This window comes from Pinus tabuliformis, chromosome 9 (assembly GCF_031772625.1).
Source record: "Pinus tabuliformis cultivar Carrire ecotype Pingquan chromosome 9, CPIR1, whole genome shotgun sequence".
NCBI lineage: Eukaryota > Viridiplantae > Streptophyta > Pinopsida > Pinales > Pinaceae > Pinus > Pinus tabuliformis.
The window spans coordinates 356,018,131-356,090,219 of NC_142307.1; the positions used below are offsets into that span (position 1 = coordinate 356,018,131).

General features: G+C 39.3%; 1 pseudogene; it reads left to right on the forward strand.

The window, feature by feature from the left end:
* Positions 1–15,034: 15,034 nt before the first annotated feature.
* On the forward strand, positions 15,035–29,954 carry LOC149148669 (uncharacterized; annotated as a pseudogene).
* Positions 29,955–72,089: the final 42,135 nt, after the last annotated feature.

The following is a 72,089-nucleotide window of genomic DNA, read 5'->3' on the forward strand; positions in this document are numbered from 1 at the left end:
TGGGACTAGTAACTCAACTCAAGTTGTTCCAAGGCTCTAGAGCTTTTGTCGAACCAAGGCTACGGGAAGAGTAACTCAATGCAAGCTAAGGAAACATGAGAACCAATAAAAAACACAAGAAGGAAATAAACCCACAATTGCCATGCCTATCTAGGAAATGGAAATGCTAGGCAATCCACTGTCAATCCCGACCATCTTCCATGCCAATGATAGATCACAACCAACAAACCACATGCATATGCCTTGCATGCCAAAACTAGTGAATAAATCATACATGCAACTCGGTACCTGCAAACAAATCTGATGTGCTGCTAATGTCGATGTCTTCTTGCGCTTTCATGCTCTTGCTTTGCATTCTTGCTCCAAAAATCCAATTATTCCACACCCTCCAAGAGTGCTCCAAGAAAAATCTAAGTGTCCAATAGTATGAGAGAGAGAGAGAGAGAATAATGAGAGAGCTCCAAAACTAAACTGACAAAAGGTTACCAACTGACCCTTAGAAGCCTTTTTATGAATGAGGCCTCTATTTTATTCATTTTCCATTATTTTCTTTCATTTTTCTCCTCACATGCAACCTGTGACCTTTCAGCTCCATTTTCTCCTAATTTCCATTATTTTCATGAATAAATGTGCCAAAAATTCCATTTTGCCTTTTAATGCCTTAGCCATTGCCTTTTCCAATTTCCTTAATTATAAACAACCAAATGAACACCCTCTAGGATCTCTTTTCCAACATTCAACTTGGAATAAGTGTCCCATCATCCGTGGTTATTGTTTTTTTTTTTTTAACTTTTATTTCATGGAATTTTCACTAGGGCTATTACAGACCCTCCCCCTTAGGTGACACCGTCCTTGGTGTTCAATCACACGTATACCTCAGCATCTTGCTAAAAGATGATATACTGCTCATGGAGCTTTATAACATAGCTAGATGCAGTATTTACAATGAAATATCATTTCAAGAGAAAAAACATCATGACAACATGACAACATACCGCATAGTGGAGCTTTATGACACAACTCATTATGGTATTTACAATGATCATCTTACTGAGTGCCAACTCATATAACCTCATAACATCATGATAACATAACCACATGATAACATAGTTACATGACACCCATATTGCATAGTGGAGCTTCATAACATAGCTCGTTACGGTATTTACATCCATACATGGGTGTACATTTAGAAACATCATCAAAATATAGACACCAAAACATATGCCAAATCATACACCAAAGAATATATCAAAACATATACTAAACACCATGTCTAAGCATATATGAAAACATCATATAACATATATCAAACCATCATAAAGCATATACCAACCACCATAAAGCAAATACTAAACCATCATAAAGAATATACTAACCACCATAAAGCAAATACTAAACCATCATAAAGCATATACCAAACCATCATAAAGTAAATACCAAACCACCATAAGAAAATACCAAACCACCAAATCAAGCTGCTTTGCCTCAACCGGAAAACAAGGAAGGATACATGGCCCGCATCTGATCCACCATCGCCCATGTAGCTTCATTGGCCCAAAGTGCTTCCATTGCACTTTAACTTGCTTGATTGCTTGGTTCTAGAGCATGATCACCATTTTCTGCAATATAAACTGAGGCTTTGGCTGTAATTTTCCATCTGGTTCCGCCTACAATACAGACCAGTCAATTACATGATTACATCCTTAACATACTTCTTAAATAATGAGACATTCAAAACATCATAGAATTTCACTGTCGGAGGCAGTGCAATTCGATAGGCTACTGACCCAATCCTCTCAATGATACTAAAGGGTCCACAAAATCGTGGTGCCAACTTGGCACATGATCCAATCCACAAGGAGCTATTCTTTGGTTTGATGTGCAAGTACACTTGTTCCCCAACCTGAAACTCCTTGAACAACCTGTTCCTATCATCATAGCTCTTATGCCTATCCTGTGCTGCCTTAAGATTTTATTGATCACCTGCATTTCTTGTTCCATGTCTTCCAACATATTTGGTCCAATCAATAGTTTGCGCTAACCATATCACTCCAACTAATAGGAGTGTTACAACTCCGCCCATACAATGCCTCAAAAGGACTCATCCTTAGTGACTCTTGATAACCTTTGTTGTATGTGAACTCTACAAGTGGAAGACACTCTTCCCACTTTCGCTCTTGATGCATCATATACATCCTCAACATATCCTCTAATGTCCAGTTGATCATATCTGTCTGTCCATATGTCTGCAGATGATAAGTTGTGTTGAAGGCCAACTCTATGCCCAAACTTGCAAATACCTCCTTCCAAAACTTGGAAGTGAAATTTGCATCCCTGTCTGATACAATATTCTTTGGAACACTGTGTAATCTAACCACATCTCTAATGAATACCTGTGCCACATCACTAGCTGAGAACGTAGAATTCACCAGAATGAAGTGTGAAACCTTTTTTAACCTGTCCACAATGACCATGATGGAATCATGTTGCTTCATTGTCTTTGGAAACTGTGTGATGAAATCGATGGAAACGACCTCCCATTTCCATTCCAGAATCGTGATTATATGTAGTATCCACCTGGATGTTTACATTCTTCTTTCACTCGCTGACAGTCGAAATATCTAGCCACAAAATCTGCTATATCCCTCTTCAAGTTTAGCCAATAGTAAGATCTCTTCAGTGTTGTAATCATCTTCTGGTAACCTGGTTGACCTGAATACAGTTTCAAGATCACCTTCTTGAGATCACTGTCATCTGGCACATATATCATGTATCAGAACCTTACCAATCCATCTACTGCAAGACAATAGTCCAAGCCTTGTGCACCCGGCACTTGTACCTGTACCTGTACCATCACTTGTACCTATACCATGACCTGTACCTATACCGGTACTATCACCCTACAACAACCTATTCATAATATCCATATATATGACATCTTGTTGTCCTTCCTGCAAGATCTTGTCCTATAAACCTGTCCCATAAGAGCTCATAGGTGCTAAGTGATTCACCTATACCCGTCTGCTAAGAGAATCTACCACTTTATTCTCCTTACCTTTGATGTATCTGATCTGAAAGTCGAATTCACTGATCGTGGCCAACCACCGAGCCCACCTACCATTCATATTCGGTTGTTCAAATAGATACTGAAACCCACTGTGATCACTCATCAATGTGAACCTCCTGCCCAGGAGATAGTGTCTCCACATCTTCAATGCATGTATAATTTCCGTCAGCTCAAGATCATGTGTAGGATAATTCTACTCACGCTCATTCAGTTTTTGTGACTCATAGCATACTACATGTCCATCCTGCATAAGGACTTCACCAAGTCCTCTATTGCACACATCTGTGCACACAGCAAACTCTGTCCGGGTGTGCAATCTTCAACACTAGTGCATGTGTTAACAACTGCTTGAGCTGCTCAAAACTAGCCTCACATTCCTCTGTCCATTCAAACTTCCTGACTTTTCTTTGCAAATATGTGATAGGATAAGTAATCTGCGAGAATTTCCTGATGAACCTCTTGTAGTAGCCTGCAAAACCCATGAAGGATCTCACCTCATCCACATTCGTAGGAGCTACCCACTCCATGATGGCCCTTATCTTCGCTAGATCTACTATAATGCCTTCCTTGGAGACGACATGCCCCAAGTAATGTGCCTCCGTCTGAAATAAACTGAATTTTCTAAGCCTAGCATACAACTGATACTCTCTCAACAATTTCAACACTGCTGCTAGATGCCCGACATTATCTCAATGAACACAATAATGAACTTATCCAAATATGGATGCAATACATTATTCATCAAGCACATGAATGTAGATGGAGCATTAGGTAAGCCAAATAGAACTACAACAAACTTATAATTCCCATACCTCGTCTTGAATGTAGTCTTGTAAATGTCTTCTTCCTTGATGTGTACCTAATGATATCCAAATCTCAAGTCAATCTTTGAGAACATTATTGCTCCCTTTAGCTAATCGAACAAGTCATCAGTCCTCGGCAACAGATACTTATTCTTCATGGCCACTTTGTTCAACTCCCTGTAGTCAATGCATAATCTGAGAGTACCATATTTCTTCCTTACAAACAAGACTGGTGCGTCCCAAGGTGATACACTTGGCCTAATGTATCCCTTGTCCAACATTTCCTTCAGCTGCAATTTTAACTCAACCAACTTAGGTGTGCTCATCCTGTAAGGTGCTTTCGATGTTGGAGCTGCCCCTGGCACTAACTCAATAGAAAAGTCTACCTCCCTGTGAGGTGGAAACTCTGTAATTTCATCAAGAAAGACATCCCTGAACTGCTGTAAAACCGGGTACTTGTTCACCACATCTACATTCTCAACCTCCTTACCCTTATCACTAGAAATGTGCACTCCGAATATCTTACACCCTTTCCTGCGGCTATGCTTTGCTTGAATAACTGTCACCATCCTAACTGATGTAGCCTTCTTCTTACCCTGTAATACTCTTGGTTCTCCATTGTTATCAACACACTCAATATCTTGTCATAGCAGTCAACCTTGCTTCTATGTAGATACAACCAATCCATGCCCAATAACATAATGTATGAACCCAACGGTAATACATTTAAATGTGTTGTTGTAGGCATACCATTCAAATCAAATGTACAAGCTCTTACCCAATGATGAACTCGTTTCTTTGTACCTGCTGCCAACTACACTAACCAAGATTCTGCATGCAATTCCTTACTCAAACCACACTTATCCACCAAGTCAGGACTAACATATCTATAATTAGATCGAGGGTCAATAAAAATATAAATAACTTGATCACAAAGCTTACCGTCCATCTCGATGATAGATGCATGATGCTCTGCTTGTTTGTTATCCAAGACTACATAGATATGTGGAATACTCTGACCAATGTCTCCAATAGTCTGTGCCTCCTGTACATTGTATATCTTAGACCTACCACTCTTGTACTGTGGACAATCCCTCTTGCGATGATCTCCTCCACAAGTCCAACATTACACAGGCTCCTTATTCTGCTCCTCAGATCTATGTCCATGTCCTCTATCTGATGCATTGAACCTCTTAAGTGGTGCAACATTCTCCTTGTTACCTGAATCCTATGGTCTTACTCGCTTCTTGTCCCATTTTCCTTTGTTCTTTGCTTTACCTCTCCAATCTGGCTTCATCTCAGTTCGACACTTCGATTGTTCATAACAATGCTTCATTTTTCGGACAACCTCCTCTAATGGTCTAGGCTTGTCGAACTCAATCCTATCTTTGAATGAAACTAATAACCTACTAACAAATATTTGAATCTTAGCCTTCTTCTCCTTGAGGTAAGGCACATACCTCAATAGTTCCAAGAACTTACTGGTGTACTCATCATTTGTCATGGATCCCATCTTTAGTTCATAGAATTATTTTGCCCTGTCATGAAAGTACCTCTCTGACAAATAGTTTTTCTTGAATATCCGCTCAAATTCACTCCAAGTTAGATCTTCCTCATTTATGTCCCTAACATTCTTCACATCTTCCCACCAGATGTCCACTTTACCTTTAACAATGAAAGTAGCCACTCTAGCTTTCATGTTCTCTAAGTAGTCGTGCAACCTGGAGAACTTATTCATACCGAGTAAACAAGCCTCTACATCCTGTGATCTCTTTACCTCTCCATCAAAAATAGGTGGCTTTGGTTTCTTAAACTCATCCAACAAATATCCTTTATCACTCCTCTTGTAAGGATGATATTGGTGATGATCATAGTGCCTATATGAATCAAAACTAGAATCATACCTGTGTCTATCCCTTCTCCTTTCGAGAGTGTCCAACAATATTCCATCTCATATTGTTTCATCTCTATCTGATCGGTGACCTCCATGCGATTTACTGCCATATGACCCATTAGTTTTGTCCTCTTGCTCATCACTGATTCAAAGTGGTCCTTGTCGCTGCAAATCTAAAATTCTCTGAAGTATGATTGCATTTACCTATGCTAATTTTTCTTGTTATTGTACAATTCTGTCATTATCTGCCTTACAACTCCTTATCTCTTCCTTTAAACTTATCACTGTTACTTCCAAATTGGAAGATTTCCCAACACCATACTGCTCTTCAGATTCGTAGGGAGAGTCTCTATAGTCAACCATCTCGATAGCCATTTTATATTTCTTCCTGAAATGTATATCATGTCAGATAAGCCGATTCACAATAAACCAACGTACGTTAGTGTAGCTCTAGGAGGATACCTTGTCTGCAATATCAACAGATCAACATGATACATGTATAACACAATCATAACAATATATAAAAATATTACATAAGCATATAACCATCCAACTGTTATTCTAGCTAGGGCCTAGTCATCAATGCATGACCTTAACACAACACACACTACAACCTCATGCATGAAAATGTCCACTACATCACAGTACACTTTGACCACATGCAAACATGAAAATGCATAAGCATTACATAAGAATACATACCATGACCTTATGCATGATGACATAAACCATACCATTGTACGTGGACCATGCACAACCACAATGTAGACAATACACTAGCCTACATGCAGATAGCACTCAAGCACGAGTACGAGTCACGCCCACACATAACACATATAGTCAAGCATAAATGAACAACACTCATAACAACATGTAGCATCATGTAACCCAATACACAAGAATGATACATATGACCAAACATACAAGAATGTAACCAAGCAACCACATGATACATGTAAGTGATATATAACAACACATAACCAATCATATAATCACAACGATGCATCCCACAAAAGCACGCTAATTTCCACACGACGACATCACCACAACAATGATCAACATCATGCAATTGTAACAACATATGAAATGTAAGTGTGCGAGACACACATGCAATTGTCATGCATGCATGACCAACACATAACCCATCCAGTTCAAGGGGTGAATCATGCTATAATACCAATATGTAACACCCTCCTCCCACATTTACCCAAGAAACCGACCAATTGGGGTAAACATGTGATGAGAGGCCACTATGATATGATTTTACCTCCTAAGTCACATTAAGGAAGTGGAACTGATGGAAACACACCTTATAGACATCCAACATCATCAACATAACCCTCAAAGGACAATTCAGCCACTCAGACAACCTATCCCTGGGTCCCATTGCTATTTTAGGTCTCTTGGTCCATAGTCACTCTCATGCTACGGGAAAGGGAGCGACCAAAAACCTAAAGGATCTCTCACAGGCCTGCTTGTTAGTGACTATGGACCAGAATTGTCAGCGCTATGCCAATGACCTTGAGATTTAAGCCACTTTTCAGGTTCAGAGCCCAGGTCACTACCATGAATTGACCCATCTCTTCAAATTAGTAAAGTACCATGGAAATGATAGTACTAAAGCAAATACTTGTTCAAGACCTTGACTGGACCCCTAATATCCATGACATGCATTTCGTCAAACATATTGCAAATGTGTAATCTACATGTGTAATTCATAGTTCTGAGCTTAGGGGTCTCACACTTAGTTGATAATCGCTAAGAACCATTGATGCCTCAATGCATCAAATTACATTCCATCCATTAGTTCATAGATACATTGATAATTCAATTATAAGTAAAAACATGATGAGAGCCACGCATGGTTGCTGTCATAAAACATATACATAACCAACATTATAGTAACAAAAATAATCATGAAAGTATAGTCATATAGACCACATATAATCCATCAACATACTTAGAGAAATACAAGGAGAAATCACCTTTCATTAATGATGCAAAATCCAAACCTAGGATGGGACTTCCATGTTCCATTTGACTATAGAATGGCTGAGCCAAATATCTCTTCAGTCATTCACCCCCATGCCATATTCCAAGCATGAATGTGGGATATCATATAACACATCAATCAAAACTCATCCAGGGCTTCTAGAGGCCATCAACCTCAACCCATCAAATAGTGATTCCACCTCACGGTTAGACATCACAAAAACCATCATCATATTAGTATCTATCCCAACCATCTAGGCTCTAAAGCATTTGTCCAACCCGACTACGGGACTAGTAACTCAACCCACAACTTTTAGCGGGCTCTAGATCGTTTGTCCAACCAAGGCTACGGGACTAGTAACTCAACCTAACAAGGGCTCCAGAGTGTTTTTCCAACCTAGGCTACGAGACTAGTAACTTAACTCAAGTTGTTCCAAGGCTCTAGAGCGTTTGTCCAACCAAGGCTACGGGACTAGTAACTCAACCCAAGCTATGGAAACATGAGAACCAATAAAAAAAACATGGAAATAAACCCACAAACACCACAACTATTCAGGAAATGGCAAGGCTAACCAATCCATTGTCAATCTTGGCCATCTTCCATGCTAATGACAGATCACAACCAACAAACCACATGCATATTCCATGCATGCCAAAACTAGTGAAGAAATCATACATGCAACTCGATACCTGCAAGAAAATATGATGTAACTGCTGATGCCAATGCCTTCTTGCACTTTCCTTCTCTTCCTTAGCCTTCTTGATCCAAGAATTCAAGCATGCCACATCCTTCAAGAGTGCTCTAAAAAAAATTTAAGTGTCCAAGAGTATGAGAGAGAGAGGGAGAATAATGAGAGAGCTCCAAAACCCAACTAACAAAAGGTTACCAACTGATCCTTAGAAGCAACCTTTTTATGAATGAGGCCTCTATTTTCTTCATTTTCCTCCTCACATGCAACCTGTTACCTTTCACCTCTCTTTTCTCCTAATTTCCATTATTTTCATAGATAAATGTGCCAAAAATGCCATTTTGCCTTTTAATGTCTTAGCCATTGCCTTTGCTAATTTCCTTAACCATAAACAACCAAATGAACACCCCCTAGGATGTCTTGTCAAACATTCAACTTGGAATAAGTGTCCCATCATCCGTGGTTATTGTTTCCTTTAACTTTTATTACATGGAATTTTCACCAGGGTTGTTACAACATTATACTTTATTTTGGCTTTACACGATCACACCTTTCAATTTCAAAGTCGGGAGTAGCTTCTATGGCTACACTGGAAGTTCCATTTCACATAACCTGACTTCTAACTGTTAGTTTAGGATATGATAGATTGAATTTAGTCTTATGCATTGCATTCATGTTTTTCTTTTCCTTCCTTGCTTTGTTTTTTAGATTTATCAGTCCTTGAATAAAGCTGGTTTTGAGCTTCAAGATGACGTGGTTAATCTTTTGTGAAAGGAAATTTGTAGTAACATACAACCCTTGGCTTATCTATTACCCTCTTCTTTGACTTGGTTTATATATTCAAGTCGATAATCTTCAGATGGAAAATACGATCCTTCATCCAGGAAGCTATAAGCAAACCATGATTCCCACATCTATATAGGATTCTCATTCTTGTTCTCAGTCTTGCTTATTAATAGTGTGTTATTTCATATCTATATGAGTAGAGTAAGATAAGAGGAAATTTTTAGTGAACAAATCATCAAAGGTCTTAAACCTGTATCTAAAGGAGAAACCTCTTCTTCTCTCAATAATTTGGGATCCCTCTTCCACCCGAGTTAAAAATAATAAGTGCCTAAGAACAGTTCTAATAAAGAAAGAAAAATAAAAGGTGAAAGAAGAGAAAGGATTCCTACGTAGGGAGCTAGGGTAATTTTCAAGTTCGTTGGGAGTGAAGCAATGATTGTGTTCTGGAAGTGGCTTTGTTAGGGTACTATCTAGGCTTGTTGGCAGTGGACCGACACCAAATATGTAAAAATCATACTTTGATTTTTTTTAAATCACCATGCTATATTACCCTTACTTACATTGATAGGATAATGATATGTATCAGTTGATGTTGTGTTACGCTGAGTAATGAATATAGGGAAGACTACATCTTTAACCAGGTAAATTGGGGAGTTAAGGTAACTCACTAATTGAATCAATACTTCCTGGAGAATTGAGACTTTGTGCATCAATGAAACCATATTAGAGAAGTTTAGGTTCTCCTAGTGTGTCACCAAGTGTTGTCATTGCGACAACGACCCTCCAAATTCTTTTTTTCCTAACTATATTTTGGAAACTACATGAACTGTCGTTTCAATCCCCCTCGTGTCGTCACATTGTTTGATTTGTTATTTTAATGTTTTGTCTAAGTTTTGCATCCTCCTAAGTCAATGTTTCCTAACTATCGTCACCTAACCCTTAGAAGTTCTTATGTTAACTTATCTATGGTTAGGAGAACGCATAACTTTTCTTGAATTAGAAACTAGGCTTTGCTGCAATGCACACACAGTAAAATCACATAAAATAAAACAAAAGGAAAGAAAAGTGCCCTTTAAGGACAAAGTGCACTTCAAGTTGATGAATAATTTCTGTTATGTTGAGTGCACACCTTTGGGTTGAATAAATGCGCCCTCCTTGAGCACACTCCTTCATGCTTAACAAGTGTGCCCTCCTTAAGCACATTTCTTTGGCATGGAAACATGCACCCTTCTAGAATGCATGCATGAGCTTCCTTGTTGCATGTGGGTACACTCCTAGAAAATAGGAGCCCACTTAACTTCCCTTAACTAACTCAGTCACCTGTCAACAAGTGGTGAGCATGCATGAGATTGACTTTCATGTAATATATTTTCAATTAACTCAGTCATTCTCACAATCCTTCTTGGGTGGACATCTTTGGATCAGGAAACTCTTCGGTGGTTTGCATTCCAAGTAAGATTTTCATGTCAAATATATTAATTGTCTTTCATGATTTTGTTGTCAATATTGCTTTTATTATTGAAGTTTATTTTCTTTTCAGTTTATTTACTAGATTTTATGTTCATTCTTTCCTCTACAAGTGTTAATTTGTTGTCACATGTTGTGACTTCGCATATTCCTTAACTCTTCACATTTTACTCATGATTGTGACAACATCCATAAAATCTTGAAGATCTTTCTTCCTCACATTTCTACCATGAAATATTGCTGTTAGACTTATCCTTGAGCCATTCTCTAGTAGAGCGCACTTCTGGAACCTGAAGTCGCGACTAACTTAGAAAACTGCGCCCAGAAAAAGACAAGTTTTCCTCTTGAACACACTCCTTCTTCATGAATAATTGTGCCCTCCTTGAGCACATGAGCACACATCAAAAGATTGAATATGTTTTCCTTCATCTTTTCGGCATGTGCCAGTGCACCCTCATTGTCCTTGAGTGCATGAGCACACCTTGAAGGCCTGAAGGCCTGAAGCTTCATTCCTTCATCTCTTCGAAGTGCACTCTTGTTCCGTCTCTGTCTCTTTAAGTGCATGAGCACACCTTGAAGGTATGAAGGACTAAAACTTCACTTATTCATCTCTTCGAAGTGTGCCCTTGCACCCTTGAGGTTTTCCTTCTCTTTCTTGAGGGCATGCGCGCACTACGAAGCCCATAATGACCCTTGATCTTCCTTTGTGATTTGAAAGTGTGCCCTCCTTGTTTGCATGTATATTTTCTGCCCATGCGAGTAGCTATGAATCGTCATTGATAGGCTCACATTTTCAGAAACATTTGATGGTTCTTGGAATATGATTTGTTGAATTATTGCTTTATTATTTAGGATATTTCATAAAGCTAATCATTGTCACCATGAGTTCTCTTCCACAAACAAGTGTTTGATCTACAAGTATTGTTAATCTCTCATCATCTATTGGAACCATGACTCCCACTACACGTAAAATGGCCTCCAAAGAAGCCTCAAACGAAGCATTGAGGAAGAAGTTGTAGTTACAAAACCTATCATTCCCATATATGAAGACACATAGTGCTTTATATATAAGTCTATCAAGGTCACATGGAGTCACATAAAAGACACATTATTGCAGAAACATTTCACTGATAACTTGGAGGATCTGGAAGCATACATCAATATCAAGCGGTCTAGGATACACAAGGTCGCATATAGATTCCTAGTCATCCTTATTTAGAAGTGATTAAGTGGATTATTACACACATGGATTACTCTCATCTTGTGCTTCATAGTGAAAGCGGTGGTCAGCTCACCACCTATTTTGGAGAAGACATGCAAACTTACTACAAGATTCATAGGCCCACAAAATATGCAAATAATGACTTTTATATCAAATGGGTTGATCTTGATGCAAGTGACATCATCAAATTGTGGTGTCGAGAGCCTACTAAGTTTCGCTACAGCCCATTCGTACTTCATCCGACTAGGATTCTTAGAGATGTATATCAGTATATTATTGCCATGTGTTGTTAGTTGCATGGGCACAAGAACATTGAGGCATTTGAGGAAAAATGCATATATATGCTGAATATGATGGCTACCCATGGTAAGATCTTTAATTGGGAAGATATATTGTCTTTTGAGTTATAGCGTCATGTGGGGTAGGAAAAATCATCTTTGAGGGCGAAACAGGCACGATAATTTTATATGTTTGTATTTATATTAGATGGAATCTATGCAAGATATGTGTTCCTAAGAATGTATTGGAATTGGACCTTGAAAAACAAGTTTCCAATCTACTTCCACTACAGAGTGTTGTCATAATAAAGCTTCAGAGGTGCATATGACAGGTTATTAGAGACTTCTTTACAATTATATTCCACATGATATTCGAGATCAATCCTCCTTGCATGACTGATCATGTGATGGAGTCAATACAAGATATCACAAATTGGTTTGCATCGCTTAAGGTGTTAGCACCTGGATTGAACCTCAGGCTGAAGGAAGGAAATTCTAGGGTAACCACAAACCACGCTTAGCCAAGTAGCTAGCCCTACTAGGCCAAGAGAGGGCTCTCTCCGTAAGGATCTTAGCCAAGATGACTGGATCAAGAAAATGATATTAGGCTAGGTATAGTAGCACAAGGTTTGATTTGATTTTGAAAGGTTTTGCTGGATCAGGAGGAGCCAAATAGTTAGGGCAAGGAAATTAGGTCAAAATTGCAGGGTGTTCGATGGGGCAAGGTAGGCACAAGGTTCAACACTCTAGGGTTTGATGGGTGAGGTGATTCAAGACAAGTGAGAAGCTAGAAAGAGCATGTAAGCAACATGGATCCTTCCTAAACTAAATAAAACATAGAATGTGAATATTTTCCCAAAACAGAGCATAAATATTATGGGTTCTTCCTGTCAACTTGAAAACATCTATCTGTATGCGCAGCACCTCTTGCTCTATGCGCAATGCCTCCTACTCTATGCACAGTGCCATTTTGTAGGTCACTTTTGGAGACTTTCATGGTGTCAAAATTGATCCCATGATAGCTAGTTGGAAAGGTCTCCATCTTTGCTACACAATGGACCTATCAAGAACTGAAAATGATAAATTATAGCCCCTGAAAAGTCAATTCTCCCAAGACTGGTTAAAAAGTGCAGAATGAGGGTGAAAAAATGAAGTGTTCTCTTGTAGGAAACTTTTGGAGGTATTTCGCAACTCCAAATTGAGATTAAGATAGTGCATTGGAAAGAGATTTCTCTCTATTTATCAGTTGACTTGTCAAGAAAGTCATTTGGACAATCCATCTAGAAGAAAAATTGATTTTCCCAAAGTCACTATAGAAGTGCAACAACTCTCTTGTAGCCACTACATTTTTGACATTTCTCTAACACCATGACACCTGTGTAAAAATTGAAGGATGTTTTTCATCCTTGGCCTATTATGGAAAAAAAATTCTCTCACTTTTGCCAAATTCATATTTTATTGGTTAGAAACACAGTTTGAAGAAAAATCGACCCTTATGTGTGGTGAATGACTTGTCCCTTGGAATGACTTCTTGAAAAATGATGGAGACCTGATGTTGATGATATGAAATGGCCTCATACCTACTGATATCCCTTATGCCTCCTCTACTCAGATATCTCTGATTCCATATCAAACTCTAGCTCAGTGGGAGAGGAAATTAGGGTTTAGTGAAGGGAAAATAGGGGATTTGTAGAAATGAAGGGGATGGGGGATTCTAAATTCTTAGGAAAATTTGGGAGGTAGGGAGGGATGTTAGGAAACATAGGAAAGTGGAATTTAAAATATTGAGTGAGGGTAAGGAGTCCAAAAGGGAAAAACACAGGCCTAGCCTAAAAAAAGTGTCAAATTGTAACAATAAGCTAGGGTTTGTGGGAAAATGGTGAATTTGAGGTATATAAGTGATGGGAAGTGTTTAAGAAGGTCTATGAAGGGTAGGGGAAAGTATATGAGCATTAGGATATAATTTTTGTTGATTTTTTGATCATGGGATTCATGGAACCAAGAAAAATGGCCTCAAAACCCTAGGAGAGTGAGCCTTAAAAGCACAACTGAGGCAACAAGGTATAAGATGACCCACTCACTTACATATGATAGTTTGGAACCTGTAATAATGATGAAAATTATTTTAATGATGGTACATGTTAGTTCCAGTCTTCGCAGCCTGTCACCAGGGATCAAAGTGGGCTCTTATTATGTCTGGTTTTTAGAGATGTTTTGCACATGATATTCAGCAAAAATCATATCATAAGCATGTTCATCAGGAACAGCTCAGAAAAATCTTTCCAATGGTATATCACACTCCTAAAACTGGCTCCCGGATCAGAAGATATGACCGAATGAATGATTGACTCAAAGATCTCCCTTGCAGCAGTTCATGTATTTAATGATCCAGAGGAAGCTAGGAGATGCCAGTGGCTGGTTTTGTGGTTGGATTGTGATAGAGAAGAAGAGAACATAGCATTTGAGGTCTATTTCTGTGCTGCTAATCCTCATCTCAACATATGGCTAAGAGGTTTACAGCTGCTGGTCTCATGGTTGTACAGAGGAATTACTTGGAGATTTATATGTATGAATCTTGGGCGAGGCAATTGGTATGGGATATGATGCCACACACTACAAATGATTCGGGACATTTTGATGTATATGGATAGAACATATGTTACAAACTCCAACAAAACACGTGTCCATGAACTTGGATTAAATCTGTGGAGAAACCATATAATTCGTGCTGCAAAAAATTAGGGATAGTTTATTGAATACTCTTCTTGAACTTGTACATTGTGAAATAACTGGAGAAGTCATCAATCGAGGTTTAATGCACAATGTCATTAAAATGCTAACAGAGCTGGGGCTTTCTGTTTACCATGACGATTTTGAGAAACATTTCGTGGAAGAAGCATCAACTTTTTATTCTATTGAATCTCAACAGTTTATTGAATGCTGTGATTGTGGTGACTATTTGAAGAAAGCTGAGAGAAGGCTAAATGAAGAGATAGAGAGGGTTTCAGTGAGGTAAAAATTACAGCTGTTGTTGAGAGATAAATGATAGCAAATCATATGCAGAGGTTGGTGCACATGAAGAATTCAGGGCTTGTAAGCATGCTTGTGAATGATAAGTATGATGATTTAGGATGCATGTGCAACCTGTTTTGTAGGGTTCCTGTAGGATTTACTACAATCTGAGATGTAATGACTACCTATTTACTTGAAACAGGGAAATAGTTAGTCACTGACCCAGAGAAATTGAAAGATCCAGTGGAATTTGTGCAATGCCTTCTTGATGAGAAGGACAAGTACGACAACATTATAAGTGAGGCTTTCAGCAATGATAAAACCTTCCAGAATGCCTTAAATTCATCTTTTGAATATTTCATCAATTTGAATGCAAGGTCACCCAAGTTTATTTCTTTATTTGTTGATGACAAGCTCTGAAAAGGCCTCAAAGGGGTCAATGAGGAAGATGTTGAAGTGGTTTTGGACAAAGTGATGATGTTGTTCCAGTATCTTCAAGAGAAGGATGTCTTTGAGAAGTACTACAAGCAACACTTGGCTAAGAGATTTCTATCAGGCAAGACTATTTTAAATGATGCAGAGAAGAGCCTAATTGTAAAATTAAAAACAGAATGTGGTTATTAGTTCACATCAAAATTAGAAGGTATGTTCACAGATATGAAGACTTCTCGTGACACAATGCAAGGTTTTACTGCAATGTTGGCTGCATCCAGTGAAAGAAATGAAGGCCCTACTTTGGCTGTCCATGTTCTGACGAGAGATTTGTGGCCAACACAAACTGGTGCTAGGTGCAACTTGCCTAAAGAAATCTTAGCAGTGTGTGACAAGTTAAGGCATACCATCTTAGCACTCATATAGGTCGTAGGTTGACATGGCAGACAAACATGGGAACAACAGACCTAAAAGAAACCTTTGGAAAGGGTCAGAAACATGAACTTAATGTCTCAACTTATCAGATGTGTATTCTTACACTTTTTAATCCAGCAAAGCGCTTGAGTTACAAAGACATTGAAGAAGCAACAAATATACCAGCTCCAAAATTCCATGCGTCCTGCATCAAAAATCACAAATTTTATTTAAAAAATTAAGAGCCAAATGCCCAGCTCAGCTCCAAATCCCATGTGCCCCTGCATCGACAACAAACACAAGTCAAACATTAAAGCCAAGTCAATCCAAGGTGGAGGCACTGCGCGTTTCCTCTTGGTGCTGCACACTCCCTTCAAGCCCCGCGCTTCTAGAGTATGGCCTTACGTGTAGCACTTACACCTGGGAAACAAGTCAAATGCTTCCTTTAGGGTTAGATTGATTGTTTAATAGCTGCATGTGAAGGATAACCAAAAGAAACATGGAGATCTTGATGAGAAAAGTCGTGTAGCAAAGTCGATTTGTTAAATCCCCTCAAAATTTTATTTTTGTATGCATTTGGATTTTTGGTTTAAAATTTGATATTCAAGCAAGAAATGATATTATTATCAATCGAGATGTGACCTATTCATCTCCAACATTGTAAATCAAGATCATGATTAGTTTTGAAATGATTCATCTCCGTATCTTTAAGCCTTTGATCATCCATCGGTCAAAGATTGTGGAAGCAGAGCTTTACTGACAGGTCGTTTACACCGAAAGAGGCAAGATGAAGAAGACTTTTGATCAGACTGTTAGAGAGGGAATTTGACAGATACAGGGATTATGAAGTTGAGCTACAATGCAAGAAGAAATGGCATTGCGTGTAGCCGTTTGGGGCTACGCGTAGAGCCTGTGTATCGAAATGGGATTCACGCTTTCCAGAAAACATCCTAGCTTTTGATTCAACATTTTGGATGCGGTTTGCAGCAAGGACTGAATTCTGTGAATCAAGGATGACAAGGAAGATTTTGAGGAATTTTCATCTTCACTTATGAGCATGGTGGACCGAATTGTCCAGAAAACAACGGTATGATTGCCTGATGTTTTATTATGGGATGAAATTGAGTCTGCAACAGATGTTTTGAAGGCAATTTTAAAGCCAATAACTGAGGTGGATGAAGAGATTGCTTGGCCTCCAAAGGACCTGTTGTGGCCAGCAACAACCCCCCTCATTCAATCTAGTATCAGCCACGATACTGAATGAATGGGGACCCTTAGTTAATTTTTAGGAAAAGCAAGGATTTCTTTTTGAAGTTACAACCATACGCTTAGAAAAGGTTTCTTGAATGTCTTAAAGCCTAAGCCTGTGTTCATGAAAGCAAATCTTTAAGGTCGCACCACATAAGGATAAGAAACACCTTCATTTCCCTTCTAAAGAACAATATGCGCGCCGCCCCAATATTAATAACAACATCGCATCGCAACATACTAGCATCCATAAAGAAAATCTTACAAATCCGCCGATATGCGATATCGCGATCGCGCGATCGCATATCGCAGAAATGAGGCAGGCGAAGTTTGGCAAACATTGAATTATTGCGATCTGCGATATTGCAATCGCTGCGATTTGCGATTGCGCGACATGCAAGGGTACGTTGGCAAATCATAAAGCACCTTAGTACGAATCCTTCGGGCGCGTCACCCAAAGAAAAGCCACTTACTATAACCTGACTTGAAATTATGCGCTTTTAATGATAATAATGAATTAGTTGTCAATTATTAAGTGGAATAAAGACGCGTGCCTTGATGCGGATTTGCTTCACGTAAGGTGGCATATCTGATTATCTCTTGCATTTAAAACTCTCCCATCACCTTTCTGATCAGTCTTTCCATTTCACTAGTAACCTGCAGGAGAAAAGTGCGAAGGCAAATCAGACAGAAGCGCAAAGCGAAATGGGAAAGAAGAACAAAGCTCGAAGCTCCGAAACAAGAGAAAAAACCAAGGAGATGGCGCCCCTGTACACAGATACAGCCTGCAACAGAGATGCAGGTATCTCAACATGGGAAGGCATGTATAGGCTGTTAGAAGAAGAGAACCCTAGAATAATGAAGGTAACTGCTACTGTCGCGGGTGCATCACGTCCTTCGGAGGCATCCCTGGAAGACCTAGCGTGTTCTTTCCTCCATAGAATAGCGGCAAGGCCGAAGATCCTACCATATACAGACATGATCAAGTGGATTCTAGATGATGCGGAATTGGCAAATAGGCAATTCAAAGTCCAGGGACATGGGCTCGTGGGATCGTTTGCTGCCCAAGACCTGAAGCTCATGTATCATCTTCCTGAACTGCAAGTGACCTATAATGCACAGTTTGTTAAGAAGTTCGCAGTAGAAAATCCGGATCTATCAGACACCACTAAAGAATGGTCAAGAAGAGATGAGCCGTTGAAAAAGGATAAAAACGGTATGTACAACACTGGTTCCCTTACCTCTCCATATTGTTTTGCTGCAGCCATGCTCTGTAGATTATTTGGTATGCCCGATATCAATAAGTTTTCATCTGAATGGCTACCATTAGTTGACGCCGCGACTAACTCCGAGATAGTAGATTGGGCCAAAATCCTTTCTGATACTCTATACACGGCGGTTGTCAATTACCGTTCTAAGAGATCCTTCTCCCAAAGGGTCTATCCTCCTTTTTATTTGTCTGCCTATATAATGGACTCTGTCTGTCTTGTATCAAATTTTCCTACCATGGGTTGGAAATGGACTACCCAAGACCCATTGCCCATCCATGTTTATCATAAAGTCTTATGGGATTCCCAGTTTGCCTCTCATTTTTACCAGATTTGCCATGGGCTCATATTGCCCATACATAGAATGATATATGATAAGGACCCCCCAAGGTGCTCTCCCGAGGCCCAAATTGACATCATCCCCATCGCGAGATGGTTTGGGGAAGAATGGTTTACCTACATTCGAGTTTTTGGAAGCACTGTACCTCCACATGTCCTACCCTTGTATGTCCCTGATAAACTGTTGGCCCGGGAAATCGCTTATCAAACTTGTTCTGAAGGCGGCTTAACCAAGGACCTAAAGGACAAAAAAGAAGGCCATTTGGCCTCAATTTCCCGTCACTTGTGGGGCCTTCTCTTTGTTCGATGTGGGACACGCTTTTGACGAGGTGGAGAATGTGACGTGTCTTCAATTATTTAAGTTCTCATCAAGACCATTCGACCCAAATAATGTGGCCCAGGAATTTACAACCAACGTCAAGATAAGAGTGTTCTCTGGGAAGAAAGATCTGTTTGATGATCTCTTTCAGAGTAAGAGCTCGCTCAAAGAGATTTTGCAAGAAGCTCAGTCAAGGTTGTCTCCAGACGACCTCCGAAAATTCACGTTATATAGAGAGAGAAGGCTGGCTAGTATTCCACTAGAAGGGCTACGAGTAGCTACTAGAGAACCGACGCCGAGCATCAGCCTCAGTGAAAACTCCAGCACTTCCAGATCTAAATCCAGCGCCGCAAGAGAAATATCTGAACATCCTGAAGAGTCTGTGCACGACAAAGAAAAGAACGAAGAAACAACCAAAGACACAGCTCAGTCAAGTACGATGGCTCAGCAGCAAGTTATCGCCTCACCACCAAGAAACGTTCCCCCTCCTGTCGTCGAAACACCTCTTGTCACAACAGAGTTGGATAAAGAGTGGTAAACCTTCAATGAATTAATTAATCTTGAAGGGCAAGTCCCGAAGACACCTGTGGGCAATACACAGGTGGTGCAAGAGGTCGTCTCGACCATAGTCAGTAGCGCCGCAGAAGCAGAACACCTTCCTATCGCTCCATCCTCAGAACTTCTACTCAACGTAGAAGAAATTCCTCCACTGGACGTATTCTACAGTCCCCAGCACAAAGCAGTTGTAAGGAGACAAAGAAAGAAGAGAAAGCTTGAGAATGCACTGTCTCAAGATGCTGAACATCTAGACGTCTTATGGAAAGACCCAAATAATAATCCAACCGAGAATATCATGAAGCTGTCTCAAATTGCAGGAGCATATGCTTCTGCAACTATTGACAAGGCCTCTGAAGTTCAGCAACTCCTAAAAGAACATGAAAATCAAATACAACTGCTACAACAACAGTTGCAACAAGCCAGCGCAAACACTGAAGCTTCCAGACAGCTCGAAAAGCTACAGGAAGACTTTCGCCAGATGCAGGTAACCTATCAAAGAAGTCTTGAAGAAAAAGAAAAGCAACTGCAGATGGTGCAAGAAATGCATAAAGATGAACCTAAGTTGGTAGAGTTTATTTCAGAGTCCATCGGCTTGAACGAGCAACTATCATAGCAACAGGAAGATATGGTACGTAGAGTATCACAGTGGAGACACTTTTGTGAACTAAGCGACAGGATCACCAGCCAGGTGGTGGAATTGCGGAACGACTATGATCAGAACAACAAAAGAGTAACAAAATATTTGACTTGGCAAAATGATGAGGAAGGGAAAAGAGCAGGGGCACCTAAGATTAATGAAAATCACAAGGAGCTGCTCTTTAATAAATGGGACGAACGAATCACACAGGCGGAGCAAGCAGCAGAGACAACGGCGACACAAGCGAGCATCCTTATCGACTGTGTAAATGAAAATTTACACAGAGCCAATTTGATTTCAGAGACCACCCCGGGATACCTACCGAGCAAGTTGTAACTGGAGACAGAATGGAGGCAGAAAGCGCAGGCAAACGGGAAAACAATCCAAGCATTGGCTAGATTAAATTGGGAAAGTTACTGGACATACTTAGTTAAACCGCACAGCCAATGCATGACAGTAAGATGCATCAAGAACGCAGCCGAGAAGGTAGTGCCAACTCTTATGGATGCCGTTTTCACAGCCCAGCTAAGTGCAGAAATCAGCCAGCCCACTCTTCTCAAGCCTATGCTTGACAGCTGCAACTTCAAAGACCAAGTTCACAAGTAATTTCATTTAGAATGTTGTTTTTTCCTTTTTAACTAAATTAGAAAAAGGGCGGTCATTTGAGAACTGTATCCTCAATTTTGTAATAATACTATTATTAGAATTAGGAAGTAGTATTTTAACCCTTCTCATTGCATTGGAGAAGGGTCTAGAAATTTGTCAAAAACTTGTCCTCGGAACATGCACTTCTGCACCCTCAGAGGAGGTTTTGATGAATGGAAGGATCGAGATTTATTTATGTTTGCATTTTTAATGTCTGCTACTGATGTTGCACTACTGTACTCTTAGTAGATATTAGAACAAGTAGAGATAAATCGTTATTGCTTGAAGTCTGTGAATAAAAATCAGTCATAAATGGTACTTTTATCTCTTGACGAATTTCTGCTTATATTCTTAGAGTGATATGCAGCTGATATTGTTTATATGTTAATGTATGAGCATATGGGTTATCATTTGGTACTTTTGTACGGTGGACTCATTTATTTATGCTTGACATATGAATGATTTATTTATGCGATATGCTGTTCACAACTGTTTTGTTTAACTTCTTATGCAGAATGGTTCATCTTAAATGGTTTATATTCTTGTGATAGCTGAATGATCTTTATTACCAGTTATTATATGAAATCTTTCTAAATCGCATAATGGAAAAGATATATCCCAGGTTAGCGTAGATTGTATATGTTGTTTTCATTAGATTACTATAGCTTAGAATCAGTTTGCAAGTTAGATTTAAATTAGTTTTAGAATGCTTCCAGAATCAACATAATCAAACTCTACACACACACACATCCCATGCATCGGGAAGCTGGTCCCGTTACCCCCAGTCGGACCCGCTACATCAAACGGGCAAGGAGCCGCTAACCAGGTTCCGGACCGGGTGGGTATCCCCCTTGTTGTCGACCCGATTTCGGGGCCCTCAACATATTTGGCGCTAGAAGGAGGGCCTGAGCATATTGTCTGTTGGAATGTTTTTAAATTAGAAATCTTGAAACAGGATGGCTGCTCATAGAATTCCTATTTGGAGTTGCATCCATGTTCCTGCCTCTTCCAACACTCCACCAGATGTGGTAAGGCTATTGTCTCAGGTAAAATTCAATGGTAAGAATAATTCTTCTGCATTCCACCATGCCCTCCAATTCATTCAAAGAGTTTCGAGTTCTGATATTCAGAAAATTGATGAAGGCGTTTTGTGCAGGATTTTTACTCTTACATTCACAGTGGAAGCTAGAAAATGGTGCAGAAACCTCCTAGTTGCATCAATCCACAGCTGGGACCAATTCATTAAGACTTTCATCTTGGAATTTGATTGCTATGAATACGACCAGGTCTATGATGAAATCGACTATCTGCGGAAACAAGACGAACCCGTAAGGGATTTCAATATGCGATTTCATCTTAAATGTCTACAATATGACCTCGAGAATGAGCTCACAGATGAAGAATCTTCAGATTGTGACGAGTATTTCCTACCTCCTGTATCTGACCAAACAGAGATTAGCCTAGGAGTCTTGCATGCTCTAGTACCAGAAAACAAAGACGAAAATACTGAAAACAAAACTACCTTGGAACCAGAAGATGACTTTGACATAGAGTCAGACAATATCATTTCAAATCAACAAATGCTGATGCCAAGGTTAGATCCACCAACTGTTTCTCTTTCAAAAAATATCAGCACAAAAAGGTATGATCTAAAGCCTGATGCTTATAGTGAATCTGATGAACAAAATTTATTTGATGTTTTTAAATGCATTATTCCAGATTCGCATTTTTCTCTTTACCCCAATGTTTTTAGTGATGACGATCTTTCCCCTCATAATATCAAGCATATCTCAACAGACATAGAGGGTTATTCAAATAAACCATCATTGGGTGTTCAAAATAAAGAGACCACTTTAGCACAGCCTTTGATCAATATCAAACGAGAGCTGCTTGACCTCCCTTGTCTGAAAACATATAATGAAAAAGAGGAACCTAGGGAAAACTGTAAAGTCTTTCGTGATAGTTGCTTTGACAATTGTGATGATGTTGAGTTATCACAAGTAACTCATCTAGGGTCAGTTAATAAGGAACATCTTAGATCAGGAATTATTCCATCTGAACCTCATCTCAAAGCAAAAGCTCATTTGAATAATTCTACTATCCAAGACAATACTCTGATCTATGATTCATATCAAGAGGAAAGCTCCATCCCTGTTCGAAATCATGACTTAGTTCCTGATTCACAAAACCTGGCCAGTTCTTGTGAAAAGCAAAAAGTTGCAAGTAACTCCCAGTTGTGCGATAACACTATTTGTATAAATACCCAATCATTTCTTTCTCACTTGCATTCATTTTGTACAAAATCGGATTTCTTTTTAAATTTTCAAATTTTTGATAAATCATATTTTAGCGATTTATATATGAGAACTTTCATTATCACTAAAAGCTCAACGTCAACAAGCAACGGGTTACAAGCCATCGAAACTGAAAAACCCTTTTCACAATTTGACTCGTTATCCCTCCTATTGAAAGATCACCAATTCACATCAGAAATTCATCCTAATTTTTATGATCCAATAGGTACTCAGTTGGAAAAAACTTCTCATGAGAAAAGAAAATCAGACAGAATTCCAATTGAGGTTGTAGGCTCTTATTCCCTAGCCAACAATTTCGGTCCAAGGGAAATTCGGTTCTTTTTACTGATGCTTGGAAGATTCATACGGCTAGGAATAATAATGAATCGTTGGTTCCATTGGAAATATCATTTTACTTAGTTATTTCCTGTATATAGTTAGAATAGGAGTAGGAGTAATTTAGCTAGGTTGTTAGTTTCACTTTCAATAATTGTTAGGCAAAGTTATTTATATTCTCTACATGACCCTAGGGAATGTTTGCCTCTCTCAAGTAATGTTTGTTCTGGCTAAACGACATTTGACGTTTACTAAAGACACCTTGTCTCTGTTAAAGATTTTGGACTTCGGCTCCTATGAACAGCAAATCTTTTGAGAATTTGATCTTTATTATCGATAGAACTTTGACCCAGAAATGATGATAGTTTCAACTCCAAAAATTAAATTAAAAGAAAGCTATCTCAGTGAAGGATTTGTCTTAGGTCAACACAATGAAAGGTATCAATATTAAAATAAAGATTCTCTGTGAAAGCAGCCATTACCAAAAGCAGCCCTATCATTGTCGTCCAGAACTTTCTTAAGGAAAGAAAATTTGACTTCCTCCCTGTTGAAGGAAAACACAACATTCAGAGGAATGACCTAAAAAGATGCTATATCTCAAAGAATAAGAGGTCTCATCACGAGCCGACTTATCATGATCACAGATATTATAACTTGCTGACTTTGCCAAAACTGTCTACCAAAACAGGGCAATGACTCAAGATTGTTGCAATCAAAAGACAAGGGGTCTCATCACGAGCCAGCTTGCTCAGCAAAAGTGTAAATCAGGTGAATGACTGTGTCATAATTTGGCCACCAAACCAAGACATTGTTCTTTAGAGAATAAAAAAAAGAAAAAAGCATCAAGAAAGGGATTCTTTCTAAAAAAGTTGTAAATAACCTGAGGCAGGATAAAGGATCATTCCTAGATAATAGGTAACCCTGTCGAGGCTATGGACGCCTGCTGGCAGCAGTGGCTCTACCTGCGACAAAGGAGCATCTTTAAGAAGGACTGATACAAAGAGAACACTTTATTTTTATGTTTTACAAGACCAAGTAATGACTGATTTAAATTCGAATACAATCTGGGGATGCAAGTAATTGAGCTAGAATGGAGCTGAAACAAAACATCATTGACGCTTTGAAGTATCATTTGTTTTTATCTTTTTATAATAAAGTTCAAATTTCCTGAGAATTTTTTTTTTTTTAGAAGTTTGAAAACGTCAATAGAAAAAGAGCAGAGATCACTAGTTCTCCCAAGTGAATCGCCAATTGTTGTGGCCAGCAACAACCCCCCTCGTTCAATCTAATATCAGCCACGATACTGAATGAATGGGGACCCTTAGTTAATTTTTAGGAAAAGCAAGGATTTCTTTTTGAAGTTACAACCATACGCTTAGAAAAGGTTTCTTGAATGTCTTAAAGCCTAAGCCTGTGTTCATGAAAGCAAATCTTTAAGGTCGCACCACATAAGGATAAGAAACACCTTCATTTCCCTTCTAAAGACCAATATGCGCGCCGCCCCAATATTAATAACAACATCGCATCGAAACATACTAGCATCCATAAAGAAAAGCTTACAAATCCGCCGATATGCGATATTGCGATCGCGCGATTGCATATCGCAGAAATGAGGCAGGCGAAGTTTGGCAAACATTGAATTATTGCGATCTGCGATATTGCGATCGCTGCGATTTGCGATTGCACGACATGCAAGGGTACGTTGGCAAATCATAAAGCACCTTAGTACGAATCCTTCGGGCGCGTCACCCAAAGAAAAGCCACTTACTATAACCTGACTTGAAATTATGCGCTTTTAATGATAGTAATGAATTAGTTGTCAGTTATTAAGTGGAATAAAGACGCGTGCCTTGATGCGGATTTGCTTCACGTAAGGTGGCATATCTGATTATCTCTTGCATTTAAAACTCTCCCATCACCTTTCTGATCAGTCTTTCCATTTCACTCGTAACCTGCAGGAGCAAAGTGCGAAGGCAAATCAGACAGAAGCGCAAAGCGAAATGGGAAAGAAGAACAAAGCTCGAAGCTCCGAAACAAGAGAAAAAACCAAGGAGATGGCGCCCCTGTACACAGATACAGCCTGCAACAGAGATGCAGGTATCTCAACATGGGAAGGCATGTATAGGCTGTTAGAAGAAGAGAACCCTAGAATAATGAAGGTAACTGCTGTTGTCGCGGGTGCATCACGTCCTTCGGAGGCATCCCTGGAAGACCTAGCGTGTTCTTTCCTCCATAGAATAGCGGCAAGGCTGAAGATCCTACCATATACAGACATGATCAAGTGGATTCTAGATGATGCGGAATTGGAAAATAGGCAATTCAAAGTCCAGGGACATGGGCTCGTGGGATCGTTTGCTGCCCAAGACCTGAAGCTCATGTATCATCTTCCTGAACCGCAAGCGACCTATAATGCACAGTTTGTTAAGAAGTTCGCAGTAGAAAATCCGGATCTATCAGACACCACTAAAGAATGGTCAAGAAGAGATGAGCCGTTGAAAAAGGATAAAAACGATATGTACATCACTGGTTCCCTTACCTCTCCATATTGTTTTGCTGCAGCCATGCTCTGTAGATTATTTGGTATGCCCGATATCAATAAGTTTTCATCTGAATGGCTACCATTAGTTGACACCGCGACTAACTCCGAGATAGTAGATTGGGCCAAAATCCTTTCTGATACTCTATACACGGCGGTTGTCAATTACCGTTCTAAGAGATCCTTCTCCCAAAGGGTCTATCCTCCTTTTTATTTGTCTGCCTATATAATGGACTCTGTCTGTCTTGTATCAAATTTTCCTACCATGGGTTGGAAATGGACTACCCAAGACCCATTGCCCATCCATGTTTATCATAAAGTCTTATGGGATTCCCAGTTTGCCTCTCATTTTTACCAGATTTGCCATGGGCTCATATTGCCCATACATAGAATGATATATGATAAGGACCCCCCAAGGTGCTCTCCCGAGGCCCAAATTGACATCATCCCCATCGCGAGATGGTTTGGGGAAGAATGTTTTACCTACATTCGAGTTTTTGGAAGCACTGTACCTCCACATGTCCTACCCTTGTATGTCCTTGTTAAACTGTTGGCCCGGGAAATCGCTTATCAAACTTGTTCTGAAGGCGGCTTAACCAAGGACCTAAAGGACAAAAAGAAGGCCATTTGGCCTCAATTTCCCGTCACTTGTGGGGCCTTCTCTTTGTTCGATGTGGGACACGCTTTTGACGAGGTGGAGAATGTGACGTGTCTTCAATTATTTAAGTTCTCATCAAGACCATTCGACCCAAATAATGTGGCCCAGGAATTTACAACCAACGTCAAGATAAGAGTGTTCTCTGGGAAGAAAGATCTGTTTGATGATCTCTTTCAGAGTAAGAGCTCGCTCAAAGAGATTTTGCAAGAAGCTCAGTCAAGGTTGTCTCCAGACGACCTCCGGAAATTCACGTTATATAGAGAGAGAAGGCTGGCTAGTATTCCACTAGAAGGGCTACGAGTAGCTACTAGAGAACCGACGCCGAGCATCAGGCTCAGTGAAAACTCCAACACTTCCAGATCTAAATCCAGCACCGCAAGAGAAATATCTGAACATCCTGAAGAGTCTGTGCACGACAAAGAAAAGAACGAAGAAACAACCAAAGACACAGCTCAGTCAAGTACGATGGCTCAGTAGCAAGTTATCGCCTCACCACCAAGAAACGTTCCCCCTCCTGTCGTCGAAACACCTCTTGTCACAACAGAGTTGGATAAAGAGTGGGAAACCTTCAATGAATTAATTAATCTTGAAGGGCAAGTCCCGAAGACACCTGTGGGCAATACACAGGTGGTGCAAGAGGTCGTCTCGACCATAGTCAGTAGCGCCGCAGAAGCAGAACACCTTCCTATCGCTCCATCCTCAGAACTTCTACTCAACGTAGAAGAAATTCCTCCACTGGACGTATTCTACAGTCCCCAACACAAAGCAGTTGTAAGGAGACAAAGAAAGAAGAGAAAGCTTGAGAATGCACTGTCTCAAGATGCTGAACATCTAGACGTCTTGTGGAAAGACCCAAATAATAATCCAACCGAGAATCTCACGAAGCTGTCTCAAATTGCAGGAGCATATGCTTCTGCAACTATTGACAAGGCCTCTGAAGTTCAGCAACTCCTAAAAGAACATGAAAATCAAATACAACTGCTACAACAACAGTTGCAACAAGCCAGTGCAAACACTGAAGCTTCCAGACAGCTCGAAAAGCTACAGGAAGACTTTTGCCAGATGCAGGTAACCTATCAAAGAAGTCTTGAAGAAAAAGAAAAGCAACTGCAGATGGTGCAAGAAATGCATAAAGATGAACCTAAGCTGGCAGAGTTTATTTCAAAGTCCATCGGCTTGAACGAGCAACTATCACAGCAACAGGAAGATATGGTACGTAGAGTATCACAGTGGAGACACTTTTGTGAACTAAGCGACAGGATCACCAGCCAGGTGGTGGAATTGCGGAACGACTATGATCAGAACAACAAAAGAGTAACAGAATATTTGACTTGGAAAAATGATGAGGAAGGGAAAAGAGCAGGGGCACCCAAGATTAATGAAAATCACAAGGAGCTGCTCTTTAATAAATGGGACGAACGAATCACACAGGTGGAGCAAGCAGCAGAGGCAGCGGCGACACAAGCGAGCATCCTTATCGATTGTGTAAATGAAAATTTACACAGAGCCAATTTGATTTCAGAGACCACCCCGGGATACCTACCGAGCAAGTTGCAACTGGAGACAGAATGGAGGCAGAAAGCGCAGGCAAACGGGAAAACAATCCAAGCATTGGCTAGACTAAATTGGGAAAGTTACTGGACATACTTAGTTAAACCGCACAGCCAATGCATGACAGTAAGATGCATCATGAACGCAGCCGAGAAGGTAGCGCCAGCTCTTATGGATGCCGTTTTCGCAGCCCAGCTAAGCGCAGAAATCAGCCAGCCCACTCTTCTCAAGCCTATGCTTGACAGCTGCAACTTCAAAGACCAAGTTCACAAGTAATTTCATTTAGAATGTTGTTTTTTCCTTTTTAACTAAATTAGAAAAAGGGCGGTCATTTGAGAACCGTATCCTCAATTTTGTAATAATATTATTATTAGAATTAGGAAGTAGTATTTTAACCCTTCTCATTGCATTGGAGAAGGGTCCAGAAATTTGTCAAAAACTTGTCCTCGGAACATGCACTTCTGCACCCTCAGAGGAGGTTTTGATGAATGGAAGGATCGAGATTTATTTATGTTTGCATTTTTAATGTCTGCTACTGATGTTGCACTACTGTACTCTTAGTAGATATTAGAACAAGTAGAGATAAATCGTTATGGCTTGAAGTCTATGAGTAAAAATCAGTCATAAATGGTACTTTTATCTCTTGACGAATTTCTGCTTATATTCTTAGAGTGATATGCAGCTGATATTGTTTATATGTTAATGTATGAGCATATGGGTTATCATTTGGCACTTTTGTACGGTGGACTCATTTATTTATGCTTGACATATGAATGATTTATTTATGCGATATGCTGTTCACAACTGTTTTGTTTAACTTCTTATGCAGAATGGTTCATCTTAAATGGTTTATATTCTTGTGATAGCTGAATGATCTTTATTACCAGTTATTATATGAAATCTTTCTAAATCGCATAATGGAAAAGATATATCCCAGGTTAGCGTAGATTGTATATGTTGTTTTCATTAGATTACTATAGCTTAGAATCAGTTTGCAAGTTAGATTTAAATTAGTTTTAGAATGCTTCCAGAATCAACATAATCAAACTCTACACACACACATCCCATGCATCGGGAAGCTGGTCCCGTTACCCCCAGTCGGACCTGCTACATCAAACGGGCAAGGAGCCGCTAACCAGGTTCCGGACCGGGTGGGTATCCCCCTTGTTGTCGACCCGATTTCGGGGCCCTCAACAGGACCCAGAAAGTATGACTTTGATGTGCAGGGAACTAGTACAGAGGGAACAAGAAGGTCAGTTGGATGAAGGTATTCTTTCAGAAGTCAATGCACAATTATGACAGTCAATATCTGATGGTGCTAAGCCCTGTTTGGTCGCAATTTTGCGAAAGGTCTTACAACTTTATGCTTCAAAATTACTCTCAAGGCAGAGCTATGCTTTCAAAGATAGACAAATCATCAAGGTTGAAGAGCTTCTTGAGACAATTATCAAAAGAATTGAAACTGATGGATCTTATCTATGCGAATGTTCTGAATGGATTCTCTAAATTAATGACTATTAAACAAGTTATTGTTGTACAAATTAATAGCTCACAAAATTCTGGGTACAAATGGCAGTCAAAGAACATCCAAAGGGGAACAAGAACAACAGGTTGATCAACCAACTCCAAAATTCGTGCAGGCAAGTGCAAGGTGGCAGTCAAAGGGAAGATTTTGTGGAATATGGTTCCACACTTAAAGGAGCAGATATATCCACTTGGCAAACCTTCACCTAATTTGGGTTTTCAAAAAACTATTTCTCATGGTTCTCGTGATAGTTTGGGGTTTTAGTTGCAAATTAATTGGTCATATTGTTTAGTTTATAATATTGTTTTAATATAGGATTTCATTATTAAATTTTTATTTTTTATTTCCTATGTTGAGGAAATTAAAATGATTTTGTAATATTATATAAATAGGATTAGTTTAAAGATGTAAGGGTTCGATTTTTGTAGCAGAGAGAGGCTGCTTGGAACTGTGTAAAGTTTTTCTTGAATATTATTTTAATGAAGCAGTTCTGCCCTTTAGATCTGGGATCCAAATGGTGTTTAATGTTCAATATGTTTTTCCTATAGACTCACTTACATACTTTGTTTTTTCTACTATTTCTTGTTACAGCATTATCTAAGAGACGTGTTAGGAACCCATCTACACACGATGCTCCTTTCACAATGGTTTTGTTGTTAAATGTAGTGGTTGTCTTTGCAGAATCCATCCTCTGTTAGATGCTCTGTTGAGTAACCCTGTGTTTCTTTGTATTTTAACATTGCTACTGTAGATCCATCCTCTGATTGATGCCTGCAGAGCCGCAAGATTTCTCCCCTATTCTTCTCATATTTGCAAACTTTTATCTGGTTGAACATTGCACTTACTTTGCCCCAAGTTTGCCGGCAGAAACTGGCATCGACTCCATAGCCCAATGATCCTTTCTCTTGCTGTTTTCGACCCAAAAAACTTTCAAACAAATCCTTGCACTCCATAACTAGCCTAAGATTCACTTATTGCAGCCATGTTGTGTTGGCAAAGATAGAGCCCTCTTTGGTCTGGCAGGGATAGATGCTAGATCAAAAGCTTGGTCTGTGGTTACCTTGGAATTGCCTTTTCTCAGCCTTGAGGTTCATTCCGAGTGATAACAATACACTCAGCTGAGGGGTGACATGGACCAGTACTTGGAAAACTTTGGAAGGAGTGAAAACATTCCTAGACCTAATACCCAGTGACCAAATTTTTACTTGAAGACTCACTGAAATGAAAAAATTTGACTTTGACACCCTAAGACCACTTTGTAAGAGCATGTTTGATCACTGGTGGAAGGTTGAAAGTACTGACACTAACATTGGCCTTATTGGGGATGGCATCTCCTTGGAGGTGTCAAGAACACCGTAGACCAAGTGCCTAACCATGTGGGCCAATACGGTAAAAAACTAAAGAAAACTTACTAATTGCTGAAACTCAACATAACAACTTGACTCAATACTAAAACACAACTAACAAACTGAAAAAGATGCTCAAAATGGAGCTTATTCAATAAAACCTACTCTAATTGTTCCATTCATCACCTGATCAAGTGAAATGAAACAACCAATGCAACCAAGTAAGCATTCTCGCTGCTGTTTGAATTCTCTGCAAGTGCTTGTTTATGAGCATGAAGAGAGAACTACTGAAAGGCAACTCGCATGAAAATTTGTCCACAGATTGAATCTTGATGTAATTGCAAAGCACGAGCCCACCTGCTGACCTCAAGAATGCTGCAAAAGTATCTTCATAGGAATACATATTGATTTCTAGCCCATCTAATACGTTACTGCTTCGCTTTAGGTAGCCTTCGTACTTTCGTTTTAAAATTTCCCTAACATCTATGTTTTCTTTCTTTGATGATAGCAACAAATCGCAAAAAGGATCCTGAAACTCACGAATGATTAATTTTTCTTGATGATCAACAAAAAAACAAAAATCTTCTTCATTACTCTCCCGATATGATTGCGAATCTTGGTATGAGCTTTTTAATGAAAATCCTGCTGAACAAGACATCGAAGTTGGCTGTCGGATCAAGTTTATATCAACATTCTTTTCAGGGTCATAGTTATCTAATGGAGAAGGAATTTTACTACAGATATCATCCAACACATTAGCTATTGGGTCATGAAAAACTCGCAAAGATTGCTGCAACCTATTTTCCATCAGTTTTAATGAGACTACATGACACTCTACATGCTGCTCATCCTTTGCTTTAGAGATATTATGAAAATTTTTCTTTAAAAATTGAAATGCTTCAAAACATAGTGGTACAGAGTCATCTTGCATCATTTGATCATATGTTTCAACTTCCAAGCCTTCATCTGCAATTTGAAATTCAATGGAACTCGGTGGCTGCAAATCCTGAGCTAGGGAGGCTTCTATGTCGCAAATGATTTCCTCGACCTATTCATGAGAAGGTTTATCCTTTATACTGTTAACCACTTGCTTATCTACTTGCTTATAGTTTTCTCTTATTTTTGCAAATGAGGAGAAACACAAGGGTAAGGAGCTCTGATAAAAAATTTGATTATCCTCTTGATTGTCAAGATCAAAACTCAATGAGTGCTGATTCTTGATTGCATCAAAGTTACCTCTGATGAACTGAAATGAAATAAAACAAAGAGGCAAAGACCCTTCACTTACTTCCAAATTTTCTGTACTTTCCTCATCACCGTCATAGCTGATATGCTTCGACTGATTACTGTATTCGAGCTGTTGAAACTGAACTTCCTCCTCCCACAAACTAGCTATTGATTGCTCTGCAAGATTAGCTTATGTTTGGAGAACATAATAATTGTCGTATTGATCAAACTTTGGCAAATCATCAATATAAGTAATGTCACCAATCATACACATTATATTATCAGATTGTTTCTCCTCGGATTGATCTACAAATCCATTTTCAAATCTATGGTAGCTAGGATTAGCAAGAAAATTTTTAGGGCTAGCAATATTTTCTTTTTCTGGGACAGGTGGGTCATGGTGATCTTGAATATAAAATTCATCTCTCGAGGTGATTCTTTGCATCATTTCTTCCATTTTATTTACCAAAATGTCGAGCTTTACCTCTGAATATGTTAGGTGCTCTACAATGTTCTCCCTATCTTCTTCCTTTAGCTTTGCCCTTCTGATCAGCAGATTAACCTCTACATCTATTGCACTATTTTGCATCTCTTCAAGTGTTGCAAGGTTCCTTTCCCTCAGCTGAAACTCCATTTCCGGATCAAAGGCATCCGGGTAGTGCAAGAGAGCGGATCCAGGAGGAGGCCTTATATTAGCAGGCATCAAAAAATAGACTTGGTTAAACCTAACATAAAATTGTTGTACTGTCTCCCCTGGCAGTCTTTTCAACTGGTTATACTCTTCTAGAATCAAGAAAGGGTTTTGTTTGACCACCCACTTGTCGAGGAAAACTTTGACGAACTGCTGGAAATCTGAGATGCTTGCATCAGGCAGGTTTTTGAACCAACTCTTGACTTTTCCTTGCAAATAAGGAGCGAATAGCCTGATACTGACATCCTCTTCGTCGACTTCAAAAAGGTCAAGGAAAGTCTCAAAATTCTGTATATGTCTCTTAGCAGTGATATTTTCATATTCACCATCAAACCTCGGCAGGTATAGGTAATGATTTTCAAGGAAAGCATGGAGTATAGGAGGTAAGATGAGTGGTTTGTATAGATCTGGAATTTTACAAGGTGTACGAATATGTACAGAAGCTATAGAATCAATCTTGGTCTCTTTAGGCTCATCAGTTTGAAGATGGTCATCATAAGATTCAGAATAAGGGTCTTCATCAATATCAAAGGCGTACGAAGAATTTGTTTTCACAATATTTAAAGGGAAGGAATCACATGCAGGTCTAGGATATTTTCTCAAATACAATATACTTTGTAAAACCTTTTTGACATTCTCAGGAAAAGAGAAAAAATAATTGATGACAAAGAACATAATGTATTGGATAAAATTCCAACTTGAATACCTGATCTTTCCATATTGTCCTTTCATGTTTCTGTTGGTCCGGTTCATCCTCCAGTGGAGTCTTTGGATATGATCTCGAAACTAATTTGGAGTCACCAGGTGAATGATTTCAGCTTTCGTGTGTCTGATCATTCTCCACCATCAAAAATCAGATCTAGATCTGAACTTTGATGATATTTCCCAGGGAATACAAAACCTTTCTCTTGTTCCCCAGTATGGTCGCCACTATGTTAGCACTTGGATTGAACCTCAGGTTGAAGGAAGTCAATGCCAGGGTAACCACAAACCACGCTTAGCCAAGTAGATATCCCTACTAGGCCAGGAGAGGGCTCTCTCAGTAAGGATCTCAGCTGAGAATACTGGATCAAGAAAATGATATTAGGCTAGGTATAGTAGCACAAGGTTTGATTTGATTTTGAAAGGTTTTGCTGGATTAGGAGGAGCCAAATAGTTAGGGCAAGGAAATTAGGTCAAAATTGTAGGGTGTTCGATGGGGCAAGGTAGGCACAAGGTTGAACACTCTAGGGTTTGATGGGTGAGGTGATTCAAGACATATGAGAAGCTAGAAAGAGCATGTAAGCAACATGGATCCTTCCTAAACTAAAGAAAACATAGACTGTGAATATTTTCCCAAAACAGAGCATAAATATTATGGGTTCTGCCTATCAACTTGAAAACATCCACTTAAAAGCAATGAAATGATTGATGAAGTACAAAAAACATTTTAACATATGATCACAATAGAGAAAAATGAATTGAACATCATACCACATGGATCCCAAAGAAATAGCTGCAACTTTTCATTAATCTCCTGTTGAAAACTGATACAAAATGATGTCTACTCAAAGCCTAAGCATCCAATTGAGTCCAACCCTTTACAATGAGAAATAAAAAGAAGATATAGACCTCAATTCAACCTCCTCCCATCCTCAGGGGTCAAATCCCTAAGATGAGGAACTAATCCATCAAAATTTGAACAAGAAACTGGAATCTAGGCAACCCTAACAACTTGCCTCTAAAAGGGAGGAAACTGATTCATTTGACTTCAAGAGAACTTTTGATCCAATGAATCTACCCTCCGGTAACTAATATTCATCCTATTTACATGCCTAGTCACCATTTACATCAGTAAAAACATCATCCATGAGAGAAAACCCAAAAATTACAGTCATGGCACAGTAAAGTGCAAATTGAGCAGAAAATTGTCCTATGCGCAGCGCCCAAGCTCTATGCGCAACACTTTTTGCAGGGCCATTTTGGAGGCCTTCCCGGTGTCCAAATTGGGCCTAAAATAGCTTTTTGGAAATATCTTCAAGTCTACTTTCTAGAACATCTTGAATTTTTTCATTTGGAGTTCATTTGACCCCTCAAAAATGGATTCTCCTGAGACTGCTTCTGTGGCTCAAAAAGAGGGCAGAAAGGTCATTTTTTGGGTGTTTTTTGACCTTTTGGTTGACCAGTTTTGCTCCAAAAGCTTAGAAAATGCACAGGGTGCATGTAATCATCATTGTGAATCCAAAAATTTTGACCATTTCCTCATTGGATTCCCCTAGGAAAAGAATAGAGCCAAAATTTCTATGTCAAAAACTGCTAAATTCTTCAAAAATGCAAAAATTCTCAAAACCTACTCAAAATTTGTGGAGAACACCACCATCAAGTGTCTAGATTAGCCAAGGAAGCTTCAACAAGAAACCTAAGCTTATCACCCTCCTTTTTTCCTTTGAGTTCTTGTTTGAGCCTTGTCTTCATTTGCTTGACTCTTATGTTGCAAATCTTGTTCCAAGTCTTTTTCTCTGTCCCTGTTCATCATCCGGCTCTCCATAATCTCCATAAGCCTCATCAAGCTGAAACTTGGCCTTCTTAGCCTCCCTTATGTGGTTTTATCTGATGCTGAGGTTCATCTCCCATGCTTTCACTTCCACTATTTTCCTCCTCCTCATAATCTCTATCCTCTTTATCCATGTCTTTTGAATTTGAAACTTTGAAACCTTGTTTAGAGGCTCTAGATAGCAAAATAAAGATTTAGATAGTTGATAGGGTGGTCTTGGTGTTTGCCGAACCTATGTGCAACACCTTGTACAGGTGTGCAGTGCTCCAGTTCTATGCGTAATGCCGTGCAAAAATGCATTGGCAAACAGGCCCTATGCGCAACACTTTGTTTGTATGTACAGTGCTCCCTCCTCTATGCACAATGCCTCCTGCTCTATGCACAACGCCCTTTTGAAGGCCACTTTGGAGGCTTTTCCGGTGTCCAAATTGATCTCATGATAGCTTGTTGGAAAAGTCTCTCTCTTTGGTACACAATGGACCTATAAAGAACTAAATATAATCAATTATAGCCCCTGAAAATTCAATTCTCCCAAGATTGGTCAAAAAGTGCAGAATGAGGGTGAAAAAATGAAGTTTTCTCTTGCAGGAAACGTTTGGAGGTCTTTCACAACTCCAAATTGAGATCATGATAGCTCATTGGAAATATATTTATCTCTAGTTATCAGTTGACTCATCAAGAAAGTCATTTGGAGAATCCAACTAGAAGAAAAATTGATTTTCCCAAAGTCACTGTAGAAGTGCAGCAACTCTCTTGTAGCCACCATATTTTTGACATTTCTCTAAAACCATGACACTTGTGTAAAATGTGAAGGAGGTTTTTCATCCTTGGCCTATTATGGAAAAAACCTCTCTAACGTTTGCCAAATGCATATTGTCTTGGCCAGAAACACAATTTTAAGAAAAACTTGCCCTTATGTGTGGTGAATGACTTGTCCCTTGGAATGACTTCTTGACAAATGATGGAGACCTGATGTTGATGATATGAAATGGGCTCATACTTGCTGATATCCCTTATGCCTACTCTACTCATATGTCTTTGATTCCATAGCAAACCCTAGCTCAGTGGGAGAGGAAATTAGGGTTTAGTGAAGGGAAAACAGGGGATTTGTAGAAATGAAGGGAAATGAAGGGGATGGGGGATTCTGAATTCTTAGGAAAATTTTGCGAGGTAGGGAGGGATGTTAGGAAATAGGGGAAAGTGGAATTCCAAATATTGAGTAAGGTTAAGGGGTCCAAAAGGGAAAAACACAGGCCTAGCCTAAAAAAAGTGTCAAATTGTAACAATAGGATAGGGTTTGTGCGAAAATGGTGAATTTGAGGGATATAAGTGATGGGAAGTGTTTAAGAAGGTCTATGAAGGATAGGAGAATGTATATGAGCATTAGGATACAAGTTTTGTTGATTTTTTGATCATGGGATTCATGGAACCAAGAAAAATGGCCTCAAAACCCTAGGAGAGTGAGCCTTAAAAGCACAACTGAGGCAACAAGGTATAAGATGACCCACTCACTTACAAATGATAGTTTGGAACCTATAATAATGATGAAAATTATTTTAATGATGGTACACTCAGCTGAGGGGTGACATGGACCAGTACTTGGAAAACTTTGGAAGGAGTGAAAACAGTCCTAGACCTAATACCCAGTGACCAAATTTTTACTTGAAGACTCACTGAAATGAAAAAATTTGACTTTGACACCCTAAGACCACTTTGTAAAAGCATGTTTGATCACTGGTGGAAGGCTACAAGTACTAAAACTAACATAAGGGAACTTACATTTGATGTTTTGGATCTCATATTTCCCCTCACCTCATGCAATAATATGTGACTAATAAAGCAGGCTTGAAATAAGTAGCATATCAGTTGGACAAGGGGTTTTTAGGAGTATTTCACAGAAGAAAACCCCTTGGCCCACCTTCCCTTCGAGGATTAGATTGTATGAACTAAAGAACCACAAGACGGAAACTGCAAAAATACAAGAGATGGATCGCTTTCACTTCCATGGACATGATCCCATAAGAGTGTGTAGGAAGCATTACGATGGGATCATTTTCAATGGGGGATATCCATTAATGTCTACCACAGAAGATGAGAAGATGAAGAGCTGATACAATGAATTTAGAAAGATACATCCAAGAATGAAGACCGGTTCACACCAAGATCCGTCAGATCAAGATATGTAGGTACATGAGGCAAACATATAACCCCTCAAGAAAAGAGTGTAGCTCCTAGGAAAAGGATCAAGTATGATTCGACAAGAGAAAGAAACAAGAAATGGAAATTTGATCCTTTGAACACAGGAGTTGTTCAAGAAAAACAAGAAAGGAGAGAAGTGAAAGAAGAGGAGAAGAGGAAGCAGGAGGAGTTTCTTAGGAAGCAATAGGAAGAAGAAGAGGGAAAACAAAGGAAATCCTAGGAGGAAGAAGCAACACAGAGACTAGAGGAAGAATAATTGACTCAGGAGATAGAAGAAGAATTGGAGGAAGAGGATACCATCCAACAATTAGATGATGAACCAGGTTCTCTAGAAGTACCTCCTCTCACAGGTTGTCATCTCCCATTTGGGGAAATGGGAATCACACCTTCACCTAAAGACAGAGTCATGGATGTGTGCAATGTCACGTTTGGTTGGGTCAAAAAGAGTATTGTGTTGTAGAGACGAATATACTTCCCAAATGATCCTCAAAACCCACTCTCAGTATCTACAAAGAAGGTCTTTACTCCGATTTATTTAGTTTTATTTTTATTTTTTATTTTTTATTTTTGACTCTGTTCCTTGTATTTGGTTGAATTGGTTTTTTTCTTATTAATGTTTACGTTTTTTGATCTTTCTTAATTATTTTTATTATTTTATATTAATTATTATTATAAATTATAATATTATTATTCTTAAACTAACCATTATAGGAATATTATTTGATCTTAATAATCATTATTAAAATATTAATTTTCATAAACTAGTCGTTATATGATCTTTTGGTCTTTACGTAGCCCTCTATTTAAGCTTGTGCCATGATTTGCATCTTCATCTGGTCCTGATGATGAACCACACTTGCTGGTTTGAAACACATCGGCAAAATTTTCTCCTATGTGATTTATACCGAAAAGACTCTTCTTAAGGTGATAACTGTCAATACCAGAAGGAATCCCAGGGAAATCATGGTAGAAAATGTTGCTTTTTCTACAATATTGTAAGACAACTCTAAATATTTGTTGAATGAGAATGCTAGATTGAGAAGAGAGTTAGTTGTAGTGACAAGGAGAAATAGGACATCCCACTGTTGGCCATATTTTTGTTTCATCCTATGTTAAGGCTAGCATAGGCCTAGACACAACCTAGTAGAAAAAAACCCGTTTTCCTTTGACATAAGGAAATGGGTTAACAACCAACGACTAGATACATATGGGAAGAATTGAAAGCTACACCTTTACTAAGTACCAATTGATCATTTTAGATGGCATCATTTTTAAATAATGATGATAAGTCAACTCACATTTGTGATAACAATCAATAATAGTTATCCTTTATTACTAATTGATAATTAAGTTATTATAGATTTTATGACTTCTAAGAGGAGAAAAGATAATTTAATACCCATATTTACATTCAATATCTATATAATGAAAAGCGTAGTGATTTTTATTAAAATCATAGTCTAGTTTCAAGGCCAGAACCTTTACATAGTTCAACTATCTCTAATACTTCATAGAGCATACATATCCACAAAATAGCTTTCCTGCACCTATGAATTCTTCTATATATTATTCTATATTGGTATTTACTATAGACCTTACAAAAGACTCCTAGTAACAAAATTTATTTATAGTACATTAACAGAGAGAAAAATATTTAGCTTGACATAGATGGTCCAACTTTAGAAGTTGCCTTGGCTTGTGTAGTTGTATCACCTTGCTCCATCAATTCTCTTCAGTTGCACCTCGTTGCTTCTTTCTTGATAGCTTCTCTCTGCAATCCATATATTTATGAGGTCCTTTTGCTCTTTTACTGTAATATTCTTCCAGCCTATTCATCTTGATGTCCAAAACAACCACTTTTGCCTCCGTGATTGCTTGTAACTTCTCAAATTTCCTTTGTAATAACTCACATTTTTTATCTGAGAGTTTGAGATGCACCTCTCTCTCCTAGTCCTCCAACTCACTTCTGCAATTTGAGAGGGTCAACATATTCTCCGTGACCTTCTTTAATCGGCCCTTGCGAATAGTTTGATGTACTATCTCCCTTCAACCCTTTGAGAAAAATGTGGTAAAAGAACCTATTCATTCTCTCATACTCCCGTGCAAGAAAAGTCAGGGTGTTTGTCACCATAATAAGTCACTTGCTCATCCAAGGATTTAGAATGAGGCCTAATAGACTTAACTTCCCGACAATTCTGCCTAATAGTTACAACTTAAATGATAATGTTAGCCTTTAATGCAAGTTAGTCCTACTTTCCTTGATATTCTACATCCCCATTAAAATTCTTGTAGCGCTTGCATGAATAATTACTAAGCATGCCTTTGTTCACTAACAACTCACCTTCTTAAACAAATGCACAATCCAAAGAAAATTTGTTTAGGGTATCACGTGATGATCTCATCATTTCTAAAGTCAAACAATGGAAATCTTAAATCCAATGAATGTTGACCGGAATAGATTTTGGAGTCATGAATGAGTGGAGTTAGTTTTTTTTCTTTAATTGTCTTCGAGAAAAGATAACACCCCACTAGACTATTGCAATCTAAAAAGGGCCATGATACTCTACACTCATCATGACTAGTAAAGTAAACATAATTCCTCCAGCATCCCCCATGTACACAAACACACAACTCGATTCTCAATGTCCTCTTGTGCCTAACATGCAACACAAATATAAATAACTCATGGAGTTAGGCTTCACCATCACTCAGCTCCACAAAATGCAAGCTCATGACTTTGCATGCACTTGGTCACTGTTCCACATGCTTCTACGCAAAACCATGTTTGTGCACACTATCTTGTGGCCTGTTCGAAGGCTCCTCTCTACACACATATTCAATGAACCTACCCAACTCGTTTGGGATTTTCACAATTCGATTGCAGGCTTGTGCGATGCATGCTCTACTCAACACAAATTCTACTCATGGTTTAACACTACTTGAATCATACCTCTGGAGACATCCCCTCTTTCTTTTCGATTTGACTTGGGATGAATCTATTTCTTCAAAAGGAACTAATCCATAGAAAACACTTCATCCAAACCCAGTTTTGCAAAATAAATCAAACCTCCTTTACACATTCTCATAAGTCTCACAACTTCTAAGGAAATTGGAAACATTACAATTTCTACCAAACTTCAAACATTCTTTACTAGAATTCCAAATGGGAATTCTACTTGATTATGCTCTAAACAAGTCCTATCCATCTTGTTTACTTCGTCTATAGTCTCTCACACAAATAGAATGTCTTCCAATCAGGATTCATGTACATATTTAGTTAATCTCACATTAACACATATTCACCACATCATGAATGCATTCATACATAACGCTCAGAGAAAGAAACACAAAAATATGGTGATGTTTTTTCTCATTCATCATCACTCTTGTACATAAAAATATGGAAAATATATTTTTCTCTCTATGGCTTGATTTCACATTCATTTTCCCATTATCTCTTTTCCTCACACTTAATCTCTTTTTATTTATGATAGGCTTACAATAGATAGCATTTAGAAACATCACATATTTTCTAGATCCTAAAATCACTCCATAAATCACCTATAAACCACTCCACAAATCCGATTTTCTAACTCCTAAAATCACTCAATCTTTTCCTTGACTCACTCCATAAATATCTCACGCTTTCTATGATAATTAGGAAACTAAAATTATTTACAATAAGGAATTATAATTCCTTATCCATGTCAAAACCCTCTTTGGAGATTTCTCTCCAAAAAAATTTGATAGTTTTGGGAGTGAGAATGCTCTTGCGTCATACGCCCAAAGTAGAAACTTTTATGACCTCATGGTCATAAACCTTTGACGAACCAATCCTCCTGGATCCCACATCTTGTTCTGCAAGTTTCCATATATTTCACCTTCAAAATATTTCACAGTCAACTAGACGTTACTGCTAAATATCTATTCCCTTTCACTATATCTTCTTTTGGGATTCTTCTTAATAACTTCCCACAACTCATTTATCTCGATATCCAACTCATCCTTCTATTTACAAATGTTTCCCATTTTTGACTAGATCTTCACTTGCATAAATGTATCATAACTTTTACATTAGGGGAGTTTTGAGGTATAAAATGGGCCTCCTAAGGAAATTATAAAATATAGGGGAAATAATAAAATAAGATTAAATTACATCATCAAACTTTAGAGGGAAAAAAGAAAAAACTATTTTTTCAACTCGTATTTTCAACTTATCTCGCTATGGGTTTACTCAAATTTCTAGCGACAACAGTTGTTGGATGTAGAATTTGATTCTTCATCTAAGGAGTACCCATGTTGCATAATTTCTATGGACCCTCCTACATGAAAAATGAGAAATACATGAAACACGTGATTGCAATCACATTGTTTCATGTATTTCTCACTTTTCGTGTAGCAAGGTTCATCAAAAGTATGAAACATGGGTACTCCTTGGACGAGGAACTAAATTTTGCATCCAAAAAGTACTCCCGCTGGAAATTTGAGTAAAACCTTAGGGAGATAAGTTTAAAATACGAGTTAATGAACAACAATTTGTGAGATCCATATGCTTATTTGGGATCGCGTGTGCTCTGCTCTCGCCTTGTCGATCTCAATCTATGAGTGTGACCTTTTCCTTTGGATCCTGGGGCCTCCTGCTCCTGGGGCTTCTTTCCCTTGACTGGTTCATGATGGATCATGTGGAGCCTCCTCTTGAGGGTGCATCAATCCTTATCTCATCTGTCGGAGCTTCAGCTCAGCTAGGAGAAAATGTGGAAGCCTTTGCCTCTCTGCTCTCCTCCTTGGGACCATCTCATCCATATCAAAGTTTGTTAGGAAGATAGATGGAATTCCTGAAATAATCCTTCCTCCCTCCCTTCCTCGCCGCATAGCTTTGTCCCTCTCTGAATGAGGTTTGGTGGGTTAGTTTACTGGTCTCTGGCCCTCACCCCGTTTGGTCCTCAAATGGGTAGAAAGAAATTGGGCCTCATCTATCATGGGGAAAATCTCCATCAGATTTTGTGGAAGAGGATATTTTACCTTCCACTTTGAAACAGAAGAGGACAGATATTTAATCTTCAGAAATGGCCTATATTTCATGGATTCAAGAGGGCTTTATCTCAACAGATGGACTCCGGACTTCGATCTAGAGTTGGACGTGCCAAATGCAGTGCCAGTATGGGTGAGGCTTCCACATCTCCCTCTACATTGCTGGGGAGATGAATCTGTGAAAGAAATAGGAAATGATGTGGGGAAATATATCGACAGAAGTGAACCAAAGGAAAACATGCATGCCTGCGCGAGAATATGTGTAGAAGTAGATATGGGGAAAGGACTTCTGGAAGCAGTCAAGATCAAAGTGGATAGTTGGGTTCACATTCAATAGCTAGACTACAAACAAATTCCGTTCAAATGCAAGGTATGTCATGAATATGGTCATTTTTCAAATAGATGTACTAAAAATCAGGAAACAGAAGAAGTAGAAAACCAGGAACCAAAATGGGAGCAGGTCAAGAAGAAAAAGACAACAACCAAACCCAAACCTTCTTCAATTTCTATTCTTGCTCCCTCGTCTCTCCCCCCCTCTCCACCTCATCCTCTCCTTCCAGGGCTTTTTCATCTAAATACTCCCCTTATTCGTCTACCCCCTCCCTCCGTCTTCTATCCCTCCCCCCTTTTTAGATATTTTGGTTTATAATCCCTTTGGCTCCCTTGCGGACTTTGATATCCCCTACCCTCCCTCTTCCTCCACCCCTCTTCTTCTCTTCCCTTCTAACCCCTCCCAAATCCCTCTCCCCTCCTCCTTCGACCGAATTATCACTCGTACCCTCTCCAAAGAGCTCCTCTCCTCTCTTGACCACCCTAAAAGGGCCGGCAGAAAAACCAATAGAGAAATTAGAGATGAATCTGAGGCAAAGGAAATGGCTCTGGGCACCCAAAGACATCTGGAAAAAAATAAGGAGAAAATCACCCACCCTAACAGAGGGAAAGGTCCATCTACCCAGAACATCAAATGATAATGAATATAGTCTCTTGGAATTGTAGAGGAATGGGAAGTATGCCCAAAATTAAGGCAACGAAAGATTTATTAATTTCAGAGAATCTAGATATATTTTTGTTACAGGAGACAAAGACAAATGAAAATGAAATGGAAACAATGATACCAAAAACAAAAAGTTATCATGGAACCTCAATTATAGCGACTGGAGCCTAGAAAATCGAAAATTGGGAGCTCATTTAGCAAAAAAAAGATTTGCACTGGATAAAAATAGAATTGGAAAACAAACAAACAAAAGAGAAATATTGTATTATAAATATATATGCCCCAAACCATTATAGGGATAAGGAAGTCTGTTGGTCCACCTTAAAAAATTATCTTATGCAGGACCAAAATAGAGACATAATCATAGGAGGATATCTCAATATGATATTGAGGGCAGAGGAGAAATTCGGGGGAATATACAATGTTGATCCATATAGGTAAATGTTAGAATCTATTATGGAAGCATGCAAATTAATGGACAAGCCTCCTAGCAAAGGAAAGTATACATGGAGCAACAAAATAATTGGGAAAAATAACACAAAGGAAAGGTTGGATAGATTTCTAATTCAAGACAAAGTTTCCAATGCCTTCAGCGAGATAAAATCCAAAATCATCCACAATATAGAATCATATCACAAACCAGTGGCTCTCGCCCTTGGGAAGCTAGAAAATATTGGCCCAGTTACTTTCAAATTCATCTCCACTTGGAACGACAGTGAATAAGTAAAAAAAATCATTGTTGAAGTATGGAAAAAACCAATTATTGGCTCTCCTATCTATGTTTGGGAAACTAAATTAAAAGCCCCGAGGAGAGAGCTAAAACATGGGCAAGGATTAACCAACTAGAAACACAAAAAAGAAAGCTCGAAATAGTAGAAAAAATTGATAGAATCCAAGTTGAAAAAGAACAATGAGAGGAATCGCAAGAGAGCATATGGCAGGAAAAACAAGCATATCAGGATATGTATAGACAAAAAAAAAAGGAAGAAGAAGAGTGACGGCTAAAATCGCGATGTCTATGGCTCAAAGTAGGAGACAATAAAACTGCGTTTTTCCATAATGCGGCCAGGATAAGAAGAAACCAAAACCAAATAGACAGCATAAAAGATAACGAAGGCAAAGAAGTTAGAGGTCAAGAGGAAATAAAGAAGGAGGCTTACAGATACTATAAAAATCTATTATCATCCCCAACTTCAAATAACGAGTATGAAGATTATCTTCAACATATTCCCAGGAAAATCAGTGAAGCATAAAACAATGTAATAACAAGAGTAGTTGAAGAAAAGGAACTTGCAGCTTTTGTTTGGGATTTGCATCCAGATAAGGCTCCAGGCCTAGATGGGTTCCCTATCTCCTTCTATAAAAACAACTAGATCATTATTAAAAAATATTTGATAAGAATGATCAAAAATGTTTTCGAGAAATTCAAGGTTGGAGGATTCAAAAACTCTTCCTTCCTTGCCCTTGTTCCAAAAGAGTCAAATGCTAACTCCTTTAGTAGATGCAGGACCATTTCTCTATGTAACTCCTTCTACAAAATCACAACAAAAATTCTGGCATACAAAATAAAATTATTTCTTCCAGGAATAATATTAGAAAACCAAGGAGGATTTGTCCCAAAAAGACAAATCCTTGACAACATTCTAATAGTGTAGGAATCTTTGCACTCTAGCCTTATGAAAAAAGAAAAAGGAGTGATTGTCAAGCTCGACATGGCTAATGCATTTGATAGGGTCAACTTGGGTTTTCTTGTTGCTGTCCTACAGAGATTTGGTTTCTCAAAAAAGGAAATATATATAATAAAAGCCTATTGTGGGTCCTTGGATTGCACCATTTCCCAATGGAAGACCAAGTGAATATTTTCAGAGCTCAAGAGGGCTTCACCAAGGCTGTCCTCTCTCTCTTTTCTTATATATAATAATGGCAGACTCACTGAGAAGAAGCCTTGAGAAATGCAGACAATATAGGACTATCATAGGATTCTCAATCTCTCCCGAAGTTAAAAGCATAAACCACTCCCTTTTTGCATATGACACCTTGGTCATGGGAGGGGCCTCTTGCATAATGGCAAGAATAATAAAAAATGTACTAAATAGGATTTTGGAAGCCCCTAGAGGACTACTAAATAACCATAAATGCAGAATCTTTGGATGGGACACTCCCTCTCGCACTCTCCAAAAAATATCAGAAATTATGGAAATCCCATTTCAAGAAAAACTGAGCCATTTCCAATATCTTGGACTCCCGATCTCAAAAGAAAATTTGAAGACCAGAATCTGGAATAAGTACATGGAGAAAATGAAACAAAAAGTATAGAATTGGGGTATAATCTGGCTCAATATGGCAGGAAGGGTGGTACTAATAAAGGCCCTATTCACAACTCTCCCAATTTACCAATACGCAGCGACACTAACCTCGACAAGTATACACAAACAAATTGAGATAGTAATCAGGGGGTTCTTATGGCAAGGAGGTGAGGTGGAGACAAATAAGCTTAGCCTTGTGAAATGGGATGAAGTAACTCTGCCATATGATAAAGGTGGGTTGGAAATAAGACTCCCAGGGATAATGAACTTCGCTCTAGGAGCAAAAATAACATGGAGATTTATAATAGGAGAGAGAAATTGGTGGAAGCAAATCCTGGAAGCAAAATACATGAACCATAATAGAGCCTTCTTATTGAGAAAAGGTTGTCCAATCAGGCCCTGCTCCCAGCTCTGGAATCTGATTAAAAAAACTATTTCCCTCATCAAATAAAACTCTTCTAAGATCACTGGTAATGGTAAACTCATAAAAATATGGAAGGATAAAATAATGGGGAATAAGTCTATAGCCTGCCAAGAACATCTTCAGGATCTAAGAGGATGGATGAAATCAAAAGGAATCATTATGCTGGATGGCATATCTCTTTAGAGAGATGGATAATGGGGAGATTGGAGGATTCTCAACCTCCCTCACGGCCTTGTCCCTCAGTGGAAGTTGATGAGCCTCATCATTGGGTAACTATATGGACCTTAATACACCTTCAAGCTTATTTAAATAAACTCTTCTCATAAATACTTACATATTTTGATTATATTTTGCTTAATCAGATGAGTAAAAGTGAGATGTTATGCCTAGTGGACTAATGTGCATTGATTGCAGGTTTTTGATAGAAAAGCATGGCATTTTTGGCTAATCAACTGAAAAAAATCGAATGAGATAAGGAGGAGAGATTGTAGGAGATAGATCCTCCTCATTTACTCCTCACTCATTCGAATATTCCTCCATCAAAACACACTAGCTTAGAGTTACAAGCAACCGAGTCATGAAGATCAAAAGGTAGTCGAGCCAGTGATAGTTAAAGAGCCAGTTCATCTTGAGTTTGGGAGCCGAGCCTCCCTAGATTAAAGGAAGTCGTTGGAGACTTCAGTTGTATAAATAAGGAGGTCTAGAGGCTCATTAGGATTAGAATTTTTGATGTAAAACCACTAAGCATTCTTGAGTTCAAGACTTGTGGAAGACATTGTTACGTAATTTTATGATTTGATAATGAGAATGAGAATTTCCTTGATCCAACACTAAGTTGACTCAGAGGGCTGAAGCTCTTGGGTTAGGGCCTAACCTTAGCAGCAAAGGCTCCTCTTCTTGTATTTGTATGCTTAGTTCATTTCATAGATTAATAGTTGAATTGTCTTGAGCATTATTTCATTGCAAGTAGTTGTGGATTTAATTAGTTTGCTTCCATTTGTGCATTGCTTCAACATTAGCTTAGGAAGATAAAGGAATATCAAAAATATGATAGTAGGTAGCTTTGGCCTCACTCCTCCCTTCAGGGACCATGGTTTGAGGAAAGAACTCCTATGCAGCCCCAAAAAGATAGAATTCTGATTTCTTATGGAATTTAGGGTTTTTTGTTACTTAGGCCAACATTTTACTAGTTTTTAAGAATAGGATTTAATTTTCATTTCTGATATCTTCAGCCTTACACTAGATCTCCTAAAGGTTTCACATTATTCTGCAAGTTTTCCCATGCATGAAATAGGCAACTAGATAATGAAATTCTATTTTTCTTTAGTTAATTGAATCTTTCTTGTTTGACATGATTTATGGATAAATGTTAGTGATTGATGCAGTGTAGGAGTTTCAGCAGTACAGAGAGATTTCATGACCAACAACCCCATCCTAGCCTCATCCATCTATGATTATCACTTTTTCCACTAAGTCCCTTCACCAAATTCATCATTCCATAAGAATACTTCTCCAAGCTTGTTGAGCAAATCCAACCATCTCACAAACTCTGTTTTGAGCTCTAAAGGAGTCCTAGTTACTCCCTTTCCTCATTTCTCCCACCATTCACCTTTCCTAAGCCCTACACCACCTTCCAAATCCCTCGTCTTGCTCTCGGCTGTATCCTATAGGAATATAGGGGATCTTGTAAGAGCATTAGGACATCCTGTAGGTTGACCTTTAGTGGCGCGTTTTGAGGCCGAATTGTGGAAAAAGCACCTAGGAAGATAGCAGGAGACCCCTACATTCCTCCCAAGAAATCTGAATCATCCCTAATCCACCTGCCACATCACCAAGAGAAGTTAGCATTCACCTTTTTACAAAAAAAAGACAAAAAGGAAAAAATAGTTATTTTATTCATTTACATGCACAACAGTAGAATGTTTGGATGTTTCAAATTGCATGCCTAGGTAGTAGGATTACACACATGTTAACTTAGATTTCTTTTGAAGCAAAGCCTCTTAGTAGTTAGTTAGATGAATGGTGTTTTTAAGCATTTGATTTTAGTCTTTTCCTTACTACAGTAGACAAGATTCATTTAGTGCAAATTTCCCTTTTCATCATTGGTAATCAAGCTTCTTCTAAATCAATAGAAGGTTGGTTTAAGAAACTTTAGAGGTCTATTTCCAGCTTAGAAGTGACAAAGAGCGGACCCATTGCATCTACTTTTGTATACAACACTATCACCTCCAAGTTTATACGAACCTTGAGTTGATAAAGTAAAGTTGGTAGCCCTAGGAGTTGCAACATTCTTGTTGCAATACTGGTGCTCATCAAAAGTCCCTAATATCACATCTTAAGGGGGTTGCTCCACTAAGTGTAGACTTAAAATATTCCCTTCGATGGGATCCTGATGGAGGGGATTACTCAATCAAATCTAGATATGCTAATTTACATCAGCATGGAAATCGAGACTGGGATTACTAGAGGGAGGCATGGAAAATTGAAACATTGCCAAAAATCAAAGTTTTCATGTGGATGCTACTCAAAGGTAAAATACTGACTGCTGATAATCTTAAAAAGAAAGGATATGAAGGCCCATCATGCTGTGCTATGTGTCAAGGAAGTGAAGAAAATATTCAACATCTTTTTGTGGGATGCCCCTTTGCTAGGGCCTGTTGGAAAGGGCTTGTTAGTCCCTTGGACATTAGTATCCTAAAATCGTTGCCTTTACATGAAATTCTATCAACCTGAGGAACCCGTATTCCTTCAAAAATAAAGAAACAGTAAAAGGATATTGGTTGAGTTTGCCCTCATTTATGTGTGGGAAAATCTGTTTAGCAAGAAACCAGAGGATCTAGAATACACCCCAAATACCAGATCAGTCGTTGCTAAAACTTGGAGCATGCCATCTAAATATATCAACTCTAAAGGAGTTAAAGCAATATATGTCAAACACATGCACCACGAGGACCCCTTGCTCATCCATCTTGGGGACCCCCTGCTCATCCCTCTTGGTCTACACCTCCTCCTTGGTCTTTTGCACCTCAGTACCATTCCCAGCTGACTGGCTAGTCATTTCATCCATATGCTCTGCCACAGCCTCAGTGGAATGCACCACCCCAGGGGTGGAGGTCCCCATACAACAATGCTCCAGCTTTATTTCTTAATCAGATGAGTAAAAGTGAGATGTTAAGCCTAGTGGACTAATGTGCATTGATTGCAGGTTTTTGACAGAAAATCGTGGCATTTTTTGCTAATCAAGGGCAAAAACGCGAATGAGACAAGGAGGAGAGATTGTAGGAGATAGATCCTCCTCATTTACTCCTCACTCATTCGAATATTCCTCCATCAAACCACACTAGCTCGGAGTTGCAGGCAATCGAGTCATGAAGATCAAAAGGTAGTCGAGCCAATGACAGTTAAAGAGCCAGTTCATCTTGAGTTTGGGAGAAAAGCCTCCCTAGATTTAAAGAAGTCATTGGAGACTTAAGTTGTATAAACAAGGAGGCCTAGAGCCTCATTAGGATTATAATTTTTGATGTAAAAGAACTAAGCATTTTCGAGTTCAAGACTTGTGGAATACATTGTTATGTAATTTTCTGATTTGACAATGAGAATGAGAATTTCCTTGATCCAACACTGAGTTGACTCAGTGGGCTGAAGCTCTTGGGTTAGGGCCCAACCCTAGCAGCAAAGGCTCCTCTTCTTGTATTTGTATGCTTACGTCATTTCATAGATTAATAGTTGAATTGTCTTTAGCATTATTTCATTTGTAAGTAGTAGTGGATTTAATTAGTTTTAATCGATTTGTGCATTGCTTCAGCATTAGCTTAGGAAGATAAAGGAATATAAAAAATGTTGGGTGTGGAGCCTGATTATCTTCTATATTCAAAGGTATCGCCACATTGGACCCCAGTTCGAAATGGGGTGGCAACGCCGCCTGAAAATATTCGCTGCAGGGGGGGCGGCTGCGACCTTTGGGGAGCCCCCCCTTGGCAGGGGGTTTCGGGGGCAGCACCCCTGAAGCTAAAAACAGATGTAAACTTGCCTTGTAAAAGTATAGCAATTTCTAGTCAATCTAGGCCATTCATTAGGTGGATGATTTGACAGTAGAACTTATGTTTAGTTTAGGGTTTTTTGCCCTAGAAGGCAACCCCTGTCTTTGTATGAGGGCATTGTATTGAGTTTGTGTAATATATGTGTATTCTCCAAGCGAGAAGCAGAGAGGTGAGACTGTGAGAGAAAACAGAGGATATTACAGCGGATTCGCTGTAGGTTGTGTCTCTTCATTTTGCTGGATAATAGAAAGGAAGGACTGGCTGTTCGGGGTGGACGTAGCCCAAACTAGGTGAACCACGTATATCTGTGTCTCTCTTGTTTTATGCATTTTCTTTGTTTATATTTCTACAATATTTTATGTGTTCCATTGCTCCAATATATATAACTTCCAAACAATTGGTATCAGAGCCGAAGGTCTATTTGGCTGATAAAATCGCAGGAAAGAAGGGTTCCTTGTTTGACTGGGAGAAATGGCGGAAGATGGTAAGTTTAGGGTCGAGAAATTTAATGGCCAAAACTTCTCACTGTGGAAGATTATTTGTATCAGAAAGATCTGTACCTACTATTGGGCGGAAAACCAACGTTTCCAACGGGAATGACAGATGAAGAATGGAACCTTCTCGATAGAAAGGCACTCGGAATAGTACGGTTGTGCCTCGTAGCGTCGGTTGCCTTCAACATTTCGAAGGAAACAACGACAGAGGGTTTGATTAAGGTGTTGGAGAAACTATATGAAAAACCCTCAGCCTCAAACAAGGTATTTCTTATGAAATGGTTATTTAATATGAAGATGTCAGAAGGTGGTGTTAGAGTCGGTCTTTACATCCCTCCGTCAGAGATCAGTTCTCTTTTTGCATTTCATTTTTAGGTGTCTCACTCGATTCACTTAGTTGCATTCCGCTAGGAGCATGCCATAATCTGACGAGAGGGTCCTGTCATTCATTACCCCTCATGCCTTATCATTGCTGACACAGGTCTATCCATAAAATCAAGTTTTAAAATCACTTACAGTCCTGTTTTAGTCTTTTGATCAGCAGAGTCATTTCAGTCACTAGGTCTAGGGTTTCATAAATTGTGTCTTAAAAGTGTCCAATAATGCCAGCATGACTCATGAGGGAGGTCCTTAATAAGTTTTCAGTTTCAATATTTTCATCATCATATGCTCGACTATGACTTTTCTTCAAAACTCTGTTTTGAAGAAAATTCGTCATTCCGTTTTGTAATAAATTGCCATGTAATTTTCAGAAATTTTCAGTTGTTGAAATCTCCAGGCGCAACCCTGGTCTTCCTTTGTCAAAACATGCCATTATCCCTACAACAATCGCCAAAAGATTCATTATTTAAGTAAAAAATCAGAAGGACATTTGAAAAGACAGAAGTTGTATTAAATGCAAAAAGTGCCAAAGTTAAAAACATTACAAAATGGGTTATTGAGAAGCAAAAATTTAATCCATCTCTATATAAGATATTTCTCAAGTTATTGATCCATTTGCATCAAGAGACATTTAAAAATCCAAGAGAGAAGTTGATGTTGAAGTTTGGAAGGCCGACTGTGTGTTGGAATACAGAGCGCGACGCATTGGGATAGGTCGCGGCGCACCCACAGAGCGCGACGCATAGAGCCGAAATACACTGTGTATTTTTCAAAGGGCGCGGCGCATCCAGGCTGCACAACACACTCGGCTGGCGCGCGACGCACAGAACCTCCAACACAAAAACTCATTGTGGCCTCAATGAAAATCAAACCCATTACTCCATGAGCCATGTTCATCACTTGAAACACATTTTGCTGTGCCAAGAGGTCAAAGGATATCAACTGGAGGTTGGAGGAGCGATTTTCTTGTTTGAAGAGCCGAGACTGTGTTTGAAGGGCCGCGCAGGCCATTAGAGGAGGTCGCGGCGCACACAAGCCGCATGACACATCGGGCCAAATTCCGCAGTGTAAAATTACACTGTCGTGGCGCATCCAGGAGGTGCACTGCACTGGGTTTGCGCGCGGCGCACAAAGCCTACAGGCCAGTTTCATGCCATCAGTCATCAAAACTCACAATTTCTTCTGCTCCAAGTAAGTTCAAGAGCTCTTCTAGTGAATTTAACTTGTGTGGGGTGTTGTTTAGAAGGAAGATTTAAAGGTTCAAGGTGTGAGAATATAAACCCTATATATTAAAAGTTGCTCCTTTGGTGTTGAGAAAATTGGTGTTTTTTAAATTATAATTTTGGTGCCAAGTTTATTTTCCCACTTGTGATCCCTTCCATTTTCATAATCTTGTCATTGTAATTAATCCCTTATCGTCTAAACTCCCATCCTTGCTTCCCATTTTCCATATCCTAAGATCCTATCATTCCCAATCATTCTCCCTTTCCCATATCACTTTCAAAATCCCTAAATTCCCACATCCCTCAAAGTGACTGTTGCACATTTTAAATTTCACTTGGCAAGCTCCATCATTCACTTTTCCCATTGTCCCATATTCTTCCTCACAGTCCCATTTCCCTTTGGCACATTCGGCATTGAAAAACACATCACCTATTTCTCTTTGTCAAACCAGTCAAACATACACATTGCAGCATCATGACATAGATAGATTCATCATATGAGAAAGAGTATGAGCAAGACAGTGACTCATCCACTGAGCTTAATGTGCCGAGAAGGCCTTGAAAAGGTGGCAGACATGTCATAGAAGAGCCTACTTCCTTAGCTCAATTGCAGGCCTACCCGCTTGCAGTGACATGCTTTCAGCAAATGTCATGCTTTTAGTATTGTGAGATGATCGCTCAGATCCAACATCATCAGGAGTTAGTTCGGTTGTTTGTTTTACATTTGCATGATAGTCATGTTACTCTTGCTGGAGTAAATTTTACCTTGACACCAGAAACCATCTCTCAGGCCACCGGGATACCGAATATAGGGGAAGAGTGGAACAAGAGGCAACAACTGGATAGATCATATTATGAACCTTACATCAGGCCTAGCTATTTGAGACAACTCAAGAGAGTATTCCCATTTCAGTTTCTGAAGGAATCTTATGCGCCATTGATGAGACTCATTATCAGATACTTCAGTTCAGTGAAGGTCGCTTCTCGCGCATCTATGCATACCATATTAGGTTATTGATACATTTCACGAGAGTGAGGTTCATGAACATTCCATATTTCATGTGCCAAAACATCAAGAGGATGACCACTCTTGTGCAGAAGAAGACTCCGGAACAATAGTACAACAACATTTACCACTATGTGCTCATCAAGATTATTGTTGTGCATCAGCGTGGTTTGTAGGGTATCACATGGGATGATTTCATTTCCCGTGATTTTTCAAAGCTTCACAGGGGTTTTCAGAAGTTGGGCACGAGATAGGTGGACATTCTCATCAGTATGAGCGCCATGAGACCGTTAGTGTGCCAGTATTCATCACATATCAGAGGGGCACTAGACATTTGTTTGCAACAGCAAAGTGAGTGTTATCTCCACCTGGGGTGGAAGGGGCCTCACTTCCGACATCAGCACCACAGGTACAGGACAAAGGCAAGAGGCCAATGCAGGATGAGGGGCCTTCAGGTGAACAAGAGACCGACTTCATTCTCATTCATGATGATGATACAGATACGGGCCCGGAAGGTGCCAAACTTAGAGAGATCATCCAAGAGCAGCAAACAAAGATCAAAGCCTTATCCCTTGACTTGGAGAGGGTTAAGTGGACTATGAAATACTTGGAGCAGAGGAACAAACAAATTGAATATTAGTAAGCTATCGTGGAGTTACAAAACATTCGCGAGAATCGCCAAGTTGCACAAAGGAGGAGGATTGAGCTCACTTCATTGGAGAAAGAGAAATGAGGATCGAGAATCTTGGCTCGAAAGAATCAACATCCACTTGGACAGACTGCTGGACAAGGTCGATAGAGATAAAACATTGTTGAGACACATGGTTTTCCATTACAGGGCGCGACATATGAGTTCCAAGGCACGAATAAGGAATTTGAAGGCAAAAATGAAGAAGGCGACAAAGAAGCAAAAGAGGCAAAAGGAGCATGATCATCTTCAGATCTTGGCCGAAGCTTCTTTGGCTGAGCATGGAACTTGATGAGGCACTTTCAGCCCAAATTTCAAGAAATTTGGAGAAAATTTTGTCAATTTTGAATTTTTGGCTTTAAAAATAGGTTTTTCTGCCCAACGTGTAGCGCCACTTGGCGCGCGCTTATAATTGGGAGATCTCCAGGAGGAAAACTTTACATTTTTGGATTTTTCATCAAAATTTATGTATGCTCATGGATTACCTAAGGATTTCATCAAGTTCTGGGTTTCCTAAAGGGTCAAAAACACCCTAAAAATGACTTCATTGCCCCTATTTTGACACACAGGAAGCAGTCTTGGGAGATTGAGGTTTTGGAGGGGCAAATGACATCCAAATCCAGAAATTCCACTTGGGTTGGAAAGTAGACAGGCAGGGATTTCTAAAAAGCACACTTGGGCTCAATTTGGACTTCAGGAAGTGCCTCAAAATCAGCTCCAAAGTGGCGCGACGGATACAGATTTTGGTGCAGCGCATAGAGAATTTTGGTCTGTTTTTCACTCAGCAGCTCAGAATTTCGCCCAGTTTTGACCAGTTTTACTTTTTGATGTAATTATTGATCTATATTGATGTAACTTGATTACTATGATGTAATTTTGGCACATATTTACTTTTTCTAGATGATTCATTCACTAAAAGGTGAAAATTAAATGAATGAATCAGTTTCCTAGCATATAGGGGTAGGTTGTTTGACTACCTAGATTTCAGTTCGTTATTTAGAATTAGTTCAAACAACTCCTAGAATGATGAGCTAGACCCCTAGAGGCAAGGGAATGGGTTGGGCTAGTCTATATCATGTATTTTCTGAGTCATTTTCAGGGTTGGACACTTGGGATTGCTTGGCACTCTATTGTACATTTCATTTCTGCAATTTTGGCAAAGGAAAGACCAGGGTTTTGTAGCACTTGTTGGGATCCATGTGGCTCTATGTTTTGATGGTGTGTTTCTCTATGTATTTTTAAGTTCACTGATGTTTATGTGTATCATTTTCCCTTCTCTTTTCTTCTGCAATTAAACAAATGAGTGATTAAGGTAGAATTCATTAGACTACTATGCTCTGCCTTGATATTTTGTTTTATTCTTCATGTTTTCATCTGTTTGAGGAGGAATCTTGAGACATTATTGCCCTCCTTAGCCCCTCATCGGTCTGATCCACCCATTCATTCAATTCAAAGCATCAAAATGATTTCCTTCCTTGCCCCAATCAGAACTCTGCAAAAACTAGGCCTCATCCCCGGACCCAAAATTTGCCTGTCCCTTTTTTCCAACAAAACCCCTAAAAACTCAAAATTAATCCTTGCACTTCATACCTAGCCTAAGATTAGCTTTTATCATACTCGTCTCGAGCCCCATCAATTATCTTTTGCTGAGATTGACCCGGAGAGAGCCCTCTCCTGTCCTCGTAGGGCTAGCTATGAGGCTGAGCGTGGTTTGATGTGGACCTAGAATCTTACCTTTTCAGCCTGAGGTAAATCTAGGCTCTAACATAGTGGCGACCATATTGGGGAAGAAAATGGTTTGCTTGTTGATTTCATTTGTTTTATAAGCTACAGACGGAGCCTGAAGTTATGCCAGGTAGCCTTCGAAACGCTTTTTCTTTGCATTAGCATAAGTATATAAACTCTGCTTCAGTCAATCTCCGGTCTAGCTTGTAATCGTGACACTTGACTTGCAAATTGCCCCAGTACATTTGAGAATTCTAAGCTTTTGGATGATAAGTTTAGAATTTGAAAGGCTGAACAAGTTGTTTATGTCCCTTTGAGTTCTTGAAACTAGCACGTTGGCTTCGAAGAGATATGCCAGAGCTAATCCAGATCCAAATCCTCCCCCTGTTTACGAAAATCCCAATTTGATTTCAAGAATTATTCGTCAAGAGAGCTCTGTGACTCCCGTGTTTAAATCTCGTTCATGTCCTGCAATTTTTAAGTATCTTGAAGAGCTTGATTTTGATGAAAAGTTTGAATTGTCATTGTTTGAAACCAAATCCAAAAGTTCTCTTGGTTCTATAGTCCCAAATCCTGACTTTGCTGCAGCTCTTAAAGTTGAAAGAAACAATAAATCAATTGAGAATTTTATCTTGAAGCACCTTTAGAGTGAAATTCACGCTTCAAATATCGCTGATTTCCTAGAAGCTGCATCTGAATCCCTCGGATCTTCCGTAACGGCATCCACTTCAAAAATTCCTACCGAACCTCCCTTCATTCCCACCCTTCCCTCGCAGCCTACTGTTTCTGATCAAAAGTCTGCTGTAAATTCACCTCCGTCTACTCCTTCTACATCCAAAATTGCTTCACCTCCACATACACCTCCTCATACACCTCATACATCAGCTGCACCTTCTCCCCCAACATCTCCAAGGCCGATTGCAAATCCACCAAGAGCAATGGCTGCTCGGTTTGCACCTCTTGCGCTGCCTCAAGTTTTGGGTGACATGCCCACAGATTATCAGAGTAAAATTCCTTTGTTTGATGGCACTCCTCAAGGTACCACGGCTCAGCAACATGTGGAAAAAATGACAGATTTCTTCGAGCTTCATGAGATTGATGCAGAAAACGTGACCATGAGATTATTCGTGCAGACTTTCGCAGGTGAGGTAAGAAAATGGTTCAGAGCTTTGATAGCTAGAAGTATTCCCACATTAGAAGAGCTTCAAAGACAGTTCTTGGATCGCTGGGAAGTCAAGAAAGATCCTCTTCAGATCACTTCTGAATATACCAAGATCAAGCAGAATGTTGGTGAATCCGTGCAAGACTATTGTATTAGATTTAATGCGGTTTATAATGCAATTCCTGATGATTTAAGGCCAACTAGAAAGTCAACTTTGCTAAAGTTCCCGGATGGTTTTGATCCAGACATGGCTTATCAATTAAGAGAGAGATATCCAGCTACCTTAGAAGAAATGCAGAAAATCGCTGTTAGTGTTGAGGCAAATTTGAATGACAAGAGAGCTAGATTGAAAACCAAGAAAAGAGTTTCAAAAAAGGAAGAAGCTTCTACCTCAGATCAGGTGCTCCGCAAGGTAGAAAAGATGATTGAAAGGTTAGCACTTGATAAGCCTGAACCGCAGATCCGAAATCCTAATTTCTGTGGACAGCAGCAACCTCAATTCAGGATCAAACAATGTGAGCAGTGAGCACAAGAACCGGCATCACAACAACAGCAAGTAAAGACACCTCTTCAGTAGAATTTTGTTGGTCCCGAATCTGATGATGAAGACCATGTAATAGGAGAAGAAAATCACTTCTTTACTCCTGATGATATGCCCACCTTTGTCACTGAAGATGATGAGTATGCAGAAAATTCAGCTGTATAGCAGGATGCAGATTTTATCTTGGCAAATGATACAGCTCTTGAAGAGGAGTCGGATGAGTATCAAAGAGGTTATATGCATGCTTTGTCCACCCAGCAGCGTCAGTATTCATTAAGAAACAGAAATGTCCCCATCAATCCAATCCAGAAAAGAAAGGAAGTTCCAGCATCTAAGAATGAGCCACCTGTTGTACCAAATAAAGGAAAAGAAGTTACTGATCCTATGCCTAGCAAATCTCCACCAGCAATTGAAAGAGTCAATTAGCCAATTGTATCAAAAGATAAAGCTGAAAAGAAAGATGTTCTAGCCACAGAAGTAGAAAAACTTCCACTTTTAGTTTAGAAAATGAAATTTCTAAATTAAAGGTATCCATTCCCTTGAATGAGCTGATGAGGAACAACAATTATAGAGGTCAGGGTTCCAAAATTTTGAACTTTGATCCAATGTATGATATGGTGAGTGTGGAAGATGATAAACCTGAATTGATTTTTGGACCAGCATTGAATGGTGAGTCTCTAGACAGTGATGTGCCTCCTTTTTATATCAGTTTGAGAGTACATGAGTTTGTGTTGCATAATGCTATGTTCGATTCCGGCGCCTCCCACAATCTTATGCCAAAGCCTATCATGGAGAGGTTGGGTTTGGACATCACTAGGAAATATCATGATCTTTGTTCATTTGATTCTAGCAGGGTGAGATGTATTGGGCTTATTAAAGACTTGGTGGTTAGTTTGGATCAGATTCCGGCAAAAAACGTTTTGATGGATGTGGTGGTGGCGGATATACCTCTTAGATTTGGAATGCTTCTTTCCAGATCTTGGGGAACAAAGATTAAAGGAACTATGCAACTTGATTTCTCCTATGTAATGATTCCTGTGTTTGGCCAAATGAGAAAATTTTATCGGGAGTAGAAAATGAAATACATGATTACAAGCAAGGATAAACCAATTAATCATCCGATTAATTATGTACATACAGATTTAGAGTCTTTTGTTTTGTATTCAGATAGTTTTAATGAGATTGATAGTCAGTTAGTTGCAGTAGATGATATTCCAGAAATAGCAGAGAATTTCAGAGAAGTTTTGAAGAAAGAAAGTTAAGAACAGGACAATATCATTCAGTTATCAGGAAAAGATAATGGACAACAAGTAGAAAAAATACAACAAAAAGAGTTTCAGCACTTAGAAGAAGAGGAAGATGGTCTGTGGACCATGGATTTCGATGGAGCAGTGGGAAATGATGGTGCTGGAATTGGTATTTGGGTACGCAATCCTTTTTCTGCTCCGAACAAAGTGCCTAGTAATGTGTGGGTATGTTCTTACAAGCTTGCTTTTGATTGCTCAAACAATGAGGCTGAGTATGAGGCTTTGATTGCTGGCCTAAAAATCCTAAGAACATTGAATGCTAAGAGGATTGCTGTATATGGCGACTCCGAATTGGTGATTAAGCAAGTTAAAGGTGAATATCAAGCAAAGCATCCTCGGATGCGGGCATACCGGAATGCTGTTCTAGACATTTTGAAGCTGTTTTCAGATTATACCTTGACGTGTGTGCCTCGTATTCAAAATAGTATTGCTGATGCACTTGCTAAGGCAGCGAGTAATTTGAAGATTCCTATGAACTCAAGTAATAAATTTGAAATCCATGTGAAACATCGTCCGACTGTCCCGGACAATTAGAGATATTGGCAAGTTTTTCAAGATGATGAGGAGATTGATGATTTTCTGCAAAACAAAGGTAAGTTCAAAGATACCTCAATTGATGTAGAACATGATGATGGTAAATATGATGTGCAGATCAATCAAATGGAAGTGTTACAGCTCAAGGATAATGTGATTCCTAAAGGCTTGATACCTTTAGAAGAACTCTTTGATCATGATGACGTAGCCCACAAACCAACATTGCAGCCAACAGAGAAGGGAGTCGAAGAGGTGAATATTGGAACAGCTGAACATCCGAAGATGGTAAAGCTGTCCAAAACATTGCCACAAAAGGTAAAGGCCAAATATATCAGTTTTTTGTCATCTTTTGCTGATGTGTTTGCTTGGGACTATTCTGATTTGAAGACATATGATACCAATATAATTCAGCACACAATTCCTATTAAGCCTAATCAGAAACCTTTCAGACAGAAGTTAAGAAGGCTTAATCCAAAATTGCTGCCATCGATTGAGAAGGAGGTGAACAGGTTGTACAAATCAAGAATCATCGTCCCCATCCGATTTTCTGATTGGATCTCTAATTTGGTGCCCGTGCGAAAGAAGACAGGTGAGATTCGTTTGTGCATTGATTTTAGGAATCTCAACAAAGTTTCATTGAAGGATAATTATCCGCTACCAAAAATGGATCACATACTTCAGTGAGTAGTTGGAGCATCTCGTATGTCACTAATCGATGGTTATTCTGGATATAACCAAATTTTTGTCCATGAAGATGACTGAGACAAAACAGCGTTCACCACTCCGTGGGGGACTTTTCATTACGCTAAAATGCCTTTCGGTTTGAAGAACACAGGTGCCACATTTCAATGGGCAATGGATATGGATTTCGCAAATGAGAAGGATGTCTTCTTAGTTGTGTACCTTGATGATCTGCTGGTGTTTTCTAATTCAGAAGAGAGCACATGTATCATTTGAAAACTATTTTTCAAAAGTGCAGAAAATATGGTGTGTCGTTGAATCCGAAGAAGAGCTTGTTCGCCATGGATGACGGAAAACTTCTTGGACGAATCATATCAAAATATGGCATTCATATTGATCCAGCACGTGTAGAAGCGATTCAACAAATTGATCTTTCCCGGAATAAGAAGGAGATTCAATCTTTTAATGGTAAGATGAATTTTTTACGCCGCTTTGTGCCTAATCTTGCTGAACACCTAAGAGAGATTACAAACATGCTTAAGAAGGAAAACCAAGTGAAATGGACCGAAGAGGCTAAAAAATATTTCAATCTAGTAAATTGGCTCTTTCTTCAACTCCGGTTCTAATAAGCCCGGATTACACTCAGGATTTTATATTGTTTTCATTTGCTTCGGAGCATACTATGGCAACTGTATTAATGCAGAAAAAAGATGAGCATGAAAGACCAATTGCTTTCTTCAGCCGAACCATAAGAGATGCTGCTTTGAAATACAACATTATTGAGAAGCAAGCCCTTGCACTTGTAAAAGCATTGAAAGATTTTCGCGTATATATTCTGCATTCCCATATTTTGGCTTATGTTCCTAATGCTGCTGTCAAAGATGTTTTAGTACAAACAGATCCAGAAGGAAGATGTGGCAAGTGGATTGCGGCTTTGCTGGAGTATGATGTGGAGATAAAGCCCACAAAGCTTGTCAAAGGACAGGGATTGGCAAAGTTAATGCCTGAATCAAATCTGCATGTCTTAGACATAAATCTGATTGCTGCTATGTTCGACGAAAATGAGCAAGATCCGTCAATTCAGGTAGCTGAAATCTTTGTTCTTTCTCCATGGTATTCATATATCATATATGTGCTTCAGAATTTGTCCTCACCACCTGGTATGGCTAGAAACAAAGCTAGAACTCTTAAGTTAAAGGCTGCTAAGTTTTGTATTTTGAATTCTGCACTTTATTGGAAAGATCCCGGTGGTGTTTTGTTGAATTGTTTGGTGGAATAAGAAGCGAAGCAGGTCATGGAAGATTTCCATAAAGGAGATTGTGGCAGTCACCTTTTTTGGAAAACAATGGCAAATAAAATTTTGAGAGCCGGATACTATTGGTCGACATTGTTTGTTGATGTGTTCAAGACTGTCAAGAGCTGTCATAACTGTCAGATTTTTGAAGGAAAGCAGAAATTACAGCCTTTTCCGCTTAAGCCCATTGAGGTGAGTGCCCCTTTTCAGCAATGGGAGTTGGATTTCATTGGTGAAATTCATCCTGCTTCTTCAGGTCAGTATAGATGGATCCTCACGACGACAGATTATTTCGCGAAGTGGATCGAAGCAATTCCCACTAGGTAAGCTACGGATGCGGTAATAATTTCATTCCTTGAGAATAATATTTTGTCTCGTTTTGGTTACCCGAATAAGCTAATCACTGATAACGCAGCAACTTTCAAGTCAAAAAGGATGGTTGAGTTTTGTAATAAATATCACATTACTTTGGGGCACTCAACCGCCTATCATCCATAAGGCAATGGATTGGCGGAGTCTTCCAACAAATCTTTGGTTAATATCATTAAGAAGTTGCTAGAAATAAATAAGAAAAGTTGGCATAAGAAGTTGGTCCATGCACTTTGGGCAGATCAAGTGAGTCAGAAGAAATCCATTGGTATGTCCCCCTTTGAGCTAGTTTATGGAGTTGATATAGTGTTTCCTACCTCTCTTGTAGCTCTGGTAGTCAAACTTCTTCAGGAGGCTGGTAGTGAAGATGATCGAATGTAGAGAAGACTAAATCAAATGATTCATTTGCAACAGACACGGGAAGAAGTTTTTCAAAACACATTCAAGTTGCAGGAAAGAATTAAGAAGATTTATGACAGAAAAGCAAAGGCGGACAAATTTCAGTTGGATGATGTGGTGCTAAGGTGGGATGCAAGGAATGAGGAAAAGGGCAAGCACAGTAACTTCGAGAATCTCTGGAAAGGTCCCTTCAAAATTGCATCATATTGGGGTCAGAATGCCTTTCTTCTGAAGGAGATGAACGGGGAAGATTGTCCAGGAGGGCCGGTCAATGGTCGGCTGCTCAAGCGGTATCATTTCTGAGTTATTTCTGCTATTTACATTGTCACTGTAAATACCATTTTATTTCAGTATCATTGCAAGTGTGTGCTGTGATCTTTTCTTCAGTTTGGGTCCCGAAGTGAAGGCTATAATTCTGAAGAAATATTTCAGTTTTGAGTTCAGTTTGTCGAGTCGGTTTTCTAGTCATTTCAGTTTCACAATTGAGTCGGTTTGAGTCAAGTTTCAGTCAATAAACAAGTCAAAGTCTTGTGTTGTTTGTCGAAATAATGACTCCATAGCCCAATGGACGAAGGCACTATCTAGCTCTCCCAAAGATCTGCCGTTCTTGGCACCTCCAAGGAGCTACCATCCCCATTGGAGCCAATGTTAGAGTCGGTCTTTACATCCCTCTGTCAGAGATGAGTTCTCTTTTTGCATTTCTTTTTTAGGTGTCTCGCTCGATTCACTTAGTTGCATTCCGCTAGGAGCATGCCATAATCTAACGAGAGGGTCCTGTCATTCATTACCCCTCATGCCTTATCATTGCTGGCACAGGTTTGTCCATCAAAATCAAGTTTTAAAATCACTTACAGTCCTGTTTTAGTCTTTTGATCAGCAGAGTCATTTTAGTCACTAGGTCTAAGGTTTCATAAATTATGTCTTCAAAGTGTCCAATAATGCCATCATGACTCATGAGGGAGGTCCTTAATAAGTTTTCAGTTTCAATATTTTCATCATCATATGCTTGACTATGACTTTTCTTCAAAACTCTGTTTTGAAGAAAATTTGTCATTCCGTTTTGTAATAATTTGCCATGTACTTTTTAGAATTTTTCAGTTGCTGAAATCTCCAGGCGCAGCCCTGGTATTCCTTTGTCAAAACATGCTATTATCCCTGCAACACTCGCCAAAAGATTCATTATTTAAGTACAAAATCAGAAGGATATTTGAAAAGACAGAAGTTGTATTAAATGCAAAAAGTGCCAAAGTTAAAAACATTACAAAATGGGTTATTGAGAAGCAAAAATTTAATCCATCTCTATATAAGATATTTCTCAAGTTATTGATCCATTTGCATCAAGAGACATTTAAAAATCCAAGAGAGAAGTCAATGTTGAGGTTTGGAAGGCCGACTGTGTGTTGGAATACAGAGCGCGACGCATATAGACGAAATACACTGTGTATTTTTCAAAGGGCGCGGCGCATCCAGTCTGCGTGGCGCACTGGGTTGGCGCGCGGTGCACAAAACCTCCAACACAAAAACTCATTGTGGCCTCAATAAAAATCAAACCCACTACTCCATGAGCCATGTTCATCACTTGAAACACATTTTGCTGTGCCAAGAGGTCAAAGGATATCAACTGGAGGTTTGGAGGAGCGAGTTTCTTGTTTGAAGAGCTGAGACTGTGTTTGAAGGGCCGCGTGGTGCATTGGAGGAGGTCGCGGTGCACACAGGCTGCACGGCGCATCGGGCGAAATTCCGCAGTGTAAAATTACACTATCGCGGCGCATCTAGGAGGCGCGGCACACTGGGTTTGTGCGCGGCGCACAGAGCCTACATTCCAGTTTCATGCCATCAGTCATCAAAACTCACAATTTCTTCTACTCCAAGTAAGTTCAAGAGCTCTTCTAGTGAATTTAACTTGTGTGGGGTGTTGTTTAGAAGGAAGATTTAAAGGTTCAAGGTGTGAGAATATAAACCCTATATATTAAAAGTTGCTCCTTTGGTGTTGAGAAAATTGGTGTTTCTTAAATTATAATTTTGGTGCCAAGTTTATTTTCCCACTTGTGATCCCTTCCCTTTTCATAATCCCGTCATTGTAATTAATCCCTTATCCTCTAAACTCCCATCCTTGCTTCCCATTTTCCATATCCTAAGATCCTATCATTCCCAATCATTCTCCCTTTCCCATATCACTTTCAAAATCCCTAAATTTCCACATCCTTCAAAGTGACTGTTGCACATTTTAAATTTCACTTGGCAAGCTCCATCATTCACTTTTCCCATTGTCCCATATTCTTCCTCACAGTCCCATTTCCCTTTGGCACATTCGGCATTGAAAAACACGTCACCTATTTCTCTTTGTCAAACCAGTCAAACATGCACATTGCAGCATCATGACAGAGACAGATTCATCATATGAGCAAGAGTTTGAGCAAGGCAGTGACTCATCCATTGAGCTTAATGTGCCAAGAAGGCCTCAAAAAGGTGGCAGCATTGTCAGAGAAGAGCCTACTTCCTTTACTCAATTGCAGGCCTGCCCGCTTGCAATGACATGCTTTCAGCAAATGTCATGCTTTCAGTATTGTGAGATGATCACTGAGATCCAACATCATCAGGAGTTAGTTCAGTTGTTTGTTTCACATTTGCATGATAGTCATGTTACTTTTGCTGGAGTAAACTTTACCTTGACACCAGAACCATCTCTCAGGCCACCGGGATATCGAATATAGGGGAAGAGTGGAGCAAGAGGCAGCAGCTAGATAGATCATATTATGAACCTTACATCAGGCCTAGCTATTTGAGACAACTCAGGAGAGTATTCCCATTTCAGTTTCTGAAGGAATCTTATGCACCATTGATGAGACTCATTATTAGATACTTTAGTTGTGAAGGTCGCTTCTCACGCCTCTATGCATACCATATCAGGTTATTGATGCATTTCACGAGAGTGAGGTTCATGAACATTCCATATTTCATGTGCCAAAACATCAAGAGGATGACCACTCTTGTGCAGAAGAAGACTCCGGAACAGCAGTACAACAACATTTACCACTATGCGCTCATCAAGATTATTGTTGTGCATCAGCTTGGTTTGCAGGGTATCACATGGGATGATTTCATTTCCCGTGATTTTTTCAGAGCTTCACAGGGGTTTTCAGAAGTTGGGCATGAGATAGGTGGACCTTCTCATCAGTATGAGCGCCATGAGACCATTAGTGTGCCGGTATTCATCACATATCAGAGGGGCACTAGACATTTGTTTGCAGCAGCAAAGCGAGTGTTATCTCCACCCGGGGTGGAAGGGGCCTCGCTTCCTCCATCAGCACCACAGGTACAGGACAAAGGAAAGAGGCCAATGTAGGATGAGGGGCCTTCAAGTGCACAAGAGACTGTCTTCATTCTCATTCATGATGATGATACAGATACGGGCCCAGAAAGTGCCAAACTTAGAGAGATCATCCAGGAGCAACAAACAGAGATCAAAGCCTTATCCCTTGACTTGGAGAGGGTTAAGTGGACTATGAAATACTTGGAGCAGAGGAACAAACAGCTTGAATATTAGCAAGCTATCATGGAGTTACAAAACATTCGCGAGAATCGCCAAGCTGCATAAAGGAGGAGGATTGAGCTCACTTCATTGGAGCAAGAGATTAATGGGGATTAGGAATCTTGGCTCGAAAGAATCAACATCCTCTTGGAGAGACTGCTGGACAAGGCCGATAGAGATAAAGCATTGTTGAGACACATGGTTTTCCATTACAGGGCGCGACATATGAGTTCCAAGGCACGAATAAGGAATTTGAAGGCAAAATTGAAGAAGGCGACAAAGAAGCAAAAGAGGCAAAAGGAGCATGATCATCTTCAGATCTTGGTCGAAGCTTCTTTGGCTGAGCATGGCACTTGATGAGGCACCTTCAACCCAAATTTCAAGAAATTTGGAGAAAATTTTGCCAATTTTGAATTTTTGGCTTTAAAAACAGGTTTTTCTGCCCAACGCGTAGCGCCACTTGGCGCGTGCTTATAATTGGGAGATCTCCAGGAGGAAAAATTTACATTTTTGGATTTTTCATCAAAATTTATGTATGCTCATGGATTACCTAAGGATTTCATTAAGTTCTGGGTTGCCTAAATGGTCAAAAACACCCTAAAATGACCTCACTACCCCTATTTTGACACACAGGAAGCAATCTTGGGAGATTGAGGTTTTGGAGGGGCAAATGACATCCAAATCCAGAAATTCCACTTGGGTTGGAAAGTAGACACGCAGGGCTTTCCAAAAATCACTCTTGGGCTCAATTTGGCCTTCAGGAAGTGCGTCAAAATCAGCTCCAAAGTGGCACGACACATACAGATTTTGGCGCAGCGCATAGAGAATTTTGGCCTGTTTTTCACTCAGCAGCTCAAAATTTCGCCCAGTTTTGACTAGTTTTACTTTTTGATGTAATTATTGATCTATCTTGATGTAACTTGATGACTATGATATAATTTTGGCAGATATTTACTTGTTATAGATGATTCATTCACTAAAAGGTGAAAATTAAATGAATGAATCAGTTTCCTAGCATATAGGGGTAAGTTGTTTGACTACCTAGATTTCAGTTCCTTGTTTAGAATTAGTTCAAATAGCTCCTAGAATGATGAGATCGACCCATAGAGGCAAGGGAATGGGTTGGGCTAGTCTATATCATGTATTTTCTGAGTCATTTTCAGGGTTGGACACTTGGGATTGCTTGGCACTCTATTGTACATTTCATTTCTGCAATTTTGGCAAAGGAAAGACCAGGGTTTTGCAGCACTTGTTGGGATCCATGTGGCTCTATGTTTTGATGGTGTGTTTCTCTATGTATTTTTAAGTTCACTGATGTTTATGTGTATCATTTTCCCTTCTCTTGTCTTCTGCAATTAAACAAATGAGTGATTAAGGTAGAATTCATTAGACTGCTATGCTTTGCCTTGATATTTTGTTTAATTCTTCATGTTTTCATCTGTTTGAGGAGGACTCTTGAGACATTCTTTCCCTCCTTAGCCCCTCATCGGTCTGATCCATCCATTCATTCAATTCAAAGCATCAAAATGATTGCCTTCCTTGCCCCAATCAGAACTCTGCAAAAACTAGGCCTCATCCCCGGACCCAAAATTTGCCTGTCCCTTTTTTCCAACAAAACCCCCAAAAACTCAAAATTAATCCTTGCACTTCATACCTAGCCTAAGATTAGCTTTTATCACAGTCGTCTCGAGCCCCATCGATTATCTTTTGCCGAGATTGACCCGGAGAGAGCCCTCTCCTGTCCTCGTAGGGCTAGCTACGAGGATGAGCGTGGTTTGACGTGGACCTAGAATCTTACCTTTTCAGCCTGAGGTAAATCTAGGCTCTAACAGGTGGATCTGTTGCAGACCATTTAAATGATTTTAATACTGTTACAAGTTAGTTATGTTCTGTAGGGGTAAACTTTGATGATGAAGTTAGAGCTCTGTTATTCTTGTGCTCATTACCAGAAAGTTGGAATGGTTTAGTAATGGCCATTAGTAACTCTGTTTCTAGATCTAGTACTTTAAAGTTTGATGATGTTGTCGGTGCTATCCTTAGCGAGGAAATGCGATGGAAAAGCTCCAGTGAAACATCAGGTAATGCTTTGAGTGCAGAGTCTATGGGAAGAAAAATGGAAAGAGGAAAGAGCTTAGGATTTCGCAGTGAATCAAGGAAAGGTAGATCCAAGTCTAGATCAGGGATAGTGTGCTGGAAATCCAAAAAGAAAGGACACCTAAAGAAAGACTGTAGATCTCGGAAGGTAAAAGAAGGAGATGCACACCAAGAAAACAATCATGAAGCAAATGTGACAGGTGAGGTGTTACAAGATTCCTTGATTCTTTCTTTCGAAAATATTACTGATTCCTGCGTGGTAGATTCAGGGGCCTCATTCCATGCCACACCTGATAAGAAATACTTTCATGACTATGTTCAAGGAGATTTTGGACAAGTTCGTTTGGGTGATGATAAACCCTGTAAAATTGTTGGAATGGGTAAGGTTCTTGTAAAACATCAGAATGGAAACCAATGGCTACTAAAGGAGGTAAGGCATGTTCTAGATCTAAAGAAAAATCTGATTTCAACAGGGCAGTTAGGCGGTGAAGGTTGTGTGACAACTTTCACAGATAAAGCTTGGAAGGTTACCAAAGGAGCTCTGGTAATAGAAAAAGGTGAAAAGGTTGGTATATTGTATTTATGAAATGGTATTTCTAACTCTGTTAATGCTTTAACTTCCAAAGGAGTAGATGCAGCATTATGGCATCATAGGCTCGGACACATGAGTGAAAAGGGGATGAAGATTCTTCACTCAAGGAATTTGTTGTCAGGTTTGAAGAATGTTGATTTGGACTTCTGTGAGAATTGCATTTATGGAAAACAGAGGAAAGTCAGATTTCTTAGAGTTGGGAAAGAAAAGAAGAGCGAAAAATTAGAGCTTGTGCATACAGATGTATGGGGACCTGCTCAGGTATCATCTCTCGGTGGCTCTCGTTATTATGTTACTTTTATTGATGATGCAACTAGAAAAACTTGGATTTATTGTATTAAGAATAAATTTGACGTATTTGATACTTTCAAGAAATGGAAAGCTTTGGTTGAGATTGAGACAAGAAAGAAATTAAAGTGTCTCAGATCAGACAATGGAGGTGAATATTACAGCAAAGAGTTTGATAGTTACTGTTCAGAGCATGGAATTCGCAGAGAGAAGACAGTTCCAAGAACACCACAAGAAAATGGTGTGTCAGAAAGGATGAACAGAACAATCATGGAGCGTGCAAGGTGCATGAGATTGCATGCAGGATTGCCTTTACAATTTTGGGAAGATGCTGTAGATACTACTGTTTATCTAATAAACATAGGGCCTTTAAGTTCCTTGGATGGTGGTGTTCCAGAGGAAGCATGGACAGGTAAAAAGGTAAACTACTCTTTTTTTAAAGCCTTTTGGTTGTGAGGCCTTTGTCCATATTGATAAATAAAATAGAGCAAAGCTTGAGGCAAAGTCAAAGAAATGTACCTTTATTGGATATGGTGTTCATGATTTTGGTTATCGCTTATATGATTACGAAAATCACAAAATCATTAGAAGCAGAGATGTAATATTCAATGAAAAGGTCTTGTATAAGAATCAGTTGCAGGAAAAGAAACAGGAAAAAGAAAACAAGGAATACGCAGTTCTTGACGAAATCACTGAAAAAGTAAAGGTGCTTGAAAATAATAATAATCAACAACCATAACAACAACAACCACCAAAACAGCAACAGGAACCCCAAACACTTGAAAGTGGTGTTAGAAGATCTACCAGGATAAGTAGACCCCCTGAACGATACTCTCCTTCATTATATTATTTATTGTTGACTGATTCTGGTGAACTTGAATGTTATGAAGAAGCAATGCAGGTTGAAAGCAGGAAGAAGTGGTAGGTAGCCATGGAAGAAGAGATGGAATCCTTAATGCATAACCAGACTTGGGACTTAGTCAGGTTGCCTGCAGGCAAAACTACATTGAAGAATAAATGGGTTTACAAGCTGAAGGAAGAATATGGAGGAAAACAGAGGTACAAAGCTAGACTTGTGGTGAAGGGGTTTGCACAGAAGAAAGGTATTGATTTTGATGAAATATTTTCTCCTGTTGTTAAAATGACTTCAATCAGAACTATTTTAAGTCTAGTAGCAGTTGAATATTTGGATCTTGAGCAGTTAGATGTAAAGATAACCTTTCTCCATGGGGATTTGGAGGAAGAAATATATATGCAGTAGCCACAAGGATATGAAGTGAAAGGGAAGGAGAAACTAGTGTGCAGGTTGAAGAAGAGCTTGTATGGCTTAAAACAGGCTCCAAGGCAGTGGTATCTAAAATTTGACAAGTTTATGTCTGAACAAGGTTATACTAGATGTCACTCTGATCATTGTGTTTATCTGAAAAAGCAAAATGATGGCAGCTATATTATATTGTTATTGTATGTAGATGACATGCTTGTTGCAGGGTCTAACATGCAGGAAATAAATGTGCTCAAAAGAAAATTGGCAAATTCATTTGCAATGAAGGATTTGGGAGCTGCAAAACAAATCCTTGGTATGAGAATAACTAGAGATAAGAAAAATCGTAAATTAACATTGTCTCAGAATGAGTACATACAAAAGGTGTTGAAAAGATTTAATATGCACAATGCAAAACCAGTTAGTACACCTTTTGCTAGCCATTTCAAACTTAGCAAGGAAATGTGCCCAAAGACCCAAGAAGACATGGACTATATGTCTAAAGTTCCGTATGCGTTAGCAGTTGGTAGCTTAATGTGTGGAATGGTCTACACAAGGCTTGATATTGCACATGCAGTGGGAGTTGTAAGCAGGTACATTAAAAATCTAGGAAAGGAACATTGGATGGCAGTGAAATGAATTCTCAGATATTTGAAAGGTACCACAAATCAAGCATTATGATTTGGTGATTCAAACATTTCTCTACAGGGATATGTTGATGTAGATATGGCAAGTGACAGAGATAAAAAGAGGAGCACTACAGGATATGTATTTATTGTTGGTGGAACAACTGTCAGTTGGGTTTCAAAAATCCAAAGTGTTGTTGCACTTTCAACAACAGAAGCAGAGTATGTTGCTGCTATAGAGGCTAGTAAAGAAATGATTTGGTTACAAAAGTTTATGGGTGAATTGGGTAAGGAGCATGATATGGGCACGTTATACAGTGATAGCCAAAGTGGCATTCATCTTGCAAAGAACTCAGAATTTCATTCCAAGACTAAACACATACAACTCAAGTACCATTTCATATGATCAGTGTTGGAAGATGGAAAGTTGAAGCTGGAAAAGATACACACTAGCTAGAATCCTGCAGATATGCTAACAAAAGTTGTAACCAGGGAGAAACTAAGAATATGCTCAGTTTCAATTGGTCTTCAAGGATGACGATGAAGATGAGAAACAACCAGGTCCAAAGAGGAGTCATTGTCTAGCAAATGAAGCAGCGGTTGAGTTGCTATAATCAGTCTCCAAGTGGGAGATTGTTGGGGGTGGACCTTGATTATCTTCTGTATTCAAAGGTATCGCCACATTGGATCCCAGTTCGAAATGGGGCGGCAATTCCGCCCGTAAAATATTCACTACAGGGGGGGTCCAGGGGGGGCAACTACGACCTTTGGGGAGCCCCCCCCCCCCAGCGGGGGGTTTCCGGGGCAGCGCCCCCGAAGGTAAAAACAGATGTAAAATTGCCTTGTAAAAGTATAGTAATTTCTAGTCAATTTGGGCCGTTCATTAGGTGGATGATCTGACTGTAGAACTTATGTTTAGTTTAGGTTTTTTTTCCCTAGAAGGCAACCCCTCTCTTTGTATGAGGGCATTGTATTGAGTCTGTGTAATATATGTGTATTCTACGAGCGAGAAGCGGAGAGGTGAGACTGTGAGAGAAAACAAAGGATATTACAGCGGATCTTCTGTAGGTTGTGTCTCTTCATTTTGTTGGATAATAGAAAGGAAGGACTGGCTGTTCGGGGTGGACG